This window comes from Gobio gobio (assembly GCF_949357685.1).
Source record: "Gobio gobio genome assembly, chromosome: 7".
Taxonomy (NCBI): domain Eukaryota; kingdom Metazoa; phylum Chordata; class Actinopteri; order Cypriniformes; family Gobionidae; genus Gobio; species Gobio gobio.
The window spans coordinates 24,087,416-24,159,504 of NC_137103.1; the positions used below are offsets into that span (position 1 = coordinate 24,087,416).

The following is a 72,089-nucleotide window of genomic DNA, read 5'->3' on the forward strand; positions in this document are numbered from 1 at the left end:
TCATTAGTCCATCTGTTGCTGTGATGATGAGAAGATGACTTCCCAAACTCCACACTTGCATCCTTTGAATATCATCAATCATTTTCTTTCTACAAGAGAGGGAATCCCCAACTGTTATAGCTTTTATTTTATCAGTATTGAATGTCACAGCTAGTAATAAATCAACACTGTGGGGTGTTTGACAAATCAGACGTATAGATTTCTAAAAGGATGTAAAGTAGCAGAGCTGGAAGGGGTCCAAAGTTCCATGGACCAGGATCACTCCATAACTGAAAGAGAAAGATAAGGAGGGGATGGGGGAAGGTGTATGATTAGAAAGGAGAGAGTTGAAGAGTGAGAGATGGAAAGGTGCAGAAAATAGCTCCACAATATTTTCAGAAACTAAACAGAGGGTCTGTTATCAGGACCCATGGAAAACATCCTCAACACAATCCCCTAAAGCGACAGAGAGGCGGGGAGGGACTGAGGGCAAGATTTAGGGTGAAAGTGTATGGTAGCGGGAGTGGGATATATCTTGAAAGAAAACTTTCCATTGAATATATAGAGTGGGCCCAAAATAAGTATAATTGGCATTTCTCAACTAACTTTTTAAAACAATAGATTTTAATCGATTTTTTTACTCAAAATTGTAATTTGTCATGATTTTTTATTTTATTTGTTTGTTTGAAATGATACATTTTATTGTGAAGTAATTGAAAAGTGATTGTGCTGATAAAAAATTCTGTCATCATTTATACTCACCCTTATGCCTTTTCAAACCCATTAGACTTTGAGAAATGATTTTGAAAAAATGTCTCAAATGTGCTTTTTTTTGTCCTTAAAATGGAAGTCAGTAGTAGCCAAAATTGTTTGCTTACCAAAGTTCTGTCATGACAACACTGTGTTTGGCATGGTATGGGTATGACAGTGTTAATATGTTTGGTCTTGGCGGAATAGATCTGCTACGCTGCTGCTGTTGTTGCTGAGCAAGTATACAGAACTTGTTACTGCCAATACATTCATGACACGCTGCTGTGAGCAAGTAAGACATGCTGCTGCTCTACAATATCTATACAGGTGGACCTGGGGAAGGTGGAGGGTTTTGGAAATTGCATGGAGGGTTTCTGAAATGCTTGACAAGTATTTGGAGGTTGAGCAGCGAGCTCTTTGGCTACTGATACAGCAGGCTTACAAGTCATGGCGCAGGCGATTCGTCATCTGATCGAGGTGGAGCCAGATGATCGAGAGAGCCCAGTGGAGCCGCAAGTCTGATGTTCCCAGGTGGATCTGAGGGAGGGAGAAGCCAAGGCGGAGGAATCAGGGTGATGGGCTGAGATGGAGTGATGGGAACCGCGGCTGGAGGTTGGGCTCTGGCTTATCCGTGAATGTCATCGGGGGCGGCAGGTAGAACAACGCCATCTCCTTGGGATACATGCACTCCACACACTGGAGAATCACCTCTCTAGAGGTTCCTTTCTTCATAGACGGTAAGTTTCATGGGCTGTGAAAGTTCGGCCCGAATCAATAAAACGATTTCAGAGTCTCATCGTCAAAAGCCATTCGCTGTTCGAGCTGGCAGAAATGCAAAGAATAATAATTATTAAAAAAAAAATGGTATTTGACATGTAGTTGCAAAGTTACTTATAGTTAGTAGAATGTCTGTTGGGGGACCCAAAACAGACCCTACTACAGACCCAAAGGGTTAGCAGATATTAAAGGGGTCATGACATTTACAATTTTCCTTGATCTTTTGGCATATAAGAGGTCTTTGTATTATTAATACATCCTGCCAATTCCATAACATAAAACGTCCTCGTCATCAATAAAAATAAAAAAAAAGTAAAAAGCATTGTTTGGATCCAAAGTGGCATGTGACATCACAGGACTGCCTCCGGAGCAAGACAACAATGCCTATTTTTACACCATCGTATCGTTGCCCCGCCCACTGGTATTCAGTTGATTAGATTAGATTCAAGTTTATTGTCATTACACATGTACATGTACAAGTACAATGCAACGAAATGAGTTTGGAGCAAGCCTCCGAGCCGCAGCTATTTAAAGAGCTCTCCAGAAGTTAGATCCACTCACTTGATGAGTAGTGAGTGGATCTAAAGTAGTTGTTCACATTAAGATTGTGATAATAACAAGATTTTGATGCCAGACAGACGTGCTGTTCCTGGCTGTAGAAAAACATCATCTTTGAATAAGCTGACGAAGGATCCCGATGAAAAATTTATTCTTTTTTTAACGAATGTCCAAACGACTTGCGTGTTCCGTACATTTTACCAGCAACTGTTTTGAGAACAAGTCGAAATACGATAAAAAAAACTTTTGCTCAAAGATCAGGCTGTGCCAACTGTTCTGGAACCTACAAGGACCTCGCAAACTGTAAGTAATGTATTTAATTTATAAACTGGTAATGACAGTTAAATTCATGACGAATAATCCTAGTATTTCTACCTCAAAGAAAGCTCTCTTTATAATGTCTGAATCTGTCGATTACGCAGTGCGAGTTTATCTGGATTCTGCCAAAACTCTTGTTATAGTGATGCTCTTAAGGCCTGTTCACACTGGGACAATTTTTGCGCGCGTTTATTGCTGACGTTTACGTTTAACGGCTCGTGACTAAACAAAGGGCGCCAATGTGAGTGTGCACACCGACGCGCAAAACGGCAGGCGCATTTTTTAAAAAACGCCTTGGGCTCGTCTTTTTTTTTGATGCGCTGCGTTAAAAACTGGCCGACCAATGAGATCTGCACTTTTGTTCACGTGCCTGGAGCTGCTAAAGTTACAGAAAAACACAACTTGGTGGCGCTCAAGCACAAAACGGTCTTGCCGAGCACACATTGATACGATGAAGAGGAAGTAAGTAGACTTAGGCCCTGTCCCAAATGGCACACTTCATGTGCACTTTAGGTCTTGTGGACTTACAATGGCCGCTGCGTGCGCGTGTCCGTTACGTCCATGAGACTGCAGGGTGTCCCATTTGTCATTTTAGGTCTCAGAAGGGTGCTCGCGAGCATCTCCTTTGAGGTCAATATGTGCCCTCGATACGCACTTCTGCCCAGCCCGCACTGGTGCGGGTTATGTAGCGGACTTCTTCCCGGCAGTCAAAGCGGCATTACGTCATGAAAGTGTGGACTCAGAGGAGACCGTGAGGGTTTAGGGTGCCATTTGGGACAGAGCCAAAGAAGAAGATGAGCTGCTAATGCTGCTTTGCCAGTTAGCAAAAGTGTGTGAATGGTTACTGTCTCTCTTCTTCTTCTGCGTGACAAGCGAGTGTAAAGTGGCGCAGCACCACCTTGTGTACCGGGAGCACCATCTACTGAATTTGCACGTTCACTCCGCGCATCGCAAGTGAAAATCCTGTGTGTGAACACAAAGACACGCCGAAAACGTCTCGAAAAACACTGTCGATAAGCATGCGCGATAATCGTCCCGGTGTGCACAGGCCTTTACACTACACAATAAATCTCTTGCTGTATTTACATCGTGTTTGCATTGTTAGCTATGGAGAAAGCATTTGTGAGAGTGGAGGAATCGACGAGATCACTGCAATAATCAACACTTTTCATGATTTGTTAATTCAACAGCTGTAATAGTAAAAATTTTGTATTCGAGGGTTCCACATGTACTACTTATTTCATATACAAAGATGTTAGCCAATCACAGCAGTGGGCATTTACACTGAAGTCCCACAGCGGACACGCCCCTTCCAACGGAGTGTTCATATCAGAGGGCTAAAATCAGGATTGAAAATAGCCATTTCGTTCTAAATTATGGAAATTTCTATGTAAAAATCATATTAACATTATAATTGTACCTCAGGAAACATTATAAAATTATTTGAAAATATCCAGTTCATGACCTCTTTAAGCAGACAATCTACTAATACTGTAGTAGTAGCTGACATGTTGTTGCAGAATTACTTATAGTTAGAAGAATATCTAAAGTGGACCATCAGAATAAAGTTTTACCCTAAAGGCAACTGAAACACTTAAGAATGTGTTTTGTCATATGAAAACAGTTTCAGTAACATAATCAAAAAAAGGGCTAGTGCAAGAGTGGAGGTCTGTAAACATTCCCCAAGATGTTTGTTTGCTCTGGCTCCCTTCTCTCTCACAAACGCTTGAGGGGAAGAAATGAAGCGAGTGAATAACAGGCAAGAGTTATAACTATGCAACAGAAAATCTTATATAATATGCTTTTGAATTTAATACATTTTCTGTCCATGTTTGCATTTTATTTTCATAAATCATCTCTGTCATAAAACCATTCATAAAATCATAAAATGAAAAACGGTCTGTTTCCAACCATGCTTCAGGGATAGATGTTTTTTTTAAATATTCTGGAAAACCAAGACAAAGAATATCAACTATTTGTTCATATTTTATAATAGAATGATATCTTTTAAAATGTATGTCAACATGGTATTACAACAAAACAATAAGAGGCCTTAAAAGGATACAGGACTGAAGAGGTAAGAGAGAATGTATATATGTGTGTGTGTATGTGACTGCATATGCAGATGGGTTTTATCTTCTGTGGTGGTGCTTTTGGCATTGCTGTGTTGTATTTATAGCTGCTCTTGATAGAAAAAGCCTGCCCAAACCCTACCACTCCAATTAGTCACCCCATAGGTGGAGTAATTTAATAGAACATACAGCCCCAGCCGAGAGCCACCGAGCTCAGTCTGGCCAGACTCTTCACACAGACAGACAGCTTTTCTCTTGAGGTAAGAGCCAAAGGCGCTTGTGTCTATACAGGTAGATTACTAACACCAAACCTCACTGCTACTCGTGAGCAGTAATACAACTACCATCCATCACTAAACCTGTGTTCTTAAAATGACACAAATAATGATAACACTTTATTTTGACTGTCCACTTTAGACATTTTACTAACTATAAGTACTTTGTAACTACATGTCAACAAGCTGTCATTAGAGTATTAGTAATCTGTCTGCTTAATATCTACTAACACTTTTGATGGTCTGCCAACAGACATTTTACCGACTATAAGTAACTTTGCAACTACATCAACTTATACTTACCCAAACCTTAACCGTCTACTAATACTGCAAGGAGAGTTAGTTAACATGTAGTTGACAAGTTACTTATAGTTAGTAGAATGTCTAAACCATTGAAATAAAGTGTAACCCATATAATATCTAATATATGCCTCTATTGTCATGTCTTATGGCTTTTATGATTTTTTGACTAAAATGTTATGACTTTTGTGACTAAAATATGCTTTTGTTGTCTCCGAAATAAAGTTTTGAAGCATTATTTCTAAAATCCACAAAGAGTCATGGTGGAAAGATTAAACATTTATTCTCATAACTGCTTTTTAATTGAATTAAATGCTATGTAACTACATTTTCAATGTAATTATACATTTAAGTACTGAGTAATATCAGGTAACATGTTAGGGTTTAGATTAGATTAGCACTTTTGCATACTTTATAGTCATTACTATAGTACATGGGCATTGTAAAATAAAGTGTTACCTTTCTCTTATGCTCACCAAGGCAGCATTTATTTGATAAAAAATACTGTAAAACAGTAATACTGTGAAATATTAATACAATTCAAAGCATCTGTTTTCAATTCTAAATTTCAGCAGCCATTACTCCAGTCTTCATGATTGGAAACAGATTAGGTGCTTAGTATGTTTGTTTTAAGATTAATTGATGAACTGAAAGTTAATAAGAACAGTAGGCCTATTAATTTAACATTGAAATCTGTTGTAACATTATAAACGTCTTTTGTGTCTTTTTTCATTAATTTAATGCATCCTTGGTGAATAAAATAGTTAATTAAACTTAAAAAAGAATAATAATATACATATACTCCCAAAATTTTGAATCTACTTACAAACTTCAACAACAGTAAAGAATTCATCTCAAAGTGGCTTGGTATTGTGTTAAAAGGTTACCATAGCCATTGTATATGACACCCTAAAGTCTATGACAGCTATAAGTCCCTCTTAAAGCATTTATGGAGAAGATAAAGGCATTTATAGAGTCATGATGGGTGGTCAGACTCTTGTCTCACCCTCTCCATGGATATGGATTGTGCTGGAGCAGGAATGGGGGTGTGAAGGTTGTGAGTGTGGGGCGTGAACACTAGGTCTTAATCTCAGGAGGGTTCAGTCTTCCATCCACCTGCTGCAATCTCTTTTTAGTGTCGTCTGAAAGCATTCCATCTATCTTTCAGACCTCCGCTATACTTTTAATTAGCATTGTGTGATATGGTTGCAAATGTCTCCAAACACAGCTGAGGATTATAAAAGGAAAGATTAGACAAATACCAAATCATGCCCAAGAGATGAGACCTTGTTAGAGGAGATCAGTGTCAAGTGTGCTGGTGACAAAATTTCAAAAGACAAAAGCTTATTAGCTTATTAGATCTATCAAGGATGATTTAGTTGACATATACAGGCTAATTTTGACATTTAACCTTTAACATCAGGGAAATTTTGTCAGCATTTACTCACTCTCATGTTGTTCCAAACCTGTATGAGTGTCTTTCTTCTGTGGGACACAAAAGAAGATATTTTGAGGAATGTTGGTAATCGGACAGTTGATGGACCCCATTGACTTCCATAGGGAAAAATACTATGGAAATCAATGGCTACCATCAACTTTCTGGTTACCAACATTCTTCAAAATATCTTCTTTTGTGTTCAATCCCTTAAGCTTAATTCTTGAATTTAATTATTGCAACGCTACCACCAGACTTGAGTGAATGTAGTAAATTTAATAGAGCATGTGCACATGAGGATTCTTGATGTGAACTAACAGAGACGAGAGGAGGGGTAAGTGGGCCCAGTCCGGAGACCGTTTTAATAGGGTTAGTAAAGACAAATACGATTAGAATAACAAGATTTCCTTTGGCAATATAAGAGGAAACTGTAGTAGATGAACATTTTATTATTTAGACCTATTGAATGACATTTTATGAATAAAAAAAGCTTTTTCTCCAACCAGTGTTAAACAGTGTCGTTGCACATTAGTGATCATGATATTCCAAATCAAGAAATATTGAATTACATAAACCTTAATTATCTTGTTTCTGTTGTCCCAAGTCTATACCCTTTGGTTGTTAGACTACCTTTTTGGTAAAACTTTATTTCGATAGTCCACTTTAGACATTCTACTATTAGTAACTTTGCAACTACATGTCAATTAACTCATTAATTTGCAACATGATGTCAACTAACTCTCATTAGTGTATTAGTAGACTGTTAGGTTAGGGTTAGTAGAATAAGTTGACATGTTGTAAAGTTAATTGTAGTCAGTAGAATTGAAGCATCAAAATAAAGTGTAAGCAGATATTAAGCAGACAGTCTGCAGATACTCTGACTAGTTGTCTCTAAACCCGAATAAGTGGGCAAATCTCAAAAAAATGTAGGTAATCAGCAGAACTGGCAGATTTTTTTTTCATACATTTTAAATTTACTCTCCCTTTCGAGTGTCATGGCAAAGCATGCTGGGAAATAGAAATTCCAGCCCAGTTTCAGTTAAATTTAAGTTTGTCTAAATTAAAAGAAACAAGTGAAACAATTCAGATTACTTAAAATGTGTCCGTTTCGTGAACTCAAAATAAAAAGGAAGTTCTTAATACTCAAAAAAGTTAATTTGATTGAACTCATTTGTTTAATTTAAGTTTACCCTAATCAAACCAATTCATTATTTTGAGTGTTAGGCTTTACAGTGTGTAGTTGCAAAGTCACAGTTGGTATAATGTCTAAAGTGGACAGTGTCGAAAAAAAGTGTTACCCTACATTTTAGATAAGCCTAAGGCAAAAGTGTCAGCACATTTCCAAAAACAGCCCTGGATTAGACAGTTTACAGAAGTGCCTTAAAATGACTTGAAATTATTTATTGAAATTAAAATAAGAACTCGAGTTCCTAGTTCCGAGTTCTTTTAGACCTGTAAATGTCATGTCAAATAATAAAATCTTAAAACGCCACCTGTATTTTTGATAATGAACATACAGTATTCCAAGCTCTTATCTAATTATATATTTATAAGAGTTAAAAATATTCCTTAAAGTCACAAATTTATTAAATAAAATTACTATTATTCTAGTTTTTTAAGGAATATTGCAGTATTTATTATATTTATTTATCCGTGCACTCTCTCTCTCTCTCTCTCTCTCTCTCTCTCTCTCTCTCTATATATATATATATATATATATATATATATATATATATATTATTTATTATTATTATATATATATATATTTTTTTATTTTTTTTTATGTTTCTTTCCTCTTGCTGAATCATCATCTCTTCTCTGATGATGTGTTTAATGGCATGGAGGCGGGATCAATCTGTCACTCACATGACATCACAGCAATAGCAAACCAAACCATCCAATAATTTCCCGATGGATAAAATCAAGTCCCGCCCTACATTTTTTCTTGTTCGAGAAGCCGTTTAAATTCAGATTAATGTCACAATAGGGACTAAAAGACTATCGCAACTTCCTTTTCATGCCGAGTTTAAAAACCGTAGCCAGTAAATAACGAAAAACTGAAAGAGTAATGTCAATTTATTGGGTAAAAAATAAGTTTTGAAAACAAAACTAGGGCTAGAGATTGATAGAAAAAGCAACTAACTTGTCCTAAACACTACAAAACAGTGATATTTTAGTTCATCTATATGGTCTGTATGAAAAGCAAGGCAATACTTTATCTGGTTTGGTATGAAGGGAGCAGAATATAAGTAATAAGTGACACGGTATTCAACAGAATATTAATTTAAAAATGTCTTGACGGGTCGCTGTCACGCTTGTGTTCAGAGGCTCGGACAACTTATTTCCACAAGAAAATACGGTCCGAATAACCTGCATGCTATTTTGATAGTGTGAAAAGACGCATAAGGAACCTAATGGAAAGAATTGAGAGGGTTTGCCAGTTGGATGAAGAAAGGGAGAAAGCCTGAAGAAGTGAGACAGCAGAAAAGGGCAAGACAAACAGGAAGCAGAGGAGGGGGGAGTGAAGGACTGACTGTGCAAGTCAAAGAATTTTCTTAGAAGGATTTTAAGCAAGAGAGCGTGCTTCTCCTGGTTTCCATCTGCTGCCTTTTATGGTAAAAGTGTCGAGGGGGATTTGGTGTAGTAGTGAAGCCCGGGCTGGACGTGGGCTCAGTTAGACACACTCACAACGGGAGCAGGGAGGGAGCGTGTGCGGGACACTGGGGACCCCTGAGGCAGTGGCACAGAGTGAGGCGGCACGCAGCATCACGGGGCTCATGGGAACGATACGCAGAGGGGCTTAACAGGGCCAGGACTCAGACAGCTGCGTGAGTAGATGGCATTCTGTTACCAAGTCTCTCTGTCAATAACTGTTCAAAGAGACGCACTGGAACGATTTGATTTCAGATCAGTTTTAGAATCACTCTTATCTGGCCTATTACAGGAAAGATGGATTATTCTCAGAAAAAGTCCATTCATAGTTATGTTTATAGATAATCGCATCCGTGCCAGACACATTTACACACGCACACTAACACATGCTGACACACAATATAATGGCTGAAAGCTGGAGCTGAGATAACAGGCTGGTTATGATGGTATGATGTAGTGCACTGTGGAATTCCAGTGTGTTCCGTCCAACACGGACTGATGCCTCACTGTGAGGGAATCTCACTGATGCTTGAGGTTTTGATCTCATGGTTAACAACAGCTGATATCCCCTTGAACAAGACTTATTTATAGACCTACATCTCTTAATATTATTCTGGATTCTTAATATTTACATTTATGCATTTGGCAGTATCCAAAGCAACTTCATTCACATTCAAGGTACACAATTTTGTCAGTTCTTGCTTTCCCTGGGAATCGAACCCATGACCTTGGCGTTGCTAGTGCCACATTCTACATCTTTCTTTCTTTCTTTCTTTCTTTCTTTCTTTCTTTCTTTCTTTCTTTCTTTCTTTCTTTCTTTCTTTCTTTCTTTCTTTCTTTCTTTCTTTCTTTCTTTCTTTCTTTCTTTCTTTCTTTCTTCCCTTTGTCTTTCCTTCTTTCCTCACTTTCTTCATTCTTTTATTTCTTTCTTCCTTTGTTTGTTTGTTTGTTTCCTTTCTTGAAAACAGTGTTTATTTATGGATGTAAATATTCTCGTTTTTAGAATATGAATTGAGTAAAATGAATAATAATCTCCTAATTTTTGAAATGGTGTGTAAACAAAGGTTTGATTCTTATAGAAGGTGAAGATCTTTGTTTTAATTGGCAATAAGTGTTTTTAATAGGATGTTTTTTGTAGTTTAATGGTGGAATAAATTGCTATTTAAAAGTCATAAAAGTTTTCCTTCCTTCCTTCCTTCCTTCCTTCCTTCCTTCCTTCCTTCCTTCCTTCCTTCCTTCCTTCCTTCCTTCCTTCCTTCCTTCCTTCCTTCCTTCCTTCCTTCCTTCCTTCCTTCCTTCCTTCCTTCCTTCCTTCCTTCCTTCCTTCCTTCCTTCCTTCCTTCCTTCCTTCCTTCCTTCCTTCCTCTTTCTTTCTTTCCTTCCTCTTTCTTTCTTTCTTTCTTTCTTTCTTTCTTTCTTTCTTTCTTTCTTTCTTTCTTTCTTTCTTTCTTTCTTTCTTTCTTTCTTTCTTTCTTTCTTTCTTTCTTTCTTTCTTTCTTTCTTTCTTTCTTTCTTTCTTTCTTTAATGGCTTTTAAATGTTTTCCCCAAATATGAGTTACCTTAATTCTTTGGGTCTAGTTTTATTTGTTATGGTACAAATAGTTATTTTTCCCCTTACATTTACTCATTTCATATATACGTAGGTATATGTAATTGATGACACTGCTATATATACGTCCTTCGGATGAGACGTTAAACCGAGGTCCTGACTCTCTGTGGTCATTAAAAATCCCATATACAGTATATCCTGGATAAAGAGTAGGGGTGTAACCCCGGCATCCTGGCCAAATTTGCCCATTGGCCCCTGTTCATCATGGCCTCCTAATCATCCCCATATACTGATTGGCTTCATCAGTCCTCTCCACCTCTCCACCAATCAACTGGTGTGTGGTGGGCATTCTGGCGCAATATGGCTGCCATCGCATCATCCAGGTGGATGCTGCACATTGGTGGTGGATGAGGAGATTCCCCCCTTCTATGTAAAGCGATTTGAGTGCCTAGAAAAGCGATATATAAATGTAACAAATTATTATTATTATTATTATTATTATTATTATTATTATTATTATTATAAAATGTATTCGATATTTTGAGTGTGAAAATGTTTAATCACTAAAATGTTAATTTCATTTATTACAACTATAATTACACTGTTGACCCTTCCCTTAAAGGTGGGGTAAGTGATATTTGCTGAACATTGTTGATATTTGAAATCAACCCAAACAAACACACCCCTTTCTTTATTGCTCTGCCTCCAAAGCATTTCCAATATTAACGCAGGTCCTAAAGCTCTTTCCTGATCAAAACCTTTCATTTTCCAGTGATATTCTTATGAGCTTTTCTCTTTTGTAATGTCTCTCAGCCATCTCTCTTTCAACAGTCTTTCTTCAAATCTCCCTCTTGCTCGTTCTCTCTCCTCCACCGTCATACGCCCCCGAATGCTGATTGGCTATATGTTTGCTGTTGGGTCTGGTTGTGTCGTTCCGACTAACTTTCAAACACCGTTTTTTAAATGTGACCCTGTCGCACAGGTATATTTGTGGCAATAGCCAACAATACATTGTATGGGTCAAAATTAAAGATTTTTCTTTTATGCCAAAAATCATTAGGATAATAAGTAAAGATCCTCCATGAGAATGTTCCATGAAGATATTTTGTAATTTTACTACCGTTAATATATCAAAAATGTATTATTAGTAGTAATATGCATTGCTAAGGACTTAATTTGGACGACTTTAAATGCAATTTTCTCAATATTTAGATTTTTTGCACCCTCAGATTCCAGATTTTCAAATAGTTGTATTTCGGCCAAATATTGTCCTAACAAACCATACATCAATGGAAAGCTTATTTATTCCGCTTTTAGATTATGTATAAATTTAAACTTGACTTTTGACGGTTTTGTTGTCCAGGGTCACAAATATCGCTTACCCCACCTTTAACCCACCCTTAAACCTACCCATCAACCCTGTCCCTAAACTCACCCACCTCAATAACATCGAACAACATGAACACAATAAGTACATTGTACCTAACTATTATTATTATTATTTTAATGTAAGTACACAGTAGACATAATAGAAAGTGTGACCAATGATACTAAAATAACACTGCTTTAATGTTTCACGAATTCCACAAGTAAATCCTGATGATCACGCTCTCCAGCATGATTTGAAAATGATCCAAAAAGTATCTCATGCTTCAGTGGAAGCAAGAACATCTGGAAATGATTTCACCGATTAACTCATATTATTAGTGACCTAAAATAGTTCAGAATCTGATATACATCTTAGTCATCATGTTTATTTGTTGTAAATGTATCAAACAAACCAGCTTCAGTTTATTTACGGGATTTCGTTTTCAAGGTGGTCACAGACTTCTGGACACCACTGTATATCATTTCAGCAGCACAATGGTTGATGATGCCAAATACATATTATATCAACACAGATGACATATTCTCACATCTCCTCAAACTCTCTCCATCACAGGACTGAAAGGCTGAAGTAAAGATGACAGATCGCTATGACTGCCACTACTGTAAGGAGTCTCTGTTTGGGAAGAAGTATGTTCTTCGTGAGGAAAACCCATACTGTGTGAAGTGCTATGAGAGCCTGTACTCCAATACCTGTGAGGAGTGCAAGAAACCCATCGGCTGCAACAGCAGGGTAACATTAGTTAAAATACCATATATATAGTTGCATGAAACCACATCAGATTGGAGCTTGCAGATCGAAAAAGTGCTTTCCAGTTTTGTCATCAAATAAACAGTGGGAGGTCCATAGGTACTACTTATCAGTACATAATCAGATTACTTTATTGTAGTTCTAGACTATAAGGGCCCTTTCATGCCTACCTTGTTTGGTCTGGATTTTTGCACTTTTCAGTTTGATCCAAATCAAAATTACAGGTGTGAAACCTCCCCTGTACCACGCTCTGGACCAAAGAGACGAAATTTGGTAGTCTCGGTCCGGATAAAACTGAACAAAGGTTTGGTTTGTATCTAGTGTTTCTAGTTTACAAGAAGTTTGGTTGTTCCCGTGTATCCTAAACAACTGAGAGAAGAAGACAGAAGATAGCAGGAAAAATTATTGATTTTTCTTTTATGCCAAAAATCATTAGGATATTAAGTAAAGATCATGTTCCATGAAGATATTTTGTAAATTTCCTACCGTAAATATATCAAAAATGTATTATTATTAGTAGTAATATGCATTGCTAAGGACTTAAAGGGTTAAAGGGTTAGTTCACCCAAAAATAAAAATTCTGTCATTAATTACTTACCCTCATGCCACCCGTAAGACCTCCGTTCATCTTCGGAACACAAATGAAGATATTTTAGTTGAAATCTGATGGCTCTGAAAGGCCTCCATTGGCAAAATGCACGGTTCACTCTCAAGACCCTTAAAAGGTACTAAAGACGTCGTTACAAAGTCCATCTCACACCAGTGGTTCTAAAATAACTTTATGAATCGGCGAGAATAGTTTTTGTGCAATATATCACTTATATAGTAATGACGATTTCAAAACACGGCATCATGAAGCTTCGAAGCATTATGAATCAGTGAGTCGAATCATGATTCGGAACGCGTGTCAAACCGCCAAACTGCTGAAATTTGCCGATCCAAACTGCTGATTCCACTCACTGATTCATAACGCTTCGAAGCTTCATGATGCCGTGTTTTGAAATCGTCATCACTATATAAGTCGTTATTTAGGGTTTTTTTGCGCTCAAAAACTATTCTCGCCAATTCATAAAGTTATTTTAGAACCACTGTAGTGAGATAGACTTTGTGACGACGTCTTTAGTACCTTTTAAAGGTCTTGAGAGTGAACCGTGCATTGTGCCAATGGAGGCCTTTCAGAGCCATCAGATTTCAACTAAAATATCCTCATTTGTGTTCCGAAGATCAACGGAGGTCTTACGGGTGTCGAACGACATGAGGGTAAGTAATTAATGACAGAATTTTCATTTTTGGGTGAACTAACCCTTTAATTTGGACTATTTTAAATGCGATTTTCTCAATATTTAGATTTTTTTGCACCCTCAGATTCCAGATTTTCAAATAGTTGTATCTCGGCCAAATATTGTCCTAACAAACTATACATCAATGGAAAGTTTATTTATTCAGCTTTCAGATGATGCATAAATCTAAACTTGACTTGCCAGACGAAAAGAGACAACTTAGAGAAGAAAACAGAAGATAGCAGGAAAAATTAGCCATGGTAGCAAATGGGGAGAGGAGGAGACAAGGTTTTTAATTGATAAATATGGTCTGACGACATAAAAAGTCAACTGGAAAAAAACGCACAAAAATAGACACTTTCCAAGTATTCTCCTCCTTTTCTGCCTGCGACAATAAAATGTTCGCACAACAAGGACGTTCATTTGGACTAGCCTTGAGTATAGTTGGTGCTGCAGATAGTAATGCCATGATAATAACAGTATAGTCAAGTCAAGTCAACTTTATTTATATAGCGCTTTTAACAATGCAGATTGTTTCAAAGCAGCTTCACAGTGTTAAACAGGAAAATAATGCAACAGAATTTGATTCAGCCGTATAGCCATTCTGGAGAAAGCGGTGATGTCATCAGCTCATTTAAATTATCATACAGTGACAATGTGGGCATTAGAACAGTAATTAGATCAGTAATTTAGTTTATATGGTTAATTTAGTTTAATAATTAGATTTATTTGGATATTTAGTTGAAAAATGTAGTGTCCCCAACTGAGCACGCCAAGCCAGAGGCAACAGTGGCAAGGAAACCAATGGGCGACACCACTTATTTTGTTTTCGATACGATACTGATACTTTCAAGGCCAGTATCGTCAATACCAATACGATACCGCTAAACCGCTATAGTGGCAACCATATGCGTCTGTTCATTCATTCTTGTCAAAGTGACCCGCCTAATTGACAACACGCTGACGTCAGACGCACGTCCGTTTACAAACCAATCAATGTCAAGATGCAGCCCACATAGTAGGGATGGGCGATACCACTTATTTTGTTTTCGATACGATACCGATACTTTCAAGGCCAGTATCGCCAATACCGATATGATACCGCTAAACCAAACTTTTTAATTATTACATTTATAAAATTATTACAATTACTAAGAGTACACTGGGTAACTATACCCACTTAACATTATATTTGAAAGGCATTTTAAGTTTTTAACATTCAATATGCCTTAATTAAAAATTTTTTGATTATATTTTTGTTTACACATGGTTAAAATTTGTATTTGTTGTGGTAAACATGGAAATCTACAAATACTATTGGTGAACTACAGTCATTGTAGTAAAACCATGGTTAATTTTCATAATGGACTACCAGTGACGTGCCGTTGCACCCATAAAATGCAATGTTTTTACTATGACATGATTTATATTAACATAGAACATGATCAATATGAACGCTTAACATTACATTTAAATAAGTGTTTGCACAAACTATGTAGGCTACAGTTTCAATTTGTTTATTGTGAAATAATTTAAACATATTTTTTTTTGTCATCTGATGAGCATTGTTGTGGGCTGCGTTTCCTAAAGCATGGTTTCTTATGATACTTTTTTGAAACGCAGCTCTGTTTGAATACAATGTCAGCATTGAGCGAACGCTCCATGTGATTGATTGGTTCGGTCTTGCAGCATTTCTTGCGTTCAGATAATGGTTCAGAAGAGCAGGGAAATAGTCCTATACTACACAATTATTCGCTTACATAGGTTATTCATATTGTAAGCAATTAAAGGGGCTATATGCAACTTTTCCCCCAAAATAAACGTAACAATAGCCTTTTTATTTGACCATTTATGACTCAAACATCTCCTGATGAGCATACTGACACCTTGTCCGCTCACAGTGGATGCACCTATAAGCCTGTATCCTATTTTTCCTATTTTCTGGCGGGTCGTTTTTTCCCGCGCTGTCAGCGGATGTGACGTCACCACCGCTGCGAGAGCGAGCAGAAAATAAGAGCAGTTCTGCTTTTTGGCCACAGGTGTCAGTCGCGAGTTTAAATTTCAGAAAAACGCATATAGCCCCTTTAAATAATCGTTTTAAATAAACAAAATTACTGGTTAAAAAAACACCTTAGTATCAATATTTTTATTTGAGTATCGATACTTTTTGATACTCACAATAGTATCGATATATCGATACTCACATCAGTATCGATACGCCCATACGGCAACAGGACGCAAGTATGTCATGTGAAGTTCTTTAGTACGCTCGTCTAATTGCAATGTGAAACCAAACCAAAACTAACCGAATGTATAATATGTATCAAAACATGAAATTTGGTTCGGATCCTTGGTGCGGACTTTCAGGTGTGAAAACGCCCTAAATGTAAGCATGCATTTACACATTTCACTTGCACAAAAACAGATTCAGTATTCCTCAAAATGAATAAAATTCAACCAGAATTGTCATCAAAGTGTGTCTTTTGCTGTTTTAGGATCTGTCCTACAAGGACCGTCACTGGCATGAGGACTGTTTCCACTGCTTCCAGTGCAAGCGCTCACTGGTGGACAAGCCCTTCTCCACTAAAGACGAGCAGCTGCTGTGCACCGAGTGCTATTCTAATGAGTACTCCTCCAAATGCCATGACTGCAAGAAGACCATTATGCCTGGTAAGAGACTATTACTTTTATTACCAACTATTTATTTTACACTCGGCACTGCCATAAAAACATAATTCATTCAGCAGCACATTCTTTCCATTAAAGCAAAGACAACTGCTTCCTTTCACACAGGCCCAGATCTTGTGAAGAAAGAATAACTGTCATTATACAGATAAATTATAGGCCCATCATGACGTCAAAGCAATAGATTAAGCAATCTGCACACTGGTAATAAATATTAATTAATAAATCCTCAAAGACAGGTGCTCATGACCATGTAAAAGTGTAGCACTCTCATTAACCCATTATGTTTTATCTTTCCAAAACATAATATTTCAAATATGGAGCTTAAAATATACGAGCCAGACTCTTAAAAACAACGAAACTGTCCTGTCTCTATTTACACTGCGCCACTGCTGGTGTTTATTCATCTGGATGTGTTGAAAGAGAATTGTGTTTCGTCTGATGCCTTTTTAACAGCTCAATGCTGTTCATGTAGAATTTGGCATCAAAGTAATTTTATTGTATTCAAGAAAAAAGAAAAAAAAGGTCACTAAGCCATTTAAATGTGACCAAATGCCCACTTATGCAAACAAGGAGAACAGATTAAGAACGCCAATAAATAAATTGATATTTTTGGGGATGGTTCACCCAAAAATACAGACCCATAAGACTTCCGTTCATCTTTGGAAGACAAATGAAGATCGTTTTGATGAAATCTGAGTGAAAATATTTAAAAAATGTACAGCCTTCATTCAATCCGTTCTTCATATAAAGTGATCGTGTCTCTTCAGAAAATTTGGACTAAACCGCTCAATTCATATGGATTTTTTTTTTTTACGATCTCTTTATGAACGTTTTGAAGCGTCAACGTTTCAGTTGTGTGGCTGAAAAAATATCTTCATTTGTGTTTTGAAGATGAATGAAAGTCTAATGAGTTTGGAACAACATGAGGGTGAGTACATGATGACAGAATTTTCATTTTTGGGTGAAACTAAAGTCCACATGTTTGTATGAATCCATAAATGCTCATTTACATTCACCCATATAAAATGACTCAAACTTATATTTGTCTACATATACACTACCATTCACATTTTTTTTTAAAGAAAGTACTACTTTTATTCAAGAAAGAAATACAAATGATAGTAAAGACATTTATAATGTTACAAAAAATATATATATATTTCAAATAAATGCCATTCTCTTAAATGTTCTATTCGTGAAAGAAACATTAAGCAGCACAACAGTTTTCCACATTTCTAAAAATAGTATAATGTTTCTTGAGCAGACAATCGGTGTATTAGGATCATGTGAAGACTGGTGTAATGTTGCTGAAGATTCAGCCTAACTGAATTTACAATTTTACTACTTTTGTTTGTCGCAATTAAATGCAGTCCACTCAAACCCCAAACTAGGCTAGCTATTAGAATAATTATGAGATTATAGAAAGTATCTTATTATCTAGTATAACATGACCTGATATTGTGGACATGGACTTATATCTACTGTACAAACTTCTTTTCATAAGCAGAATGTTGTTGTATCTTCTTCTCCCTCAGGCTCCAGGAAGATGGAGCATAAAGGAAACAGCTGGCATGAGACCTGCTTTACCTGCCAGCGCTGCCAGCAGCCAATTGGCACCAAGAGCTTCATCCCCAAAGACAACAATAACTATTGCGTGCCCTGCTACGAAAAGCAGTTTGCCATGCAGTGTGTTCACTGCAAGAAGGTAGACTTCACAGTTGAAGGAAACAAAACTTTTTAACGTTTTACTAGGCTACATGAAGTACATATACATTATATGAAACGTTTAAGACTCCAGAAACGCTGCATACTAATTTACTACTTCCTGAACACTGTGCACTATATTATAAGTTGACCATTTTCCATTGTGGGATACAGTATTCCATGCAATGTTTTAGTTATATTGCATATTTTGAGAAATCCATTTATTCTATGCATACAGATAATCTGCATACTGTAAAAAACATGATAGTCTGATCATATTCAATCTCTTCCTTCTCTGTCTAGCCCATCACCACTGGAGGTGTGACTTACCATGACCAGCCCTGGCATAAGGACTGTTTCCTGTGCACTGGATGTAAGCAGCAGCTCTCTGGCCAGCGCTTCACCTCTCGTGATGACTTTGCCTACTGCCTCAACTGCTTCTGCAACTTATACGCCAAGAAATGTGCCTCCTGCACCACCCCCATCAGTGGTATGTATGAATACACTGTGTCCGAAATCAAAATTGTTCCCTAGTATGGGAAAAATAGTATGTCTAAATACATAGTATTCGAAAAAGTGTATGCGAAAAGTACCCGGAAAGCCTACCACTTCCGCCGAGATTGTGCATACAATGGACACTTTACTATCCTATGAAGCCACAGGAGAAGACTTATGAATGAAAGTGAAGACCTAACTGACACCGGTAGGTCACGTGACAGTAACAACATGGCGGATGTAGTACGTTCATATCATATTCATACTATAAAGAATGTACTTTTTTAATGGCCGCAAAGTAAATTCAAGTTCAAATGTAGTACCTTCTCAGACAGTATGCGATTTTGGATGCAGCGATAGTCATATTTCTGTTCTGCCGCTCCTCGGATTTGGAATGCCCTCCCCGACCATCTGAGGGCACCTCAAACTACTGAGACTTTTAAAAAAGGACTAAAAACATTTATTTTTAGGAGAACTTATGACTTTTAACTATTCAATCTATTAGTATTTTATCCTTCTTAAATGATCTTAACTGTAGCACTTTGAGATTTGTTCCAAATGTAAAGTGCAGTACAAATAAAATGTATTATTATTATTATTATTATTATTATATGAAAATATATTTGCCCGTGTGCCATCACAGATCCCATAATATCCAAACAAGCTGTTTTTGGATGCTTTAATGGTACAAAGACCTCTTACATGTCAAAAGATCAAGGCAAATTTGATTTCTCATGACGTGATGACCTCCTTTTTTTATGTAAAAGGACAAATGTTCAAACAATTTTAGAAATGTTGCCTTGATAACTAACTAAAATAAAATAAGTTTGAGCTGAAGTACTAAGACTGAAACTGAAATAAACATAAATGAAAGCTAAATAGAACTATTAAAAAAAACCTGAATAAAATGGAAAAAGCACCTAACAAAGTTACTAAAATTTAAATGAAAACTGAATGTATAAAAAAAAACAGGTAAAATATTAATAAATACTGTAATATTACATAAGTAATACTAAAATAACACTGGTGTAACAAAACATGATGCATAAATGTTTATTTTATTTTACCATATACCATTAATTGTTATTTTTAATTAAAAAACGTAATTTTCAGTCTAAATTACTCAAATATGTCAGCATAAAACAAATAGGGTATTTCCAGACACATTGATGATTTTGAAGTGTCACCAAACATTTTATTTATATATGATTATGTACAGTATATATTACATTTTAATACTTAAATAGTACTAAAATCATTCCATCATGCCTCATTCCCGACATTCCAAAAAACCGCAAACACCATGATCAATACTCTCAGCCATTTATTTCATCAGGCTTGTTGTCAGTGAGGAACGTTCCATGCAGTTCAATAAAAACTCAATTCATAATGCCTAGAAAAACGTTCACTAAAACACTGACATGTGAAACACACATCATTTTGCATCAATGACGCAACACACATCCTAACTGCATTTGACCCTATGGGGCTATAAATTCAAAACTGTCAAGGGATTTACCTGATATTGGCCTAACCATTTGAATGGGCCTATTCCAATCTAAATCACAGATCATTTTAATAATACATTTTCACAATATAATAATTTAAATGGACCAGAATGTTCCCCAAAGTTGCAAAACTCACCAAAAATTCCTCTACTTGTTCTTCCAATTCAACATCCTGTGGCACATAACATGGCCAATTCAAATGATAAAAACTGAATTGGAGGCACTTCTTAAATTCAGAATTTTGCTCAACCCTGTTTCAAAGAGCTCAAATCTACTGGCTTTCCATGAATTCCTATGGAATAGGCCTACAGCTCCATCTGCTTGTTGCTAATGCTATAACATGTTTGTCATCGCACGCAGGACTTGGAGGAAGCAAGTACATCTCCTTCGAGGAACGCCAGTGGCACAACGACTGTTTCAACTGCAAGAAGTGCTCAGTGTCTCTGGTGGGCAGAGGTTTCCTCACCGAGAGAGATGACATCCTGTGTCCCGAGTGCGGCAAAGACATCTGAAAGTGTGCATGGAAGCATCCACAACGCTTAAATGTTAAACTAAAGCATTGGAAAAGCATGAAACAGTGTGCACAATGAATACACTTAGGTACTCCATGGAAACATAGTAAAGTAAAGATTATGATAGCGTATGAATAACAAGAGGCAGATTTTCTTTATTTCAAGAGAGTTATTTGAGCTTGCTTAAACTTGAAGACTGAAGAAAGAATTGGTTCTAAAGATAAAACTGTAAATGAAAATGAAAATAATACACATTGTTATCTCTTTAAAATGTCTGACCGGCTCTCGGATGTGTTGCATAACCCATATGTCTTAACTTGCAAAAAACGTTTTTGGGCCTTTTTGTGCATCTAACAGTTCTATACATGTCTATAGTAATGCAAAATCAATAAAGCTTACTGAAACAAAATGTAAAATTGTTTTTGTGTTGGTTTTTTTTGTGTGTTCACGGATATTTAGCCTGACAGTGTGACATCACTGGAATTGACTATAAAAATTTAAGTATAAATTAATATTATTATATTTGAAATGTCTCGTCATTAAAAGGGATAGTTCACCCAAAAATACAAATTCTGCCATCATTTACTCACCCTCAAGTTGTTTCAAACCTGTGTGAGTTTCTTTGTTCGGCTGTACACAAAAGAAGATATTTTGAAGAATGTTTGTAACAAAGCAGAGCAACCATTGACTACCATAGCATTTTTTTTTTTTACCTATCAATGGTTGCTCTATCTGCTTGGTTACAAACATTCTTCAAAATATCTTCTTTTGTGTTCAGCAGAACAAAGAAACGCATACAGGTTTGGAACAACTTGAGGGTGAGTAAATGACGACAGAATTTTCATTTTTGGGTGAACTATCCCTTTAACGCGCGCAGTTGTGGGAGCGCGCGCAAATGGTTGAAAACCATTAGAGGAATAACTAGGGTGAATTCAGTGTGATTTGGACACTTTTTCCAAGTCATCTCAATCGCAAAAAGTGTCCCAATCACCCTGAATTCACCCCTATAGATATGTGGCAGCACAAAACAAAGAAATATACTAGTATAAATATACTATAAGTGACCGGAGATTGAGTACCATAGCAGTGATGTAGGCTACTGCTGGTATCAGATGGTAAGGCTATGATGACTATGTAGGCTATAGGCTACAGTTCATGTCCGCTATGGCAATCATACATTTGGGTACTCTTATGACCATGTGTATAAGATGAAGTGTAAAGGAGTCAGGCGAGTCTATATTTTTTGGAAACACGCAGTAATTAAGTGTTGGCGTTGCTATTTTTGTTGTTGCACAACTTCTTTCCTAAATGCGCGTGCTCCCACAACTGCACGCTCTCATGAAGAGACGCTCCATATTTCTAGCCAATTCCAAAGACGTTACAGTAACAAGCATCTATTATTGCATAGCAAGCACTCAGTAGGCTACATATCAAACAATAATATAAGACAATAGGGCCACCTAGTGTTGAACAATGAAATTAGTTTTGCAGACAAATGCAAGTTGTGCCCAAGTATTAGATGAAGGAAATGCAGTCAAGTTTCCAGTATAGAAACTACTTCAATTTCCAATATAAAAGCAATGTGCACCTGATGAAGTGGGCTGATTAAATGTCCAGAAAGAAGCCAATAATTCACACATTTGTATCATTTGATACTTCTGATGACATTACTATTTCAAAACATTTTATCATAAAGGTAAAAAAACCCAACAAGTAGACCGTCCAAACTTTTGACAGGTAGTACATTTTGTAATGGTGGAATTTGTTTATAGGACTTCAGGAAAACTCCCAAAGCTCTGTGATTTCAATGTCTCCGCCAACTGGGACAAAAACTTGAGATGCAACTGCATGGAAAATAAGCATCTTCAATAAGAGGCAGTGGAGTGTTTGAAAGCTGAATAAAGAGAGAGGCAAGAGTGAGAGACTGTGAGCTGACAAGAGCAAAAGAACAAAGTAGAAATTCTCTGATCTCTGACTGGAGTTAAACTACAAAGAACGAGACAATGGTGAAAAGGTTATTATAACCATTGCTGTCTCCATAGTCAGTTTCCTTCTGCCTAAGCCTGAATGAAGAACAACTAGGGCTGTGCACCATCCAGAAATGAACGTCTTTTATATTTAAAGAAAAAAGGTCAATACGATTTTTTTTAAATTTAAACTTATTTAGCAAGAAAGCATTACATTTATAAATCAAAAAGATTTATAATTTAAATAAACGCTGTTATTTTGAACTTTCCATTCATCCAAGAAATTCTGTAAAAAGAATTATCATGATTTCCACAAAAATATGAACTGTTTTTAACATAGATGACAATAATAAAGGTTTCTTAATCAGCAAATTAGCATATTAGAATGATTTCTGAAGAATCATGTGACACTTGAGTCTGGAGTGCTGAAAATTCAAAACAGAAGTTTACTCAATCTTATTTTAAATTGTAATATTTAACATATTTTTGATCAAATAAATGCAGCCTCAGTGAGCATGAGACTTAAACCGTTTGTAAGTACCTACCAACAACTTTTCAACAGGAACAAGCTGTTACTGTTGTTACTGTACCTGTAACAAAGCAGAATTATGAATGGAATGAAATTCATACATCATAAATATTTAATAAATTAACCCATTTCATGGATTACAGCAGTGTACTTAAAGGGATAGTTCACCCAAAAATGAAAATTAGCCCACGATTTACTCACCCTTAAAGGAACACACTGACTTTTTTGTGACTTTAGCTTATTCCCCGTATCCCGCAGAGTTAGAAAAGTCCATACATACCATTCTCATCTCTATGCGTGCCATAACTCTGTCTGACGCACCCACCACTAGCCTTGCTTAGCACAAAGACTGGAGGTAAACAGCTCCAGCTAGCCTACTGCTCAGTAAGTGACAAAATAACACCAACATTTTCCTATTTATAAGACCGACGGAAAATGAAAAGTTAGGATTTTCTAGAGACCGACATGGCTAGGAACTATACTCTCATTCCTGCGTAATAATCAAGGAACTTTGAGCCGTACCATGAGTGCAGGGGAGCAATGATATTACGCAGCGCCTGAAAATAGTCCCCAGCACGCTCTCTGTGCAAGCAGGCTGTCACGTTGGTTATGTTGACGGAAGTTAGCCTACTTTCAGGCGCTGTGTAATATTGCGCAGCTGCACTCATGGCAATGTTCCTCGATTATTACGCAGGAATGAGAGTATAGTTCTTAAGACATATCGGTCTAGAAAATTGCAACTTTAAATTTTCTTTCGGTCTTAGTACACGATGTAGCTATACACATCACAACATGTAAATAGGAAAATGTTGACGTTATTTTGTCACTTATTGAGCTGTAGGCTAGCTGGAGCCGCTTATCTCCAGTCTTTGTGCTAAGCTAGGCTAGCGGTCGGTGCGTCAGACAAGAGTTATGGCACGCACGGAGATGAGAATGGTATGTATGGACTAACTCTGGGGGATATGACATTCTTCTTTCAGACAAATACAATTGGAGTTATATTAAAAAAGTCCTGGCTCTTCCAAGCTTTATAATAGCAGTAGTAGTTGCTCTGTTTTTGAAGTCCATAAAAAATACATCTCTGTCTGTCAAATAATGTGCTCTAACTTTATTTAGATCTCTGGAGGGTTAATAAAGGCCTTCTGAAGTGAATCGATGCGTTTGTGTAAGAAAAATATCCATATTTTATAAAGTAAAGTGCCAGCCGATCGCCTTCCGTATTCAATTTCTGGAAAAAGTGTTGAAAGTGCGTCTGCCGTTCATAAGGCTAACGCTACCAGGTACGCTCGTCAGACGTCACATACGCATCTTGAATTGTGAGAAGGCACTTTCAACACTTTTACACGGAAGGCGATCGGCTGGAACTTTACTTGATAAAGTTTTAAATATGGATATTTTTCTTACACAAACATTTTTCTTCAGAAGGCCTTTATTAACCCTCCAGAGCCGTGTGGAGCACGTTATTTGATGGACAAATGCATTTTTTATGGACTTCAAAAACAGAGCAACTACTACTGCTATTATAACGCTTGGAAGAGCCAGGACTTTTTTAATATAACTACGATTTTATTCGTCTGAAAGAAGAATGATGACTCATGGGTGAGTAAATCATGGGCTAATTTTCATTTTTGGGTGAACTATCAACTTCAAAAAAAAAAAAAAAGAACCGCAAACACCATGATCAATACTCTTAGCCATTTATTTCATCAGGCTTGTTGTCAGTGAGGAACGTTCCATGCAGTTCAATAAAAACCTCAATTCATAATGCCTAGAAAAACCTTCACTAAAACACTGACATGTGAAACACACTTCATTTTGCATCAGTGACGCAACACACATCCTAACTGCATTTGACCCTACGGGGCTATAAATACAAAACTGTCGAGGGATTTACCTGATATTGGCCTAACCATTTGAATGGGCCTATTCCAATCTAAATCACAGATCAACTTGCAAACATCTTGCCGGAGAAAGGCGCAATTTCTTCAAAGTTACTCTGTACATTCCTATTTCAGTAAAACACAGCAGACAAACTTCTAAAACACGCCAAGAGCACGTGGGTTGGATTTGTCAACATGATTCACGTACAATGAAAAGTGTATTAATTGCAAGAAAGATTTCTAAAGGGAAAATCTGAGCAGTCCAACATAAAACTGCTAGGAATGTGTCAGTTTCAGCCTTCACCACAAACTACATCAGGTCAAAAGCATTTCCTGGTGTGAAATGAACCGGAGGGTCACATTGCACAAGTCACTTTTCCTGAGGGTAGTAAGTAAAGGTGAGTGACAACTTGAGGTGTGTGACAAGAACCCATCTTTCAAATTCATGCGTCTCATCATGAGTGTCTTTCTTGGCCAACACAGAGACCCAGCAGACGATGTCAGTGGCGTTAACCATCCGTCCTTGATGAGATCCGAGATTATGGCCATGTGACATGTTGAATCTTTTTCTTTGTATCAGGTGACTTAATGTCCTTCTGCCATGAAAAAAGAAGAAGAACTTAATCAGAAAACTTAAAATTCACATTTACTGTCAAGACAGGTCAAAACCAAATCCACTCTCACACCAACATCACACACACTGTCAGTGTAAATAAACAGATTTCCATGATGTTAGTGTCATACTCACAGCCGTGTCACGTTCTCCATCGCTGGGGGACGTGCGCTTTAGCTTAGACGTGGCATTGTTTGAATGTAGCGAGGAGTTGGCAGTGTTTGAGTGATTACAGGGGCTTTTGGGACTGGCACCCGGCGATGACACCGGTGTCCTGTTGGACGAATTTGAGGAAGAGCAGTTTGTAGAGGTCCCAGAGATCTTGCGTATGGGGTTTGTGAGACTGATGCTGGAAACTGGGGGCTTTATTCGGTCTGTGACGACAGGAGCTGCTGAAGCATCAGGTTTCCTCAGCTTCACACTGCCAGTTTTAGTAGAGCTGCCGTCAAACACAATCAACGGCCTCTTCCTGCCACTATCAGTGCTTGAACTGAAACAAAACAGAGATATAATATAAGAGAAACCCCTTTGGACATTTTCACGCAGTTACAGAACAGCCATGACAACTTTCTGCAAACAGAACAAAATGTATATTATATACACAAAAACAAATTCCCCATTGCTGCAAATTTTCTTTTATACCACATATTCAGAGTTTGTATTAAGTTTAGTTATACATGATGCAAACAAAATACATGCAAACAAGTTTGCTATTGCTGTGATGTCATGTGAGTGACAGGTTGATCGCACCAGTAAACACGTCATCAGAGAAGATGAGATGTTGATTCAAGAGGGATGGGGAAGATATTTTGATTAAAGATTACAAGTGCACACATTTTTATTTTAAAAGAATGAATAAAATCACATACTACAAAATTCCCAAAATAATTGAAAGTTTTGACTTCATGGTGACTTTAAGCATCCCCTCCATCCCCAATAAAGAGAATATTATATTATAGTGCATTACATTATAATATATAACAGGTAACAGGTTCGTTCATTCAATAATATTTGCACTGAAAAAGAAAAAAAAACATGTAGACAAATCCAAATGCATGGTGGGATGTCTGTAACAGTGTTGGGGAGTAACTAAATACATGGAACGAAATTACGTAATTTAATTACAAAACAAATGTAATCCATTACAGTTACTGAGAAAAAAACAATTCTGTAAAAACCTAGGATATGTTGAATAATATTCATTTGTTGTTTTGCCTGTTTTTGATGTGGATGATGCCTCCTGCCATTTACAGGCCTTTAGTAAAGTGATGCTACTCTGATGCTTTTGATTGGCTCTCGTTTGAATTTGCAGCGCACCATGTCTGCCGATTACATCAATCTGAAAGCTTTAGGCTACAACCTGAGAGTTGCCACCATGGCGACTTTGGCAAGTGATAAAAATGCGATCCAGTGTTGGAAATTTAAAAATAATTGAATCCAGAAATTAACAGTTCCGTGCAAAATATGTTTGCCAAATATTAAAATGCTATTGACATCAAAGGGTTCAATGTCGAACCTGAGGAAGCATGTCCTATGACGAATGTTAACCTAAATCACCTCCTAGTGGACAAATCTCTCTATTAGTTTGTCCCATTTTGACTTGCAAAATAGAGCTATTTAACTACACAACGATTAATCATTGAGCCTAAACAATATTTTAAGTGGAATATACCTATTTAAAGCTGCTGTCCGTAACTTTGTGTGTTCAAGATTTACACAAATTATATAATGAGAATGTACAACATGAATCCTTTTTCCAAACCGTGTTTTTGTCTTACCCTGAATTATTATGGTACACTTATAATAAGTGTTTATATTGGAACTATTTCAGACCAGTCTTGTAGGAACCGTTGCGGAGGAGCACAGTCCCTGCGTGATTCGCCATAGACATAAACAGAGAGCAGTAGCTCCGACTAGGGCTGTGCAATTAATCGAATTTCGATTTCGATTTCGATTTTGCCTCCCAACGATCACCAAAATAGTACAATCGAGAAAAAACGATTATTTTGCCTTGCGTTCTGAATGAAACGCGCATGCGCTCATCCGCCCCTCCCGAAGCCACAATCTCTCTCAGATCGGGAGTCTCGTGTGCATATCATCCGCTGGAATTTAAAAACTCTGCGCGAGTAAAGATGGCAGAAGGAGGGCAGTTACAGCAGCGTTTGGTGAGCAAAAAAGGCAAAACCAACTCCGTTGTCTGGGAACAGTTTGGCTTCGAGGAATCAGACGACGAGCAAAAACATGTTACGTGCAAGATTTGCTACATGTAGTGTCTGCAACGCAAGAGAACACCACGAATTTGTTTAACCACTTGAAAATTAAACAGAGTGACCTATGACAATCTAATATAGAAACAAAAACTGACGAGAGCAGGGATGCCGTGTAAACGTCCTTTTTCCCCCCTCATATTTTTCAAATAATTCTCTCTTTGTAAACTTTGTTCAATGCATGCGAGTGCTGTCGTATGTTCGAATATGACCAGTCGTTTTCCCCGTCATCACCCGGGTTTAGTGCCAGAAGACGCGAATGAGAAGCCGCGCGCTGTGAGAAAATGTATCTGTATCTGATAATGTATCATCCGAGAGCGCGCACACGTCTCTCAGCGCGCAAATATTGAGTTCTCTTTCAAGTCTTGCTCTTGAACGGACAAACTCACACAAAACGTATGTCAACATGTCCATCTTGATGAGTATCTTAGCAGACATAGTCTGTATATGCCTTAAGTGAACTTTATACAGTCGAGAAAGACGACGCATATCCGATCCGGATTGAATAGCTTTTGTAAGTTTAATAGGATTAATCTTTAATTTATGCACTCAAATATGCAATGTTATTTTACATTTGAGACATTTCTGTACCTGAAAACTAATGTTAGACGTACCTGAAAAGCATAGCCGAACCATATTGTTTATCTTATTTATTTGTGATTATCATTTTTACGTGAATACTTTTATACTTTGATTTGAATATATGTTATATTATTTATTTTAATAGTTCAAAAAGTACAACAAATGTTACAATTTCAATTGAATTGTTGAAAGGTGTATTTTTAATAAATACAACACATTCCCAAAGTCATAAAATGAAACATGAAATAATCGTGTTACATAATCGTGATTTCAATATTGACCAAAATAATCGTGATTATGATTTTTTCCATAATCGAGCAGCCCTAGCTCCGACTGCAACGTTCTTCCGCAAGACACATGCAGTTCTGTTAATTAACCGCTAGAGCGCAAAAAGTTACAGACTGCAGCTTTAATAAATAAAAAAAAACACTACCATGCATGTTATGTAGGGTTGGGTACCGAACTCTGTACTTTTAAGGGCACCGACCAAATTACGTCGGTACTACTGAGTACCGATTCACATTAAATCAATCGGTACCAAATATTGGTACCTTAGACATATCAAACACAGAAACTCAAAGGATTGGCAACACGTCAAAATAAAAGTCCGGTTTATCTTGACAAATATATCGCTGTTGTACAGTAGAATTTAGATACGTCTCAATTAATAATACTAACACAAATGTAATAATAATGATCAAAACTTTATTGTTTTAATGTTTTAATTTTAACCGTATAAAGCTCAGTTGTACAGCACTTTGTTTGACAATTTTAATTTTTATTAAATTAAAAGAAATTAAATTAATGTCTTATGCCTTCATTTGATTACCAGAAAATACACATCACATAATTTGTGGGAAATCTTTTCATAGAAATGAAATTAAAAAGAACAAAATAATATGGTTGTTTTTATTAATTAAATTTAAGTACCTAGTAGCATACTATCTAGTAAATATTACAGTATACAAACATTACAGACAATGGCAGACAGAGACCAGGGCAGCTCTGGCATAATGTCAATAACATTTCTATAAATTACTTACAGGTTATTGATGTAAATCCCTAAAGTACCGAAATGTGAACGGTACCCAACCCTGATGTTATGACAGCTACACTTGAGGGCATCTGTTTGGGTTCCCATTGAGTATGAAACTAGAATCTATTCTTGCTTCTATTAGTGAGAAATTAGTATTAGGCCTTTTAAGGCATAATGTTGTCCCTACACACTAGACATGTGCCGGTAAACGGTAATACGATATACCGCAATAATGAACATGCACAATATTGTTATCGTGGGCACTTCAAAATACCGTGAATAATTATTTATTACGAATTATTCAGATTTTTAGAATGAATTTTAAGAATACTTTACCCATCAACCATTTTATAATGAACAACACGTCAAAGAGGAACGGGCACTGATGTAAATAGACCGTGCATGAGCCGAGCACATGGCGGAATGAGGAGATGCGCTGAAGTGCACATTCATTCTTCGACAGCAGAGGGCGCTGACGGAACAGCAGAAATGCAGCCGTTTCCCCAGTAATCACATAACCTAATACATAATACTTAAAGACTTAAGGCTATTCATTTTCAAACTTGCATTTTATATTTTAATCTGGACTAAATTACATGCCCTAGATATTGTTTGAATATGTTCTGACTGTTGTTCAATCACACACTTCACAAGGCTCCAGTATTTAACATTAGTTAATTCATTAACAAACTGACAATGAAAAATACTTCTAAAGCATGTATTAATCTTAGTTAAATGTACATTTCAGCATACCTATTGTTCTTTATAATTCTTTTGCACTTTAATCTGTTTTAAATATTTGTTTACTTTATACATTTTTGTGTATTGCTTTATTGTATTTAAATGTTTGGTTCTTTTGTTATAAGAAAGTGATTTAACCTGTTATAGTATGACAACACTTTTTTTGCAACTTATTTCAATATCGTGATAATACCGTATACCGTGATAAAAGCTTCAGCAATTAATCGCAACATGAAAATTTGATACCGGCACATGCCTACTTCACACACACACAGCGGTAAAAAGAAGAGTATGCTGATTTTTTTATATAAGTAAGAAGAAAAACATCAAGTGTTTTACCATAGCTAGAATTGTATGTTTTCTCTTAAATATAACTATCTCTGTTTTTTTAACCCTGCCTGGTTTAAATGTTTGAAAATGACAGTTAAAAACATTAATTATACATTTAGAAAAGTAATCCAATGTTACTTTATTAAAGTAACTGAAATAGTTACACTACTTTTTACATTTTAAATAGGGCAACTTGTAATCTGTAACCTATTACATTTCCAAAGCAACCTTCCCAACACTGGTCTGAAATAATATATTTCATTAAAACATAAATTATATAAACTTTTTTTCAGGATTTTTTGATAAAGATATAAAGTTCAAAAGAACAGCATTTATTTTCAACAGAAGTAGTATGTAACATTATAAATGTCTTTGCTGTCACGAGAGTTAATCAATGATAATTTTCATATGTGTCTGAACTATTTCTTTAAGCACATGAGCATGACTGTACCTGTGCGCGCTGGTGCCGCCCTGCCGCGCTCTGCTCCTCTCCATCCTCCTCCCCCAGCGGCTGCTGGGCAGATCTCTCTGCGGGAGAGGAAGGACATGCCGCAGGTACAGACCTGTCAGCCGGTCACGGTCCCCATGTTCACCCACTGCTATCTTCCTCTAAATCACAACACAGGCACGATTGGTTTGCTGCTATTGAGTGACGGTTGAGTTACTCGTTCTTCAGATGTCAGGTATTTTTACCAGCTAATAAATGTATACTATACAGAGAAAAGCCTGCACGAACCAAAAAAAATCCCCCCACAACTATTAATATTTTCATATAAGGAACAAACACGTTATGTGATGTGGCCTACAGTAACCCGACTGGTATCATGTAGCTCAGATCTCACCTCATGTAACATGAGCTGAATGAACTCTTGAGAAAGGAGCTCTGGATGAAGCAGAAGGTCAATTTTGGAAACATCTCCAGCATTTGATGTGGGATTTTTCGTTCTGTCTCCCCTGTGCGACGCCATATTTCTCAGTCCATTTCCGGAGAGCGCAGGAAAACGCGCTCTTGTTCTCCGCTTATGTGAGAGACGTTTAACGGCACATGACCATTAGTGCCACCTACAGTACAATGTGTGCTAGGGCGGAAAGAAACAGCTACACCAAAAATGGGTCTATGATAATGCACGACTCAATTTGACTTTTTTTTCAAACAGAATTGACAGACTTTGACTTACCTGACAACAGTTATATCATATTTAGGCCTACACATGCATCTACATAGATTTACAGCTCAGAAAGATATTAAATCAACGTTACTGGCTGGCCAGACAATTAACAGGCCAATATTTGGCATTTGCAAATTATTAGCAGTGGGTTGGTAACCATGTCCACTTGTTTAAATAAAAATTTTATTTATTTATCATGTAAAATAAGAGTTTGCTTCACTTCGTCGATTTTGTGAACATCTCATTTGCTCATCCGCAACTCTGCTCTTGATATCAGCCTTGGGCACCAGAAGAAGCATATCGGTCAAGCACTTTTTTCATTTTCAGTATTGACAGATTTGAGCATCGGCTTTTACATAGGCATGGTTCCCAAATTACTGATAAAGAAACTCAATTAAAATGAACAATCTGCAATTCTGCCACATTTATAAAAAGAATAATGCACTCCAAATGACAGATTTCAGGAATGGTGAAATTATTAAATGAGGTATGAGCTTATGATGGTAGTTTTATGCAATTTGCATTTATAAGCACAATTCTTAAGTCAAACTGGTAAAACAAGTGAAAATGGTGGATACAGCTGGTTTAAGCTGGTCTCACAGCTGGACCATCTAACGAATTGGCCAAAACCCCTCTAAAACAAGCTTTCTAAACGGGCTATGACCAGGCTGGAAGACCAAACAATCAGGGGTGCGTTTCCCGAAAGCATTGTTAACCAACTATGGTCGCAAGTTCCGTTGTTATCGACTGTTCAACCAGTCGGTGTTTCCCGAAACCATAGTTCCAACAAACATTCGCAAACAGCATCGCAAACTTGTGTAGTTGCAATGACAGCCCTCGACCCGTGGTAAGAAAGTTTCTTGTTTGCATTACATGTGGACTTAATAAATCCTTATCTTGAGCAAAATAAGCAAGCTGACATTTAGTACAATCTATTAGCCTGACAAGCCAGACCCACATCAAGATGTTGGGTCTGGGAACTCACCATTGGCAGGGTTCAATCCAAGGGGCGGGATAATCGGTTGTCTTTCAAATTCCCTCTGCACGCAATAGGATAGCGCTACAACCAACCAGAGCAACGAAGGTGAAGCAGAGCTAGTTGATAGATTAAACTTTCGCTGTATCCGGTTGGCAAAACTCCGAACACATCTTCCTTTCTTAAGAATGACTTCAGTGCCGTTCTTTGTTCTTTTCTCAAAGAAAAGCTTAACTCCAAGTCTTCCAGAGTCGCGGCCAAAGCTGATTCGAAAGACCACTGTTCGCCAGCTTCTTTGTTTACAAGTAGCATGCGGAACCGTCACAACTCTGCCGTCATTATGTTAAGCCCGCCCACCGACTCCATACACGATGCGATTGGCCTGACCAGAGTTAGGTTTTCCAGCTCGCAAGTCAACGGAGAGTTGCTTGACTACCCTGGCTGCAAAAAATGCTCTTCTTACTTAGTATTTTTGTCTTGTTTCTACACTCTAAAAAAAAAGGCTCGTAATCATAGGGGAACCTTTTTTAGTGCTATATAGCACCAATTTTGGTGCTTCAGTGGTTCTTCAGCGGTTCTTCAGAGGTGCTATATAGCACCTTAGTCAAAGAACCGGTGAAGAACCTCTGAAGAACCGCTGAAGAACCTCTGAAGAACCGCTGAAGAACCTCTGAAGAACCACTGAAGCACCAAAATTGGTGCTATATAGCACTAAAAAAGGTTCCCCTATGATTACGAGCCAAGAACCATTTTTGGTGCAATATAGAACCTTTTTTTTTTTAGAGTGTAGTCTAAATATCTAAAAATTCTTAAATCAAGATGCATTTACTAGATAAGTAAAATTATCTGCCAATGGGGTGAGAAAAATAATGTTATTTCTGTTTGGGACAGAAACAAGAAACAAGATTTCAATCAGAAATAAGATTATTTTTCTTACCCCATTGGCAGATACTTTTGCTTGTTTAAGCATAAACTCACTTCATTTTGATTTGATTTTCAAGAAAACAAGAAAAAAATCTTTTGTCATTTTACTTATCTAGTAAATGCATCTTGATTTAAGAATTTGTACATATTTAGACTAGAAACAAGACAAAAATACTAAGTAAGAAAAGCATTTTTTGCAGTGAATCATATTTGCTGCCGCTAGGGTGCGTCTAGATTTCTAGGCTAACAATCGATATCTTTTACTTCGAATACATAAATGTAATTTACGTCTTTTATTTCTTCAGGAGATTTAAAGCACCTTTTTTGAAGAGTGCGCGTGAAATAAAGCAAAATAACTGAGAAAAATAAGAATAAGTCCTCAGCTACCATGTCCATAATTTATAGCAAAAAATCGAGCATAAATTCGATCTCCAAATAATTCAAGTTATTACTCCACCACCTGCGTGACATCATTAAACAACGTGGTTGAACGACAGATTCCCGACAATACGGTTTACGGGAAACAGTCGTGACTAGCTAGTTAATTTCTTCAACGATGCAACAAACTATGGTAGTTGAGCAACGTAGTTGTGCGGGACACACACCCCAGCTTAGGCTGGTTTTTATGTTCCAGCAGGGATGCAGCTCATCCCCCACCAGTCCTGCAGTTTTACTTTGGGCATTAAAATGTGAATGTAAATAAAAACAATTCTATCAAACATGTTCAGTAAATCACCAGTTTAGTTTCTTTATTTGACAGCTTCCATGTTTTACAAAATTGCAGAACATGTTAAATCTTTCCAACTGAAATAAAAAAAAATAATTTCAGAAATATATACGAATATTGCTTTGATGAATTTCAGACAGCTAATGCTTTTTTCTTCATCACTGCACACTATGATACGGGGAGGTATTTATCAAGTATTCAATTCATAAGGGTTCTCATCTCCATGGGATTTCAAGGACACTCAAAACCTAAGTGCGTCAATTCTAAACATCAACTTTCGTTCTTGGCTTGTCGATTTTAAAAAATACTTTGGTGCAAACCCTAGACTGAAGACTGGGTCTCACTGCTGCACACGTAGATGTTGCTGGGTCTTATACGCCTTCGACTTCGTCCGGGAATCTTGGGACAGAGGTGACACGTCTTGGGCATAAACTCCAGACAGGCCTCGCGAAACTTTCGGATTCTCCAGCAATATATCACAGGGTTGAAAACCGCTTTTAGGTAACTCAACCACAGCGCCCCGATGCTGACCGGGTAAAACGCCGGGCTGAGGTAGAAGCGTCTACTGAACACCGCCAGCAGGCTCACCACTGTATGTGGCAACCAACACACAGAGAAGCCGATGAAAAGGATGAGGATGGTGGTGAAGGCCCTGGTTTTGAAACTCATGTCCACGTTGACTTGGGGTCGCTGTAGGCCGGTTAAACCCAACTTGCTGACATGGTTGATGGCGACGCTGCCTTCGCTGGTGTGATTGTGGATGCGCAGCGCGTTGCGTCGCACTGTGTTGAGAATACACAGGTAGGAATACAACATCACACCGAAGGGCACAAAAAACACAGCGACCGCTAGCAGAACCGTGTAACCCCGGTCCGCCAGCGATTCGCTGTATCCCAGAATGCACTGCGGCACTTGTGCGCCGATCCCAGCCGTCCTCCAGCCGACCACGGACGGTAGGGACACACAGAGCGACAGAGCCCATGACGCGGCAATGAGAATTTTCGCCCGATGTGGCGTCAGCTTGTCCTGCCGCTGAACTATAATGAGGAAGCGATCGACGCTGATGATCAGAAGGATGGACACACCTTCCAGGACAAACAGCCAGTACAGCATGACGGACACGCGGCAGAATCCCACTCCGAAGCTCCAGTCCGTAGTTGCGAGAGTGACGGCGGTGAATGGCATGCACAGCAACGACAGCATGATGTCGGAGAAGGCCAGCGTGGCCAGGAGCAGATTAATCGCTGAACGCATGGCTGGTTTCTGATACACTATCAGACACACAATGGCATTGCCGAGGAAACCGATGGTGATCATGAAGATCATGATGGCAGCCAGTGCCACCCTAAGAGTGGTGGGCATGAGGGCAGTATCAGCCTCTTGCATTTCAGTTTCCATTGGTTCAAGAAGGCCACACGCCTCCAATGAGCTGCCATTACAGGCAAACATGGCAGCGGTTACCAGGTATCATCCATTCAAGTCTTGAAAGTCATAGCTAAGCCATGGTTTTGTGAGCTCCCATTAAGAGAATTATTCTCCACGCTGAAGACGTTGTAAAACATTACCTGCAACAGAAGACCAAAAGTGTGAGGTACACTCAAAAAATGAGTCAGGCCCTTCACAGATATGAGACATTTCTTCGTTCACTTTACTTAAACATATCTAATTAGGAGTAATAAGTATTTATATTTAAGTCTAACATAAAATATTTAAAAAGTGTCATCTATGAAATGTATTTAAGTTTGATCAACTCATTTTAACTAGTTTAATTTAGAAAAGAGGAGCACCTTCTGCTCATGTTAATAATGTATATCTTAGCTTACACTACCGTTAAAAAGTTTGGGGTCAGTATGATTTTTTTTTAAATAAGGTAATTATGCTGTAAAAATGATTAACAGCAAAGAATCGCATCTAACAAAAGTTAGAATTAAAAAAGTCTAAAAAAATTATATATACATATATACATATGTATGTGTGTAATTACAAACTTATGTTATATGCGATTAATCGAATTGACAGCACTAAAATGTATACTTTTAAGGCCCATTCATTCCAAGAATGATAAATAAATATATAACTGTAATCATAACTATATTGGCGTTCACACCAACAGACAATAAAATGCAGTTTTTTAGCGTGCGCCAGGGGCAATTCTAGGATTTTCATTTTAGGGGATATGAAAAAAAAATGGACCACTTTAGTTTAGGGTCCAATTCTCCCTATTAACTAGTAGCTTATTAGTATGCATATTAGGATATTGGTTGTTTATTATTACTTATAAAGCAAATATTAATGCCTTATTCTGCATGACCATATTGTACATCCCTTAATCATACAATGTAGGCAGGTTTATAATCACTGAGATCCCAAATGTGAGGTAGTTAGGGGGTTCGGGGGGTTGCTCCACCGAGAACATTTTGATTTCCATGATCTATATGTGGATTTTAAGATGTTCTGAACGCCAAAAAATTAGATAACAATAGCTTGGAAACCATGTTAGTGAGCAGATATGACTGATAAAGTTTGTCAGTGAAGACAGTAAACATATGTTTAACTGATATTTATGTTTTTTTAATCATTTTCATAGACATGTTAATTTACTGAAGGCTACCAGGAAAGCTAGGTAACTAAATGTATTAAATTAATTCACAATATGCACACATTCATTACTATTATTCATTACTACACATACTATGCCTAATCTGAAGAAAATGGCTTTGTTAATATTTCTTGTTTGTTAATTATATTATAAATGACATTAGTACATAGGCCTATTTAAATTCAAATTGGTGAAAGTTTATTCATTTGCCAGAATATTTTTGTCATTGTTTAACATTTTTGACTTAAAGAAGCAGCTGTCAAATATGAAATGTTTCGTTTAGCTACATATCTCGCACTTGACGTCGAGTCGTGCTGCTAAAATTCGCGCTCAGCCTCAGTAGCATCTGTGCGTACATAAAGCCTGCCTACTCTGATTTGATTGGTTTTCCCAAATATTTTGACATTGACGAGCCCCCCTAAAATGGGCCTAGTGACGCCCATGGCGTGCGCTGCTTTAAAGGGATATTTCCCCAAAAAATGAAAATTACCCATTATTTATTCACCCTCAAGCTATCCTAGGTTTATTTGACTTTCTTCTTTCAGATGAATACAATTGGAGTTATATGAAAAAAATATCCTGGCTCCTCAAGCATTATAATGGCAGTGAATGGGAGCCCAAAAAAGTGCATTCATCCATCATAAACACGGCTCCAGGGGGTTAATAAAGGCCTTCTGAAGCGAAGCGATGCATTTGTATAAGAAAAATATCCATATTTAAAACTTTATGAACTAAAATAACTAGCTTCCAACAGATGGCCTACGCAAGTCGAAAAGAGACGTGATGTACGAGTATAAGCTCTTGCGGTTCAAACAAATAGGGCTGGACAATAAAGCTCCTCTTCTTTTATATCGAAATCCTCCAACATTTGTCTTTAAAAATTATAATTTCAGACTTCTAATTCTTGACCGGTGTTTTGTTTTGCTCTATCCTCTGTGCTTCCGCGTTCATCAATACGTCATGCGTCAGGTCAAGGGTTAGTCTTTCTCCGTAAATCGATGCGTACAGCCGTCCATCGGAAGCAGGTTATTTTAGTTGATAAATAGTTTAAAATATGGTTATTTTTCTTTCGCAAACGCATTGCTTCGCTTCAGAAGGCCTTTATTCACCCCCCGGAGCCGTGTGGAGCACTTTTATGATGGATGGATGCACTTTTTTGGGCTTCAAAATATCAACCCCCATTCACAGCCATTATAAAGCTAGGAAGAGCCCAGATATTTTGTAATATAACTCTGATTGTATTCGTTTGAAACAAGATAGTCATATACACATAGGATGGCTTGAGGGTGACTAAATCATTAGGTAATTTTCATTTTCTATCCCTTTAAGTGCTCGAGCTCTTTAAAGTCTTAATTGTCTGTCATTGTTTTTATCGTTCCTCAGCAGAAAAAAAAACAGTGATTCCAATTATATCGTTCCTCTGTTTCATTATCGTTATAGCTGTGGTGTGGACTATTCTTATAGAATTAGATTATTTATTATTATTTAATTATTTATGTCTGTGATAGTCTGTGGACATTTTTCTCACACCAACTGCATAATTAATAAAGCACACATACTCAATTACAGGTAAATTCAATGGTAGGCGTCAGACATAGTTAAAACTATTTTGCAATTACTTTTTTTGCATGAACATCTGTAGAGCAATATGAGCAATATGGCGAGCATATACAAACCACAATCATCATGTTTACAGATGAAAGAGGGAATGATGCTCACTCAGAGGATGCTGCTGTTGCCATGGTTACTATGGGTTGTTCTTTGCTAAGGATAGTGCAGATATAAAGGGGGATGTAAATTCCAATAATTCATCATACGTTGCATGTCATCCTCTGACACATCCATCGTCCTAGAAAAGACCAGAATACCTGTAAACAATAGTTACACATGGTTAATGAAATATATTTTCTAATCTATGTTCCATTTATCAAATTGAGAGGGACAGTCGACAATACGGTGGCATATATTGGGATTTTTCTCATTCAGGTCTATAAATGTTGGTGACAATCTAAAAAAACTTCCACGTATTTCCCAGTCAATACAATACAATCCATTGGGGAATAATAGTCATTTATCAGCATATGTTATTAAAGATTTTTGGGTATACAGTGAGCATAAGACAAACACAGACAATGGGTACTGGTGCGATATGGTGGACAGAAGCATACATGATAAGTAATAGAAATATGCAGGATGTTGTTATGTAGAAAGATATCCACCATATGTAAAAATATAAATATATAATAATGTAAAAGTTGAATAACATTGAACCAGAATATATATACTATGAAATACAGTATGTGTACAATAAACATACTTCATATGCATTAATGCAAGTTCTGTACTGAGTATGGCTGGCACATATAGCTGACAATAACAATACCTGATCTGGATCCATCAGTCTCACACGCAAGTCTTGGTCATGCTGTTTCTCAGACCTCTATGTATAAATCAACCCACAGCAGTTGTCACCCATAGACTAGCCGTCAACTTAAGCGTTAGAAAATAAAGATTGACCAATAATGCTTTTCTGACCAATGCTGATAATGAAAAATGTAATGTTGAAATGCCGATAGAGAACAGATTTTTTTTTTGTTGGGGGGACAGAATCATAATCATACACTGTTTGTTTGTTGGCCAGAAGAGATGTCATTGTTACAGTGTAATTATATATTTAAGTACTGACTGAGTGTAGGCTACTTACTATAGGGTTAGGGTAGGATTAGGGTTTGGTTTAAGGTTAGTTGTACACTGTAAAAAATGATTGTGATTTTAACGGTATTTTACTGTAAAAATGCTACGGTGAAAAACAGTTAATTGGTTAACAGAAAGTATCCGTACTATATACGGTGAATAACTGTAATAGATCTAACCTTACATTTCATTTAATTTTACAGTAAAATACCGTTAAATTTACAGTTTTTGGAAGTGAAAAAGAACAAGTCATTGTGTAATTTACAGTGAAAAACCCGTAAATTGACATTCCCAGAATTCCCAGCGTGACACTTCGCATTTGATGTATTTTCATTACAATAACTATGTTTCTTCTTTGTTTTTTCTAATCAGCTATGTACATTAGGGTTTTATGTTATATCTGATGTTGTTAAATTAATGTTTATTGCATTTTTTAAATTTAAGTTTTACCATGATGGTGTTTAGTGTTTGTGTGAATGACACTAAGCACCTTCTATATATTATAGGCTTGCTACGATAGTCGGTGTTGCCGGTGTTACCGGTGTCCAGACTCCACACCGGTTACATCACTTGCCCACCGTGGCACCGCCCACCGTCTTTTAGATTTTTTTTTTTTATAGTAATAAAATAATTTAGTTCAGTTAGAGAACAGACAGTACAAATAAAAACTGAACGTGTCTGCTTAATAAAGCAGGATCCGACCGTGAGTCTCGGCAGCGGCAGGAGTCATTCATCAGATTTAAGAGTGAGGAGCTGACTGAGATGATCGCGGAAGATTTGGTTTCAAAGCGAAACGTAAAAGCGCCTATTTAAGGGAGTTTGTCATTTGTTTTGTTGTTGTGTTTTTCATTAAAAATAATAGGCTAATGAACCCACAATTCAAGCAACCCGCAGCCGAATTGGCGCTAATTAAAAACCGAAAGTAAAATGTGCACGGCCGCACAGAGCGCGCATTGTTTACTTTCGCCTGGCTCCGCAGTGCGAGCCTCCGCGCTACGCTGCTGCGCGGATTTATTTTTGCCGCGTGCACCCTCGCGCTCGTGCGGGCGCGTCGAGTATAAACGAGGCTTTACGGACGAACTAACAGTGTGCATTCATGGCGTGCATCTCAATCATAGACTGATCAATGCTTGATCAGTGCCCTGACTACTGAACTAGGGAACTGATTGAGACGCACCCATGGCCTCACAGAGCGCGCATTTACAGACGAGCGGTCAGTCACGGTGTGTGCGCATTGGCGCGTTTTCAGTTCAGAGCGGTCGTGTGCATGTTACTTTCGGTTAGATAGAATTAGTGATTTAAAAGCCTCCGCCGGTGATACCGGTATTACCGGTGTTGTCACACATCAATTAACCGGTGGGAAAATTTCCTCACCGTCACATCCCTAATATATTACTATTGTTCTCTTAAAAGCTGCTTTTGATTAGCTTTGATTCATCACATGATTTTCATCACCACTGTGATTGGTGGTTGTCTGTATATATCAAAGATACATAACAGATATTAGTATTTCAATAGGTTGGTAATTTAACATTATTTCAGTTAATGAAATATGTGTTTGTTTTTTTTACCGTAAATTTTACGGGGATTTTTTTTACAGTGTAAGCCCTGATCTAATGTTAAATAAACAGCCGGATGTAAATTTAACTGAGCAAACTCGTCAGTTTAGCATAGCAGTGACATAGATATCACGGAATCCCAATGTTGAATTCACATGTTTAAAATGTTAAATTTACTCAACAAACTTGTTCACTTCAGTGTAACAATGATGTTAATATTACTGAAATCCAATGTTAAATATACATGTTTAAAATGTAAAATTCACATGCAACTCCGTAAGTATGTTTACGGTTTGATGTCATTTTTACAGTAATGTTCTGGTAACCACAGCTGCCGGTATTTTTCCGTAGAAACAACGGGATTTTTTTTACAGTGTATGTAATTATGCATAATTTACTCTTTATTAGCTACTATGGTAGCCTACATGTAACATATGTAACAAGGACACTGTAAAATAAAGTTTTACCCATAGTATAACAATAATTTTTATGCATTATGATTATATTATTATTAGTAGTATTTGTCTAACCTGTTTAGTTGCAAATATGGTTGATGGCCCTGAAATTGATTTCATTGGATACGATTACCATTACTGTTCCTATTTGATATGTATTGTTACATGCTGCAGTATGCAAGGCTATAGCATTTCTGTAACACATAAAGCACGAATGCTTATGCGTACAAAAATGAACTAAGGCATTTCATATTCAACACACTAGCCTAATGTTGATATTTGGTGCGATTTTTTTAAAGACCCACCAGATGGAATTAATCGGTGCAGCTAATTCAGAACCGATTTAGTGTAAATACCAGTCAAAAAAACAAAACTACAGGTCACAAATAGAAAGACTAAACACGAAAGCAAACAATTGTTATGTATTCAGAAAGACATTTATGGTTGTTGTTTTTTTTTTTAACCAAATTCTTTCTAAAGAGGTGGATCTGTGCTCAGCCATGGAAGGTGACTGATGCAGAACTGCTCGACGTCTTAATAATTGTTTACAAAGGCACAAAACATTCAGAAATGCAGTTTATAAATCTCACGACATGAAACAAATAGGCTATATTAGAATTGATTATTTAGAAATGTCTTAGAGTGATATGCATGACAATTCACTATCGCACCCTTGTGATGTAGGCTATGCATTGATCGCACGATCCATGTCACTGATGCAACATTTCGGTTCTCACGTGCACTGGCGCGCGCTTAGCAGATGTGATGATGTGATTTACACAGCCAGATGTGTGGCGATTTTACCTCTTTATCAACTGAAGTCCGCCTATTTGTTGGGCGGTGAGCCGTGACAATCCAAAACAGTTGAAGGACAAGACGTTGCAGACGCTGTCCGTTGTAGTTTGATTTCAGTCAGAGGATTGCCATTGTTTCCACTGATGCGATTTCTTGCTGCACGAAACACATCCGTCGGGGTGTGGAGCTCTGGAGGTGTGACAACGGCAATCAATCACAGCTAGCAGTAGTATGAGCTTCATCCTTGAGGATTTCAGAGGCACACGGATGACAAACTGCATCAGGAGGTCATTGACGTACTCATAAAAATAAAGCTCAATTGTTCAGCCAGGGTGCGTATGTTGGCTGCATTTAGGGTTTTAGGTTTTGTCTATACTGTATGATAAATTGGAGATTTATAACGTTCTTGATGTTACATTGCAGGTTCAGTGTATGGATTTATGTGTACTTTAAAGCAGGGGTTTTAAAACTTTATGAAGCCAAGGACCCCCAAATTTGATGAACCTTTTATGAGGGACCCCCTTCTTAAAATCCATCTATATATTTATATAGTTTATATATACTATATATTTATCTATATATATATAGTTAGATTGTAAGTGTGACATTATAAATACAACATATTGTTTCCAAACTTAAACTGGCTAGATTTAAAGGGGCACTTCAGCGCTGGGAAGATGAATGTGTATTTAAACTGGGTCATTTATGTGGTAGAAATGTGAAATTATTTTTGAATTTGGTGCCTTCTAGACAGAGAAAAGACAGAACATTTATTTTTGTCTCTTGTGGATGAAAGACAACATCTCCCGGGATGCACTTGCGAGGCCACTCCCAAAGCCAAGGCTACTGGTTATCACTTGCCCACCGCGGCACCGCCCCCAACGTTTTGATATTCATAATAAAATAATTTTGTTTAGTTAGAGAACAGACACTACAATTAAAAACTGAACGTGTCTTTTCAATAAAGTGTGAGTGAGTCGACTGAAAGTCACGACACATGCAGCAGGAGTCAGATTTCATTAATCATGAATGAATGAACGAAGAGCTGAGCAGAGCTGAGGTAAGCACGGCAGTCATTCTCAGCGCGTGTCCAGTCTGGTTATCAGATCGCATATGGAAGCTTAACTTTCATAGGAATTCATTGAAAAGTTGAAATTCACTTTGCTCTGTACCGCTCCATTGTTAATGCCCGAGGCGAGCGGCAGCGGCCGTGCGCATTTGCATTCTGTGAGTGAGATCCCTCCGCTGTGGCGGGTTGAAAACATGCGGAACTAGCTCCTTCTGACTTTAGTCTTTAGCCTCAAAATGACGATGTTTGCGTCATTGGAGGATTTTTTTCCAGAAATAAAGTGCATAAAACTCATTCGTTTACATTATATAATAGCATTAAAGTTCTGCATAATTAAGTAAGTGGCCACTTCGAGTGACAGGTGGATAGCCATTTATCTGCTGTCTGTTAGTCAAGTCAAGTCAAGTCAAGTCAACTTTATTTATATAGCGCTTTTAACAATGTAGATTGTTTCAAAGCAGCTTTACAGTGTTAAACAGGAAAATAATGCAGCATAATTTTATTCAGCTGTATAGCCATTCTGGAAAAAGTTCATTTCAGTTATCATACAGTGACAGTGTGGGCTTTAGATCAATAATTCGATCAGTAATTTAGTTTAAATGGTTAATTTAGTTTATTATTTAGATTTATTTCGATTAGTTGAAAAATTTAGTGTCCCCAACTGAGCACGCCAAGCCAGAGGCAACAGTGGCAAGGAAACCAAAACCCCATTAGGTGACCCAATGGAGAAAAATAAACCTTGGGAGAAACCAGGCTCAGTCGGGTGCCAGTTCTGCTCTGGCCAATTAACAAACAGCGTATTATTAATATTATTCTGGCAGCTTTACAGCTCAGAGGTCATAATAGATCAGAATATTCGAGGGACCGGGGGCAACATGCTGGAGACGGGTTTATTGAGGATGATGTTGATTAAATAATTATTAATTATTAAATTATTATTAAATTATTATTATTAGTCATCGCATCACTTCAGTTCCGCCCACGTCCCGCCTTCTTGCCCATTTTCTGTTATCCGGGAGTGACGCGCAATTACGTTCTGCCAAGATGGCGACGGCCAGCTCGACCCTACTTTACGCTTCAAAACTGCTCATCAGAATCCTATGGGTGACGTCATGGACACTACGTCCATATTTTTTTTACAGTCTATGGTTTCTACTGGTACAAAACTTAATGCTAAATCACTGAAGTAACCCTTTAAAGGTGCACTGTGTAAATTTTAGCAGCATCTAGCAGTGAGGTTGTGAATTGCAATCACCCACAGCTCACCCCTCGCTTTCGAAGCACATATAGAAGCTACGGTGGCCGACACAGGACAAATATGTAATCATCGGAGACGAGTGACTAGCGCTCTGTTGAGAAGTTTGTCCGTTTAGGGCTACTGTAGAAACATGACGGCACAAAATGGCAATTTTACTGTAAGGGGACCCGCGGTATATGTAGATAGAACTGGACCATTTTAAGGTAATAAAACATAACAGTACATTATGTAAGGTCTGTATAAACCACTGAAAACATAGTAAATTATATTACATTTCTGTCAATAGATCCTCATAAATACTACACTGCACCTTTAATGTTGGATGTATAAACCTGAAGAAGAACATTTTCAATTAAAATGTTAAAATGATTTGTATAAGCAACTTTCACAATAAATGTATGTAAGTAGCCTAGCTTACGTACTGCGTTAAGAATGCTGCCTTACAACCCCAGTGAGCAAGATAAAGGGGACTATAGTGAGAGAAACTCACTAGAAACATACAAAGCAAACATACAATTATGGAAATGAAGTATATGGCAAAGAAATTAAATAGTTATCCTTCTAAATAGTTATCCTTCCAGTTTTAAAGTACTATGCTGCAGAAAAGTTCTCGTGTCATCAACCTGGTGCTAATGGGAGCATTTATTTTTAAGAGTGTAAAATAGCGACATGAGATCAAAGCTGGACAGAAGGTTTTTTGTTGTTGACAGAAGGCAACATGTCCTTGAAATTTGTTCATTCATTATGCTTATTTTTTGTTCAGCTCTATTTTCCTTTCACACCCACTCACTCATGTCTCACACTTGTAATTAGCTAAATGGGGACGTAGGCCCACCATAGACTTTAATTGTTTTTATATAACTTAATACACACTTCACACTGTAACATTTGGAGAAGAAATTAATACTTTTATCCAGCAAGGATGCATCAAAATGATCAAAAGAGACATTAAAGGCATTTATAATGTTATAAAAGATTTCAATTTCAAATAAATTCTGTTTATATGTTATATTCATCAAAGAATCCTGATGTGTCAGTATGTTTTCCACAAAAATATTACGCAGCACAACTGTTTTCAACATGGATAATAATAAGAAATGTTTCTTGAGCAAATAAGCATATTCGAATGATTTCTGAAGGATCATGTGACTCTAAAGTCTAATGATGCTGAAAAATCAGCTTTGCCATCAAACATCAAATAAATTAAATATTTTAAATAGAAAACAATATTTCACAATATTGCTGTTTTACTGTATTTAAAAAAAATTTAGTAAGCATACAATAATTATTTTAAAAAAGCATTTAAAAATAATTTTTAAAGGTAGTAGCCTATATATTATTTGTCTCCATTTGTTACCAAAACGCGTTTTATTTTGCTCATTTCTGGGGTCAATGGACAAAATTGTCCCTTGGGAGAACACAATCACACTTCAAGCATTTCAAGCTATTAGTAATAATAATTTCACAATAATATTAATTCTAAGATAATGATATTTAATATAGACTACCCTACTTACACAAAAACATATTGACATTTTTGCAGCAAAACAAACTGGCTGATTCATGAGAAGGAGGAGGAGCACAAATGCTCTCATAAATCGTTGTTGCCTTTCTTTACTTCACTATTGGACTTATATTTCATTATTATTAAGAGTACATTTTCATAAGTAGTCAAACCTGCACACATGCACACATATGATCGTTTTTATGAAAAGATAGTGAAATGTAGACGCCAATGACACAAATACATCAAAATGTGTATCATGCTGGATGTGGATGATGCAGAAGTGACATTGGTGTTGGCCTCTGAGATGATTGTGTTGTGCCTGTCACCACGGTAACCTCTCCATCTCTGGCCTGTCAATAATGGAACACTCTGTACTCTATAGACCTCTCACTCTTTGATGCTCACTGAGACGTCACGTCACACATTCACAACAAGACCCACATGAGAATGACTCAGATGCTCTCAAAAAACTCAAATACCTGTAGCCAAATAAAACTGCTCTTCGTTTTCATTTATATAAAGTATTCGAATATAAACTGAGACATGATATGTATAAACATGACCTCCATCCATAGGTGCTGCTTGCTCTTAGCAGCTGTTGCCTGTGTTTGCTCGAACACGAACCAGTTTAGTCACACTGTGTTAAACTGTTCCTGTTTGCATGTTCATATTATTGAATCTCAAAAGACCAATGTCTTGTGTAACTTGATTAAAATGCTGCAACAACAAAGCCTGTGAAATTAATTAGCAGATTGTTAGGGAATGCATTATTCACTTTCAATAACTGATTATAATAAATGATGGCAAATGGCAGTTACACTGTAAATATAAATTTTTTAAAGTCAGCCCAAACATATGACCTGTGAATATGCTCTCAGAATCATATGCAGTTCTATGTCAGAACAGAAGATGGCAACATTGTCTAGCTGATAACTCTACCGTTTAAAAGCAGCTTCTGCATCTGTATGGTGAATGTTACACATCTTAAGCAAAGCATTGAATAATAATCATTACTGAATTATCAGTGTCCTTAAATATCCCTAAATACCAAGAATCTTGTCTAATATTAATAATAATAATATTGAAAACTGAAAATTAAATAAATAAAAAAATTCACCTATGTATTTGCCAATAATCATTATCGGCAAACAAATTACTTTCACTATGGGCCATCAGCCAATTCTTTAAAAACAGCCAATGATCAGGGCCGTTTATATACTGTCAATCAAAAAAGGGGCGGGAAAACATGTTCATACTGCAACTCACACTGTGGGCGTGAAGAAAATCTTTTGTGTTGAATTTAAAGGGGTCCAATAATGCCCCTTTTTACAAGATGTAAAATAAGTCTCTGATGTTCCCAGAGTGTGTGAAGCTTTAGCTCAAAATTACGGTGGCCCAGTAGTGCCCACACAACGAAATATAAAAAGCAAACACAAGTTCACAACACAACACAACACAACACAACACAACACAACACAACGGAAACAAGACACAACACAAATAAATCAAGCCACAACACAAGGGAAACAAGCCTCAACACAACGAAAACAAGCCACAACACAACGAAAAAGCCACAACACAAATAAATCAAGCCACAACACAAGGGAAACAAGCCTCAACACAACGAAAACAAGCCACAACACAACGAAAAAGCCACAACACAAATAAATCAAGCCACAACACAACGAAAACAAGCCACAACACAACGAAAAAGCCACAACACAAATAAATCAAGCCACAACACAACGGAAACAAGCCACAACACAACGAAAAAGCCACAACACAAATAAATCAAGCCACAACACAACGAAAAAGCCACAACACAAATAAATCAAGCCACAACACAACGAAAACAAGCCACAACACAACGAAAAAGCCACAACACAAATAAATCAAGCCACAACACAAGGGAAACAAGCCTCAACACAACGAAAACAAGCCACAACACAACGAAAAAGCCACAACACAAATAAATCAAGCCACAACACAACGAAAACAAGCCACAACACAACGAAAAAGCCACAACACAAATAAATCAAGCCACAACACAACGGAAACAAGCCACAACACAACGAAAAAGCCACAACACAAATAAATCAAGCCACAACACAACGAAAACAAGCCACAACACAACGAAAAAGCCACAACACAATGGAAACAAGCCACAACACAACGGAAACAAGCCACAACACAACGAAAAAGCCACAACACAAATAAATCAAGCCACAACACAAAGGAAACAAGCCACAACACAACGAAAAAGCCACAACACAAATAAACTAAGCCACAACACAAAGGAAACAAGCCACAACACAACGAAAAAGCCACAACACAATGAAATCAAGCCACAACACAACGGAAATGCTCCCAACCACTCGGGGGCACTCGGAGTGCGATAAAGTTGCCACTGTTCTATAGAGTTGGCAATCTTACAAAGAAATCAATACCACAATTAGTTCTAACAGTATGTAGGCTAACCATTGTTTATCGATATTAAATATTAATTCAAAATCACCTACATGCATTATAGCTGCATATTTATGCTCGAGAATGCTTCGACCCGATACCACGGCGCATGACGCCTAACGGAACGTCTGCCAATTCCACCAAGTGGTTGAAACATATAATTTGTATGAATTAAAATTACTTTTAACATTTAAAAACAGATGTTAAAATTCAACAGCTTGGTTGTATTGGTAAAACTAACTTAGTAATGCACAACACAACATGGGAATTTTAAAATAAAATAAAAAGTTAATTTAATTTATACAAATTATATGTTTCAACTTGGTGGAATTGGCAGACGTTCCCTTAGCGTCGTGGCAGCGGGTCAAAGCGTTCTGGAGTATAAATATGCAGCTATAATGCAGTAGGTGATTTTGAATTGATATTTCATGTTGATATACAACTGCACACTTAAAACTGATCGTAGTGTTTAAATATTTGTAAGACTGGCGAATCTATAGAACAATTCAAGGAAAACTAACTTTACCGCACTCGGAGAGTCCCCTAGTGGTCGGGAGCATTTCCGTTGTGTTGTGGATTTTTCGCTGTGTTGTGGCTTGATTTCGTTGTGTTGTGGCTTTATTTCTTTGTGTTGCGGATTTTTTGTTGTGTTGTGGCTTGATTTCATTGTGTTGTGGATTTATTTTGTTGTGTTGTGAACTTATGTATGCTTTTTTAAATTTCGTTGTGTTGTGCACTACTGGGCCACTGTAAAAAATACCCCACAGATCATTTTTTATAGCATGTTAAAATAGTCACTTGTTGAGGGTGGGCAAAAATGTGCCGTTTTTGTGTGTCCCTTTAAATGCAAATGAGCTGCTGCTCCCAGTCCCAGGGCCCCCTTTCAAGAGGAGGGTGGAGCTTCAAGAGCTCATGTTAGCAGCTCCTGAAAAGGTCAGAAACTGTTCAGCCTTTTATGTTCAAACCGGAGTCGGACAAATGATGGAGAGACTAAAGAAAGAAATGACAACATTGTTGTATGTTGGTGAAAAAGGACACTACACAAACTGTGGATTAAGATCCGTGTATTGCTCTGTTCCAGAATTGACATGCACACACGTATCACCACACTGTTGACTTCCTGTTACATGTTAACATACCCAATTTCCCCACAAGGTGGAGCTGCTGCCTAAGCAGTACAACAGGATACCCTGTAACAAACATGTAGAATGCAACAGGACGTTTCTGAATGGTTAGTTGATGAATTTATGTAGCGGATGTGGAGTAACTATCTTCAAGTCATTGATTATCATATTCTGTCATGATAATCTATAAATCGCTCGTGTGGGAACTGTTGTAAGATGCCTACAGAGCCAGAGAATATATGCTGTGTGAAGATAGAACAGGTATAGTTTAGTTTCATCTTGCCTTTATGACATGCTATTGCATTTGAGGAGATTCCCCCTTCTGTATGTAAAGCGCTTTGAGTGCCTAGAAAAGCGCTATATAAATGTAACAAATTCATTTGTGTTACGTACTGTATTGGAATAAATGTGAAAAGACGGATGCGACAGTTTGAGCTCTTAAATGTGCTCTACTACAACAACTCTTCCTCTTCTCAACATGGCCGTTGTTGCATGTTCCTGGGGGCAGGATTTATGTCAATTTTCATGAATAAACTCATTGTAGTCCCTACCAGCCAATTGTTGTAGTCCTTAAAAAGCAATTAAAAAAAAAAATCTCCCTTTGCTTTGAACTTTGAGCGTTGTAACTTTGCAGATGTTGTTCATGCTTAAACAGCAACATTACATACTAAAATTAAAATAGTGAAATCATAATCATCCACCCCTTTAAGGCAAGTTAACTCGACAATAAGGCATTAACAGTGAACATCAAAGCAGGCTCTAGTTGACCCTATGAATCACTCATAGTTCAAGCCAATTTCAAGTCTTAGACTTCAAATTCTGTTTATCATGAAGTTCAAACAATAAATGGCGTTTTGACGCTCTTAAATGTGACAGGTTATTGTAGCGCCTTTGTTCAAGTGGTAGCGCTCTTCCACTTTAAATTATAGCATGAAAAACATGCATGAACATAAGAAGGTAAGTTGAAAGATACAGTTGGCCTACAACTTACTGAATTTAATGTCTCATGTATCGCCTTTTAACCACAGAAAGACGTCAATAAAACAGCTTGTGAACAATGTGTCTTGAACTCCTGAAACGCCTCCATTGTAGTCTTGAGTTTCTTCAGGGAACCAACACGTCACAATATTCCTAATTTAAATAATTAATAAGCAGAATAAAGGGGCAGGCCTGGTTGAGTTAGTTAGTAGTGTGTTGAAACTGGCGGTTATGGTAAGGGGCGGGATCATTTCCCAAACACAACACATTGCTAACCGAGTTGCATACAAGAAGGGGAGTAAATTATATAAAAAAAAAAAAAAGAATTTTCATTTTGGGTGGGCTATCCTTTTGACATAAATCACAGTCACTTGAATGCTGAATTCAAAAGGTGTTTTTTGTTTCATAGTGTGGGGTGTAATATAGCTACACATCGTGTGTGTGTGTGTGTGTGTGTGTGTGTGTGTGTGTGTGTGTGTGTGTGTGTGTGTGTGTGTGTGTGTGTGTGTGTGTGTGTGTGTGTGTGTGTTTGTGAGGTGACTACAAAGGCACACTTGTCTAAATTGGCATCAAACCCAGCAGTCTGATATGCCCATCAAGCGTTGCAGGGCACACACCTTATATCAGGCGCTGGCGTATTCAGGTATGCTGATCACGCAGAGTGACACTGGCACTACGAGAGCTCATCTCCCTGTCAATTACCTCTCAGATGTTTGCTCTAATGCCATCTCAACAGAGCTGCTCTAATCCGCCAGCCAGCACTCAAAAAAGCGAATTTGAGGAACACAAGAATTTTCCTCAGTTTAAATGGATACAGGTGAAAAGATGCAGACACTGAATGATAGCTTTACAAATAACCGAATGAGATGTCATTTTTAATGGCAGTCAATGAATAGGGATACAATTAATTATGCTGGGCTCTTATTCAGAGTACCTATATTGTTTCTCTCAAGTCTCTCACAAGATTTTGTTCTTATAAAGCATTTTTTTCATGAGTAGTATACACAAAACAGTCTTTGAAGAAAGTGAAAGGAAGTCATTTTGCACTTTCAATAAATGAAGAAAGATGCCAAATCCCAGCATGAGTGTCACATTTGCAGAATTGTCAATATTATTAAACAAAACTGTAATATCACAAGGAGAACTGACAAAGAACAGAAAGAAACACAATGCTTAAAAACACAGAACAAATGGAACAAACCAAGAACAAAGCCTTGGTACAGGATGAGGAAACAGGCAGGACCACGTCACTTAAAATCAGGATCACTCTCCCAATCAATAAGGGGCTCAGAGTTCAGCACTTCCACACTCGCCTTTGTTGACAGGACAGGGCTCCATGCCATCTCCTCATACTCCACCAGTGTTGTTGGCTCACACACCTCTGGTCAGACACTTCATTGGGCTCCTGGATGATCTTTGGCTCAGGAAATTCCTCTGCTGCCGGTATTGTGAAGGGCTCAGACTCCTTGTCTGCGGTGGGCTTGTCGATCGTTGGGACAGTGGTAGTAGGTGATACAAAGTGCACTTTGTGGGCTGTAGCGTGGTTATCCTCCATCTGGCTGATGTAATTGGGGACCCGCAACGAAATAGTAACCAGTCCACGTAGTTTCGAAAACTCCCTCAAGGTCCTTCACAGGCTGTCTTTGTCGTAATGGACAAGATGGTATAAGTCCAGGAACTCCTGTGGGGTTTTTTTTCGAGGGACCTGTCCCCCTGGGAGAGGAGTAGAATACGAACTGCCGCTAGATCCATTAGAGGTCAGTTCTTCTGTCACAAATGGTTGCACAAATGTGAGGAAAACTATCTATTTGTGGCAGTGTCAAGATATGTATTAACTTAAAACTTAAAATACTCAGAGGCAGAACAGCCGTAATATCACGAGGAGAACTGACAAAGAACAGAAAGAAACACAAGGTTTATAGACACAGAATAAACAAATCAATACTGGTGGCCACAAAGATTAGCCCACCATGGTTTCTAGTGCTTCCAAGTCTGGTGATCTCAAGTCCAGTGCTTTCAGTGCATCCGAGTTCAGTGGTCTCAAGTCCAGAGTCTCCAGCCATCATGGTCGCTACGCCAGAGTCTCTAGCCATCATGGCTGCCATGCTAGAGACTCCAGCCGTCACAGCCGTGGCTCCAGAAGCAGCGAAACCTATTCAAAATGATGGTTGTCTTAAGTCTGGGGGTCTCAGAGGTTCTTCCACCGTAGGCTGCACTTCCTGTTATGGCAGTTGCCATTTTGTGCACATACTTCTCCAGCTCCTCCTGAGGTGGTGTCCGCTTACAGAGCCTCCAAGGGCGGCATCTGCTTGTGAACTCACTGTCTGACCTGACACGACCACGGAGGTTATCCCGGAACTTCCTGTCTGCCCTGACACAATAACAGAGGTTGTTCCAGAACTCTCTGCCTACCCTGACATGGCTACGGAGGCCAACTCTCTGCTTGCTCTGTATTGGCCATGGAGGCTGTGACAAGCCGGGTGGCCGGTGTGAGGCCGGTGGCGTGATTTTAAATTAGCGTCACCTGCGCGTTACACCGGTCTCGTATCTCTCACGGAGGAGCTTGGATGCATAAAGAGAGGACCAGGCCTGGACTTTACGTTGTGTTTTGTTTGTTTTATTATGTGCATTTTTATTTTCATTTTGGTGTTTATTTCTTTATTAAAGTGTTTAAATGTTCACCGGTTCCCGCCTCCTTCTTCCCATAACAAAGAACATTGTTCTTTGTTCAGAGACCCTCTCGGAACCCTGTGTGTTTCCTGTGATGGCCGCAGAGGATGTTTCTAACTGCTCTGTGCTCTCTGTTACAGTCTAGCCTGCTCCACCTTGGTGGGCTTCTGCTCTGCCATGGTGGCTTCTAGCCCTGCTCGATCTGCCATGGTGGTCCTTAGTTATGCCTTGGTGGGCTTCTGCTCTGCCATGGTGGCTTCTAGCCCTGCTCGATCTGCCATGGTGGTCCTTAGCTATGCCTTGGTGGGCTTCTGCTCTGCCGAAGAGGCTTCTAGCCCTGCTTGCTCTGCCGTGGTGGTTACCAGCTCCGCCTGCTTTGCAGTGGAGGACTTCTGTTCTACCATGGGGATCTTCAGTCCCGTCTGTTCCGCTGAGGTGGTCATCTGTCCCGTCAACTCCACCTTGGGGACCACCTGCTCTGTCGGCTCCAGCCCTGGCTCCCCGATCCACCAGCTGGAGAGCCCATGATATCCAGCCGAGGGCACTCCTCCTGACTCCTTTGATTTCCTATTATGAACTTCATTTCCCTTAAACCTTTGCCTTTGACTATGTTCATCTGTGTGTCATTTACCTTGTTAATGTTTGCCTATATAAGCTCTGTGTGTGCACTCTCACTTTGCAAAGTCTACTTTGCGCTTACTCTGGTTTCCTGTGCAATGGTTCTGATCTTCTGCCAGTTTTCCTGGATTTGCCTGTGTTTTGGACTCTATTTGGATTATTTGCCCTGTAGTTTTGACCTTTTGCCTGTTATGTGGATTTCGATAATGGATTCCCCTTAATAAAGCTGCGTTTGGGTCTTCTAACCATGTGTCAGAGCAGTTCGTAACACAATGAATGACCAAGGCAACCAAATGAAAACAGGAAAATGAACTAACCTAGGGAAAAACCACCCTAACATACAAAGACAACAGATCTCCATCAATAGTAGGAACTGTGCTTTATTAATTGTCTTAAAGAAATACAGTTGAATACAAAAGTCGGAATCCTCATTGTAAATCTGAAATTTAAAGTCTACTTAGACACGAAAATTTTGAATATTTTGGCCTTAGTATAAGAACATTTTAGGATTTTGGAAATTTCTGGTTACATTTTTCAGTCTAAGATGGATAAAATGGTGATTACTTACTTTCAATAAAGTTTTCATCCATCCATCCATCCATCCATCCATCCCAGTCTGAAGGAAATACAGTGGGGCCAAAAAATTCTAAAACCTCAATCTCTCAAAATGTTTGATAATGTGGTTTGTAATTGAAAAAGTATTAAAACCGAAAATGCTACATAGAAGTAATCTCAGACTTTTAGACACCACTGCACCTGTTTGTAACACCTGCCCATGCATTTGTATTTGAGTTAGCTAAGTTCACTTTTGCAGTTGTTCTGTAAGGGATGCAGATAGATGGGAAGCACTATGCTCCAGAGAAATAGGTTCACACATTGAAACGGTTCAAACAAGGCTAGATATCAAGGATTAATCTAACACTAAGAGGATCCAAACTCCTACACTTACATCTGTCCCTCATCTGGTGCTCATTTATCAGTTCTCTTCACAGTCCCCGTCAAAAGACAAATGTCTCTCTCAGGTGTGGGTGAAAATTAGGAGACGAGCAGGTATTAGTCAGTCTTTTGCACCATTTAATCTGCGATCTTCATCAGCATAGCTACAGTTCCCAAACTCAGTCACTGGCTGACAGCTGCGTCTCTATGACAACTGTCCCTCTAGAGTTTGACTGCAACCCAGCCACTTAACACTTCCACCCTCAGGAGGGCCTAATGGACAGGTGCCCACTCCCTCCCCGTCTATCCAGCTCTGAGGTGCCATTACACCTCCTGCTGTTTTAACACTGTCCCATTTCCCTGCCATCATACATCTGGCAAAATGAGCTTAGAGTCACTTTCACTTAGACACGCCCCCTCCTAACGAGTCCATTCATTAGAAGCCAGCGGGTAAAGGGAGAAAACGACTTGAGGCGACGAGAAATCGAAACAAATCGGCGGGCCGTATCAATTAGGGGCAATATTTCTGCTCTGTAATTGCAGATGTGATTAGGCAGAGTGCTGGCCGAGGAAGTGTAATTCAGCATTTAACAAACCACTGAAGGGACACATGCCTGTTGTGGCTGCATAGGTTAATCATTCCTGCGCTCTTGTAGCTTGTTTGCACGGTTAAAGGACATATGCAGACATCTTTGCCCTCAGCTGGAAACTCATTAATGACTTAACCTGTAGCATAATCTCAAACGGAGGAACCATGACTGTGTACATCCATGTGAAAACTTGACTTTCACAGTTCAAAGGGATACTTATCCAGAGATTAAAATTCTGTCATCATTTACTCACCCTCATGTTGTTCCAAACCTTCTTTTCAAATGATGACAGGGAGGATTTATTTTCACATGGTTCCTTGTGCATTATAGGCTACTATGTTATGACCTCAAAAGGCTTTTACCATAGTGCATCGTTTGTAGACTAATACATTCAGAGGTAGTAACTGATTACATGTAATCTGGATTACGTAATCAGATTCCAAAAAGTAATTGTAATTAGATTATATGTCATCCTTATGGGTCAAAATGATCGATATTTCTTTTATGCCAAAAATCATTAGGATATTAAGTAAAGATCATGTTCCATGAAGATATTTTGGACTTACTTTGGACATACTTCATTTGGACAACTTTAAAGGCGATTTTCTCAATCGTTTTTTTGCACCCTCAGATTCCAGATTTTCAAATAGTTGTATCTCGGCCAAATATTGTCCTAACTTACACCATAAATCAATGGAAAGCTTATTTATTCAGCTTTCAGATGATGTACAAATCTCAATTTCAAAAAATTGACCCTTATGACTGGTTTTGTGGTCCAGGGTCACATTACGTTTTAAAATACTCGTAATCAGACTACAGTTAATTTTTATTGATTACATGTTATTCTAACAATGGCAGTCAAATATTTATAATTAATTGATTCTCCCTACTACCTCTTTTTTAACTTTTAAATTTTCCTTTCTAAAAACGCCTACTGCTTGTATGCCTTCAGAAGGTCTTCCAGGTTTGTGGAATTGCTCACAAAGCCACTAGTCATGTGACTATTACTGAAAACGTTTCGGTTACTAACGTAACCTCGGTTCCCTAAGATGAGGGAACGAGTATTGCGTTTTGCTAAAACGCTATGGGGGGGAATTCTTTTCCTCAAGATATTGAAGCGAATTTTTATCCAAAAATACCATGTACACGCAGTGCAGCTGCACAACTCTCAGCAGGAAGCAGCTGCGTGCTGATTGGCTGTGCCGCTGCAACTGCAGCAACCTATGGCGAGACCGTGGGGCGGGACGGACCAATCAGGTCCTTCCAAATTCCCGCCACAAGGGGCAACAGAATTTGCATAGCCAAGGGTATATAAGACCCACTCTCGCAAGGTTAGTCAGGTTAATCGACTGAAGCGACTCCTGAGCAAGTGAGCAAGCACGGCAAGCAAAACGCAATACTCGTTCCCTCATCTTAGGGAACCGAGGTTACGTTAGTAACCGAAACGTTCCCTTACGAGAGTAGCCTACTCTCGTATTGCGTTTTGCTAAAACGCTATGGGGGACCAATGCAAAACGCCGTGCTTGCTTAACGGCTCTAAAGCCGACAACACCAAACCCAGGCCAACCTAGGTGGGCCCGTAATATGATATCAAGAAGTCCCAAAATGAGCCAGACCTGAGTCAAGCCCTTAATGAGAATTAACCACGATATACGTGTAATATAATGTATAGACCAGACATAGTCGGGCCAGGAATAATGAATGGCCAGATAATTCGAGCCATATAAGGAATGTGCTATGACTTATACAATACTTAACCCAGACCGGACTTTTCGAGCCTTAAGGGGTTAAAACTGTACACAGCAAGAAGCCCAGCCTATAAGGCCGGGACATCTAAATTATAAATCTGATAAAGTGGACGGGGAGGCCCAGCGTGCCGCCACACAGATATCATTCAGAGAATGCCAGTAGACCAAGCCCACGAAGAGGCCACTGAATAATGGGCGCCACTACATTAGAGTATTCGCGGCGTACGCCAGCGAGCGAATTCACAGATGTAAACGCATAACAGCGTCAATGTGCAACTGAGCATGTTTGGCCACAGGCTAGTTATTGCAATGTTACATCTCCAGTCACCTGAACTAAGGGAACTGGGAGAATATCAGGTTTATTGAGTGATTTTGTGGCACTGAATTAACAGTGCTTATGCAGGAGTGCACACTATGTAGTTGACACATTACCTACAGTGTTGAACCACTCCAGCCGCCTGAATAGGGGAACTGGGAGAAGTGATATTTGAGGGAAAAAAGGCGCAAGCTGGCAGCCATTTTATGACATCGTTATGCTCTAGACGGAGAACGCGTGTTATGACGCGCTCTAATCAGCGAACGCGCGCTGTGCAGAGAGCGCGCGCTGCCATATAAGGCTGTGTACCTTTGGCAGCAAGCGCGCGCTGCAGCGAGAACGGCTGTGACGTAAGCGCGTTCTCGGTATATCCAGCAGCCTGAGTTCGCATGCCTCTCCTCTAGCATTCTCTGCCCGCGGCATATCAGGGCGGCGGGGCGAGAGAGAAGGAAGAGTGAGGAGAGCTTATGTTGAGTTCACTCGTGTGTAGAAGTGCACATCTTCCATCCGCGTGGCGGCAGTATCACATTCTCTGTCAGCGGCCATTTCAGGGCGGCGGAGTAAGAGAAGGAGCGAGTGAAAAGCCCCGTATGCCCGCGGAGCCATTAGCACGGCGGGAATAACATTCTCTGTCCACGGCCATTTTAGAGCGGCGGAGGAGAGAGAGGGAGGCGCGTGGAGAGCTCCATATGTCCGCGGCGTCATCAGCGCAGCGAGGATATAACCTTCTCGTTTCGCGGCGCGTTTCAGCGCGACGGAATGAGAGGAAGGGAGAGCTCTGTATGTCCGCAGCAGGGATATAACGTTCTCTGTCCACGGCCATTTCGAGCGGTGGGGATGAGAGAGGAAGGAGTGAAACTCTGTATGTCCGCGGCGTCATCAGTGCGGCGGGGAAAACCTTCTCCGTCCGCGGCGCATTTCAGCACGACGGAACGAGAGAAAAGGATCGCTCCGTCTGTCCTCGACTTTATTTGAAGCGGCGGAGGACCAATGTTCTCTGTTCGCGGCGTAAACACGCGGCGGCACGAGAGAAGAGAGGTGGAGAGCTAGAAGCTCTTAGAAGTGGCGTTGGCAGCAACGCACACATCATAAACACACATAAACATAGTATAAAGGATATTTTAACGCCGGATGGCTCAGCTGGAACAGCAGGCGGCTGAAGGCGGAGACCAGGTTGGAATCCGTCGTCCTCAGGGCTGCAGGGAATTCCGCTGGGTGCGTGTCGACGGCGGGCTTCCATCCTGAGCTCAACGATTGCAAGTCGCTGAAGAAGAATTAATCTGACTAACCTTGCGAGAGTGGGTCTTATATACCCTTGGCTATGCAAATTCTGTTGCCCCTTGTGGCGGGAATTTGGAAGGACCTGATTAGTCCGTCCCGCCCCACGGTCTCGCCATAGGTTGCTGCAGTTGCAGCGGCACAGCCAATCAGCACGCAGCTGCTTTCTGCTGAGAGTTGTGCAGCTGCACTGCGTGTACATGGTATTTTTGGATAAAAATTTGCTTCAATATCTCGAGGAAAGGAATTCCCCCCCATAGCGTTTTAGCAAAACGCAATACGAGAGTACTCTCGTAAGGGAACTGAGACCCTCACAGCAATTGATCACTAGATTTACAGAAATCAAAGTGTTTTCTTAACATTGCAACATTGAATATCTAATCAACTCTTGATTAACACATCCATAATTATCTGAATTATCACTTTCACTATCAGCTTTTGTCTTTCAAACACATTCAAATGTACAAATTCACATCATTTCATCATTTCCCTGCACTGTTTACATGCAGTGCAGGGATTCCCCAACTTTTTTGTCAGCTGAAATTTCTTGGACCTAATACATTTACTTGAAGTACCCCCTGAAATTTTAATTTGTAAGTTAGGTCAACAATACATTTATCAGAGAATAAATTGATCAGAATATAAGAGAGTATCCGTGAACCGTATTATTTATTATTAGTAGTAATTAAAAATATGAATAATAATAAATAATAAAATTAAGTTCACGGTTCTCTGATATTGGTTAATGGTCACATGATATACAGGCAAACAAATCAAATATTTTTTATCTTCTTTAGTAGTGTTTTAAATTTTATTTTAAAATGACTTATTATAATTTATAGTTTTTATGATTTAATTACTTAGCTTTTCATTAAACTCAGGAACTGCTGTAGTCCCCAGTCTGGGAAACCTTGACGTAATGTAATATTTTGTTGATAGCAAAGAATGGAATATATACATTATTTTTGTATTTTTATATCAATATTCTACTCAAATCAATGTGATAAACAAGTAGGTCAAAAGTAATCTAAAAGTAATCCAAAAGTATTCAGATTATATTACCTTAATGGAATGGATTACGTTACTAACTACATTTTTTGTAATGTAATCTACCCAGCTCTGAAAACATTTTTATGTTTCCATCACTTCGGCTACATGGTTTTTCAGATGTAGTAAACTTCCACGGTACTTCACCTGGTACAGCGTTGTATTTGTGATGTGGAGCCCTCGAGTACGGAAACACGAGCAAAAAGACTTGTAGAAAGCTAAAATGACATGGCTTTAAAAAGTGGGTTTTTATCTCACGGTATCCTTTGCTATCGGTTAGGTTCAGAGTAGGTGGTAGGCTACGTTACTCTCAAGCACGATAAAGTATGAATATTTTAGCGCTACTTACCGGGCATTTACATTCCGAATTACTGCAATACATAGCTACAGCAACCAATGTAATGCTGTAATAGCATATTTTTAAGTGAAATGTTATAAAGCCATATGATAGGTGTGTAAATGATTTTAATGAAATTAAGTGTAATCCGAGTGGAATGAAAGGTTGTTTCTGCAAATCTATTACTAAATCTGAAAAAATATCTGCATGAGGCGCGGAGCCACACTCTTTTAGAATCAGTCCATGGCCTGCTGGCTTATATGAGTAGGCTATTTATTCTCTACAGTGGGCATTGCTCTCATATTCTCAAACAGCTTTGGTGGCTTGAATCATGGATTACAGATCGGTCTGCATATTACTATCACGCCTAAATGTAATTTATTCAGCATAGCCTCTCATACAAATCCCTGTACAAACATTCTTACAGTTTGTGGCCTATAAGACCACGATTAGACCGTTATGCTTTGTCAGGTTGCAACAAATCCAGTTTAGAGTCATACAGTACATATGTTCAGATGGCTTTGGATCTGATATATTTGATCTTCAAAAGATCGATGAAGAATAATGAACACTCTGTGACATTCATTCCATGTATTGGTGCAAAGTTCATGTTAGATGTTCTCACAGAGGGAGGACATTCATTTGCTTTCCCTGTAATTGAACTAGAGAGCTGTAAGGAAGTGTTAATCTTGATAAATCATCTCAATAATTTAGTAATATTTGCCTGAATCATTTCTAAACCAGTAGGGGGCAGTGATGGTCAGCGTGTGAATTATCACTGTATCACAATTACATAAATACCATACAAACCCTGGATCTATTTTGCACATCAACTGTCAATATGATGAACTTGTTAATTCAAGCACTTCCGCTTCATTCGAAACTTCCGGCCCTATCAATAACACCACCCCCTGCTCCATCTGGTCATGTTCAGTCAAAAGCTATTTTGTTAAACGGAAGGAATTCATTGCTCAAAAAAACACAAAGATAAATACTCTCATATACACACATGTGGCAGACTTCAGATGCAGCAGGTGAAACATGAGCCCGTGAGACTCAGGAATGAGACAGGAAAGAGCCACATAGACTTCCTCTCCCCCTTCCCCATGCAGCCAAAGTGCTGAGTCTGAATATCAAACAGTAGCCCTGCCAGCCTGCTCCACATCAATCTGCATTAAGATGAACTGGAATTAGAAAACAGGTTAAACCAATAACAAAGCGAAAAGGGTGTTGAAATTATGTGCTGTGCTCTCTGTTGCTCCTTCATGTTTGACTGTCGTGTTATTTCTAATTTAACATCCCTTCTGGGTAATGTTAAATAAATATTCCCCATTTAAAACAATTTAAGCTCAATCGACAGCATTTGTAGCATTTTCACTTAAGAATTTCCACTAAATGTGACCCTGGACCACAAAACCATAAGTCGCATGGGTCAAAATCATAGATTTTTCTTTTATGCCCAAAATCCTCAGGATATTTATTAAAGATATTTTGTACATTTCAAACTGTAAATATATAAAACAATTTATTGTTAGTAGTAATATGCACTGCTAAGGACTTCATTTGGACAACTTTAAAGGCAGAATCCAGATTTTCCAATAGTTATATCTCGACCAAAGATTGTCCTATCCTAACTTACACCATACAATGGAAAGCTTATTTATTCAGCTTTCAGATGGTGTATAAATCTCAATTTAAAAAAAATTACCCTTATGACTGGTCACAAAAGTCTTTTTAAAAAGTTGCAGTGGGGCAATTACATTGTAATTAAATGGGGCAGATATATGTGAAGCCTATAATTTTACATAAAACAAAAAACACACTTACATTTATACTCCATTTATGGAGTTGGTACCATTTTTAAAAGTGTTTTTAAAAGAAATCTCTTATGCTCACCAAGGCTGAATTTATTTATCATTTGATCCGTAAAAACTGCAATATTGTGAAATGACTGTGAAATATAAAACGGCTGTTTTAATTTTTTTATTTATATTTTAATAATAATAATAATAATAATTGAAATATAATCTATCCCTGTGATGGTAAAGCTGAATTTTCAGCATCATTCCTCCAGTCTTAAGTGTCACATGATCCTTCAGAAATCATTCTAATATGATGCCCAAGAAACATTTCTTCTTATTATTATCAACTTTGAAAATAGTTTTGCTGCTTAATATTTTTTTGAGGAAACTGGATTCTCTGGATTATTTGATAAACAGAAAGTTCTAAAGAACAGCATTTATTTGAAATATAATTTTCTGTAACAATGTAAAAATATTTACTGTCGCTTTTGATCGATTTAATGTAAATATATATTTGTTTAATTTTGTAAAACTGTATTATTTGAGCTATACAGTTGTCATTTTTGTGGCTGATGTCATGGAAACCAAGTCGTAAAATTGGATATAACTTTACACAGAAAAAGTAAACACACTAAAATCTTGTTGCCATGCATATTGTTTATATCTAAAAAAAAATGCTGGGTTAAAAACATGGACAAACCCAGCAATTGGGTTGTTTTAACCCAGTGAATGGGTTGATTTAATCAAACATTTAACCCAACCGCAGGGTTAAAACAACCCAATTGCTGGATTTGTCCATTTTCAACCCAGCATTTTTTGTGTTGTGGCTAAACAAGTAATATTATTTTAATAGTATTTTAACTTTGATTGTAAGTGCCTCACTGTAACCCAGATTTTCGCCAAGTTTAAAAGTTATTGGTAAACTTATTTTTTAATTAAAAGTTGCTGCCCTAACTTTTTTTAAGTACAATCAACTTGGATGTTTAAGTCATTTCAACTTAAATTACATTAAACTGAAAAAAAAGTTGAATAGTTGAATCTTGTATAACTTATAAAAAAAAAAAGTTATTGATCATATCATTTTTTTACAGTGGCTTATCTTGCACTAAACCCGGAATGTTCCTTTAATGACATTCTCATTGTAATTTCAAAACCACGAGCAGTTGCGATCACTTCAGATCTTGGATTACTTCAGATTATGCAAACCCTAGACGTCTTTTGAAGTGTTTGCCACTGAAGGCTCAGAGGGCAAGAGGGCAAGACTGCTGGGGTGAGAGGGTTGGAACAGTTCAGCAATCAACACACTTCAACCGGACTGCAATTCTCAGCAGGCCCAATCACGTTAATCAGTGTTTGTTTCCTGTAGAGCTCTGAGTCTGGTGTTGCAATGTGGCAATAATTAACAGCAAACACAGGATAACAGAAACCCCACTGTTATAAATATGACATCTGAGAGAAAATTCGCACCGGAGCGTGTGACAGCAGAAAGAAGAGGACCGTGAATAGGTGGCGCAGAGATTGCCAAAGTTTCTGTTTATTGCTGTTTGCATTTAGCTGAGTGTGTGGCCCAGGTCAGTAAGGAGGAATGTGGGACTATAACGCATCATGTCACCATTCTGCGTGTACATTGTGTGTGCGCGTATGATATTTTCCCCTCTCCGCCGCCCTTATCATGGCGCTTTGATACAGAAGCCCTAATGACTAAGCCAGAATAGCAGGATTAACACATGATGCATAATAACAGTCTTGTGTTCATCACTTCTGAACAAGGTTTGGAGAACAATTACCAGCAATTAAACCACCGCCAGTTATTCAAAGAGATAATTACGTCCTTGGTGTATTGCATCAATTAGCTACTTTTATTTCAGCCCGCAAACTCTCCGCTACGTCGTATGTGACATGTTTGGAGAGGCTTGAACAACAGGAATTCCTGCACTTATCCTCTATAAGTACAGTGAAATATGAGCAGAGAGAAAGTGAAAAGTATCCTCTCATCTATGAAAGGATTTTGTTGTTCTGCCATTTTGTTGTCCGACGTGGTCCAAGGAGAAATCTCTCTGAAGTGACAATTTGGATTTGACATCCCAACCGAATCCTTCACTAGGGCTTGTGAGTTCTCGAAAAGAGAAGATTAGAACCAAACAATCCGGAATATGTATTGAGGATGATTTTCTTGAGCTGACAAATGGCTCGTCGTATACGCCTCTTGTGCATATTGAATTCGGCCTCCACAACGGATACTGTAATAGCATTTCAGGAGAGGCCTGTCGGGGCCGTTTTCTAATGCCGAGACCTTATTCGATGGGTTTAGGTCTACATTTTTTCCCATTCTTTCCGAGGGAGATTGAGGCTCTAAGAGCTTAGCTGAAATTCAGATGTGCCCTTGAAGAGATATGGCTTTGTGCTTTTTGATGACCTCAATACAATTCTGACTCGATCCATTCAGACAAAGATTTGACCTTAACAAATTGTGCCGTGACTACAATGAGTTGAATTTAAAAGAGCTTATGCTTGAAAGGGCTCTTGATAATGTGTAAGTGTTCTTCAGAGACAGCAAAAACATGCTAATGCAAATATTCGAAAACACAAAACGGTATGCTAAATGAATATTTTTGTTTTAGAACAACGCAAAGAGAAACAGTGGCAGATTTTCTTGAATTGTGATGTTTCTTTTACCTTTTTTGAGCCTCAAGGGTATAATGGCTAACTCCAAATACCTGTGTCCAATTGTAAGTAATCTATTAAACCACAGAGCCCACAGCTTATTTCCCCTCTGCTTCACATCCTCCATTTAATGTGATGGCTACAACAAAAGCAGGAACACCTTTCACCTCTTGTTCTCTACTTGCGTCTTTTATCGCTGTTCATCGTCTCTCTTGTTTTCTCTCTCTCTCACACACACACACACACACACACACACACACACACACACACACACACACACACACACACACACACACACACACACACACACACACACACACACACACACACACACACTCATATCCATATTTGTGATTGCTTCCTACTGAATTAACTGCTGTCATTTCGAAGCACTAAACTCACTTAGTATCACATATCAGCACTAATGTTGAGATTATAGAGGTTAAGGATTTAGCCCCTTGCCACGTGTGGAGTCAGTTTTTTTGCTAAGCATTTGAATGTGTGCCTTCGGTCCCCCACTTCCACAAGTTCCAGGGGCCGGTCAGAGGCAGCGATGCGTTGGCCGTCAGCCCCCCCCCCTGTTCACTTCTCAATGGGCAGGCTCTGACATGCTGTCACCTTGGCAACTGCTGCCAGGGTAATGTGCCTGGCGGGCTAACTGACCTCAGCTGGCAGTGTGCCATGGGCTTGCAGCAGGTGTGTGACAGTGAAGGTCCCCTGGCCACTAATCCAGCCGTCCTGTAGAGCCTCAGACATTGGCCGAAGGTCTGATGGGAATTTGTGAAAAAAGAAAATGTTATGCTGTGTAAGACACAGTTAAGTGACCGGCCAGTCTGCACGGAACATAAAAGCACGTATTTTAAGAAAAACATCACTATGAACATTTTAATTATCTCTCTTAAGTATCTCGAATCCCACACTTGTGCACACTAGGCAAACATATGCAGTTGGATATCTTTAAAAGAGGCATCAACGGTTTAAAATAAGCCTTTGCACCATTTTCGTTTCATTTTTGTACCTCTTCTATTTTGTACCATTTCAGTTTTGTACCTCTTTTTTTTTATTGTGTAAACTTCAAATAAATTATATCCAAAAAGGAAATAAAGCTAGTGATGTTAATTCAAACGTTTTTAGAGATTATAATTAGGCTAATGTTGTTTTCAAAAATGTATTAATTATTGTTTTATCTATAAAAAGGTTTGATATTGATACTCTCTGTTCATGCGGGATGGAATTCCAAAAGATGGCGCTAAAGAAATATGAGAGGGTATGATTTATTTTCTATGGTCCATATGCATCCACTATTTGGGTAAAATTAACGTTTATAGCATAGAATTGATTTTAAAAAGCAATGTGGAAAAAAAAAACGATTCATAAAAATAAAAAATAAAAAAAACAATTAAATGCGCATCTTCGTTTTAATGTTTTCCTTTCAGTTCCACACATTTGACACGTCAAGAGAATGTTTAAGTATATGTTATTGTAAATATATATGTTATTATGATTGCGTAATGAAGCCTGTGCGTTATGCTATAATCTCCACATGACAGAGTTACGAAATATGAAATAAAAAGAATGGGAAATAATTACTTTGCGTGCTAGTAACGCGTGCGTATACTGTTTTTACGGTTGTTTTTCTTTCTTTTTTCGTTGCTTAGTTTTTGTATTATACTCTAGACACATATTTTCAGAAATGTAATATAGAAGGTCTCGGTCAGTTTTGATATTGTGCAATTCAGGGTCTAACACCTAAGAAGTTTGATGGAGCGTGTACAGCTGATGTATTTTCACTACTTCTGTATAGTTTGTTTACTTTGGAATCACTGAAAATATTATTTTACAACAACATATAGGCTACTTTGATTTCGAATAAATGGCATTTTTTATACAAAGTAAAGCTCAAAATTAACTAGATAGTAAAATAATCACATTTTCATTCAGCAAAAGTGAATTTTAGACAGCATTTTATACAGAAGCTTTACAGCTCAGTTATTCTGGGTGTGTGAGCGATGCTATTAACATTGAGGATATTGCATGAAGGGTGGGGCGCGTGCTTATAACCACAGGTTGAAATTCGTTGCCACGCAACGAATGTACGGTAAATCATCCGCGAAATTTAAATCTTCAAGAGAAGGGCCGTGTGTTTGGCTGAATAGTCACTACCACATAAAAGTTTCTCGGAAAATAAATAAATAAATAAACATATCAGCTGCACTCCCAAGTCTAAACAGAAGCGTCGTTCAGCTGGAAGGTTAGTGTTGCGACTTAAGAGTGCAAAGCTATTTCAAACATAGCAGAAATGAATACAAATGGGAGAAATGGCCAAACTTGCCTTGATGAAAATTAAGGGCCAACAGTTGTGCTATTCCCCAGTAGTAACGGTCGGTTTACAGAAAAAGGCAATTCAGTCACACAATCGTTTTTGCACGCTTTTACATTGCAATCTGATGGAAGGATCTAGGCCCTTTTGCACTCAGAGAGCTACGTGGCAAGCATACGAATTTCCATGCATACAAATTCACTACTGCTTTAGAGCGTGCACGGAATGGATTCCAAATTACGTCACTCGCAGAGCGGGACGCTCGTGCGTTTTCAAATTTAAATTGGGGGAAAAAAAACAGGATTTTACGAAATGAACGTTCTCAAAATAAAGCCAAATAAATCAACTGTTTGCTGAAGGCATGCACGCCTATTTAATATGATCTATTTAATTACAATAGGGCCTGCATTAATGTTTTGCAGTTTGTTTTATGCTAAGATATTGCAGTTGTTTTATTGAGTTATCCAGTTATAGGCTATTTACTAAAATTACTTGGATTAAACAATAAAATAGTCTGCGTAATATACTAGGCCTACAAAAAAAGCGGTAAATATCACGCCAATACTTATTTAAAACAAGAAAGAAAGAAAGAAAAAACTTCCAAAGCATTCTAGTGGGATGCGTGTAAAGCAAAATATGGAAATTATTGTCCTGATTTAATGAGGAAGAGAGATGAAGCGTATTCTGAATGCTGTAACACATTTCCATGTCACTTTGAAGCTATCATGAGTTATAATATGATATATAGGCCTACCCGGAGACATGTCAGTGTTTTTAGAACCTAGAAGGCCTCTGAATGTTTTGATCATTTATATTCAGTTGAGGAGAAATAATCTAAATCAGCATAGTGGGTGTCAGCTGGCATAATGCATAATATAGCCTCTGGGTAAAATACGAAAATACTGTTTGGAGTCTCAGAAAATCTGTAAGTCATTGACGGAAAAAAAAAAGTTTTATAATCAAATGTAAAAATAATTACATTATTTGTTTTTGGAACGACGACGTAAAGCTTATTTTTACTTGATAAACGCCGTTAATATAGCAGATATTAAATAGACAATTACATGTTATGAATGTTTCTTTAAAAAAACATGAAAAACATATACAGCACAGAAGAAAAAAAAAACAGGCTAACAGAAAGGAAAATAAGACAACAATATGACACTGCAAAGGGAAAACATTTTGGAAGTTGTTCGACTCCCATTTTCAGGCCAAGGGGAAGGATATCGAGAAACTTCTAAATTCCCTTTGTATACATTTCAGAAATGTGCCTAGACAAAGCAAATCAAACAAATATTAGAAAAGAGTTTTCATTTAGAATTTAGCTTTAATTTAAGCAAACTGCGAAAGAAAGAAAGACAGAAAGGAAGAAAGAAAATAAGTTGCACCGATGCATCTGAAAGCTATCAGATTTATTGTTCTCATTCACTTCTCGCTGAGTCAGTACTGAACTTAAATAACAACCACGGGGGAAACGGTGTGACAACGGTTTGTTTCAGCTTCGTCAGTGTGTTTGTGTACAATATCTGTATATAATAACAAGTGTAATACTAACAGTATAAAATATAATCAAGAATTAAAATGGCAGGGGGAAGGCCTACAAGAGATGCTACTAGGTTGAAAGTCATCACAGCGCGCAACAAATCTGGCATTGCTCCTCAAAATATTTGAAATTGATTTAGTGAAAAATATAAAGCAAATCATTTAAATCAACACAGAGAATTCATATTGCCAAATGTACACAGACTTGTTATCAAAACCCACCAAAAAAAAAAAGAAAAAAAAATCTGCCTGGAAAAAGCAGTGAAGAGAGGGCAATATCCACGATGATTCAGCCAAACAACAACAAAAAAGTGTTTACAAGGGGTCGGCTGAAATTGGAAAATAAGTGCAGCTTGAGAGTAATCAATCAATTTTTTTTTTCTTTTTCCTTATTTTTTTTTTCTTAAGAGTTTTCTCTGTGTAAAAGCTATTCACAGAAGTGTGGTCCACAAAAATACTATGAATTATAAAAGGTGTAGTTTGTTGCACAATAATGCTCCAAGAGTAGACAAGACAATTCCGTATTGTTAAAACGAGTAATATAATTCCTGTGCGTAAAATTGATTCGTGTCCTGGGGTAAATTCTTCTTTCACTGTTTAATATTTAATGTTTGTCTGCATTGATCCATGTCCTTGGGAGTTCGTTTGTCATTTCAATCCATAAAGTCTATGTTGGCTTTGGGCTGGTTGCGATTTCGGTGTCAGTGCACCAGAATCTCCTGGCCATAGGAGCTCGCAGTTGTCACGTTGTGGTTGCTGTCCGGTTCATCTTTCAAACTTGCACCTTTTAAGTAATCTATCACAAAACTCCCCTGAAACACAGAGCAAACAGTCAATTAACGTTTGGGACATTGGAGGATAAAACCATTTCAGTTGTGGGTTATCTCGTAATTTACATAGAATATTTGTAATATCTTGCTGACTTGAAGTGTACATAAAATGATTTGTTCTACGTCTCAGTGAACATACGTTTGCAGTCCATGGACGGAGGCGGTGTGTCTGCACTCACGTTGCCGGCATGGGTGTACACGTCCTCGGGCGTCTGAGGAACCCCGGGCGGCGTCATCCTCTTCTCCTTCTGCCTTCGGTTGCAGAACCAGACCCGAACCACCTCCTTTTCCAGCTGGAGGTTGTCCGCCAGAGAGGTAATCTCCTGCGCTGACGGTTTTGGGCATTTCAAAAAATGGCTTTCCAAGGCTCCCTTCACGCTCACCTCGATGGAGGTGCGCTTCTTTCGTTTCCTGCCTTGAGCTGCTATTTTGTCAATGCTGGTGGGACTGCCCGTGGTCGAGTCGGCCTCTTCCAGCCACTTGTTCAGCAGTGGCTTGAGTTTGCACATGTTTTTAAAGCTCAGCTGGAGAGCCTCGAACCTGCAAATGGTCGTCTGAGAGAAAACATTTCCGTAAAGAGTTCCTAGGGCTAGCCCGACGTCGGCTTGAGTAAAACCCAGTTTGATCCGACGCTGCTTAAACTGTTTGGCAAACTGTTCCAGGTCGTCGGAGGTCGGCGTGTCCTCGTCTGAGTGCGAATCGTGACTGTTCACTCCGGCGAGGTGCTGGTGGTGGTGGTGGTGAGGGTGCTGCTGCTGTTGATGATGGTGGTGGTGATGATGGTGATCCATTTCTGGAGAGTCTCCTCTCATCAGCCCCGGGTGGACTAGACTCCCGGGAGGGTTCAGCATCCCGTTGACTGTGAAACCACCCGGCTGGGAATAAATGAGAGACTGCTGGGACTGCTGCTGTCCTCCGGTGATGGTGGGGATGTGGGAGGCTGTGGTGCCACCCCATGCGCTTTGGTGCGACTGGTGAGCCCCTAAATGCGAGGATCTGTGGTGCAACGCGGTGCCCGAGTGTAGGTCTTCCCTGTTTGAACTGTTCTTCACGTCTTGTTGCTGTGGGCTGCCGGCCATGCCAACTGGGCTGGAGGACCAAGGCGAGCCTGCTTCTGCCGCTGCAGCGGCTGCGGCGGCGGCTGCAGCGGCAGCCGCGTGGGGCAGCGAGGTAACCCACTGATGGGCATGGCTCAGCATGTGCCCACCGTTACTGGCCGACATGGCTCCTTGCATGAAGTCGCTCTGCACCATCTTGACCGCGGGGTCTCCTCTGTAACCTCCCGACACCGATGTTACGACACCACTTCCCGGCTGCATGCCACCACCTCCGGACTCCGAGTGCACGATCGAGGCTGATGAGAGAATGGTATTGCTGGCCAGGTAAGGATTGGAAGCCGCTGTGGCCATCCCCCCTCACCACTTTGAACAATTCTACTTATTATTCCCCCTCCCCGTATTGTCGTAACTTTTTTCCAAGCCTCGAAGGCACGCACTATTTCATGAATTATTCAAGCTGGAAAAATATGCGCGGTATTTCGATTTGGTCCAGCGACAACACAGCAAAAGATGGCAAAAATATATCCGTCAAATCCTCCTTTTATCATAAGCAAAAGGAGAAAGAAATACCTTCAGCGTAGAAATCCACATTATGCATGGAAGTTGTTTTAACAATTGAATTCCATTCTTAATGTCATTGTCTTAAAGACCAATTATAAGGATAAAAAGTGTTGCTTTTTCTTCTCCTTCTTCTTCACATTAACTTCCCGTGACGGTTACACAAATCCCACATCGAACTTCATCGCGCGCTCTCTTGACTTGAAGTGGAGGCTTATCAGAAGACGCTCCTTCGTAAACTTCTCTCTGGTCCTGCAAAACCGCCAATGCGTTTTCTTACAGAGTCTTGCTACTCATATTTCTTCTCTTCGCAGAGTCCATCTGACGTTAATCTTCAATACATTCCATTGCACACAACTCTATCAAATGCACGCGCAATGGAGACTTCCAGTGTCCTCGCTCGCTCAGCTCCTCTCTCTGAGCGCGAGTGCACGCGAATGTTTACGTTCAGCCCCCGCGTGCGCACACCATCCACATCCTTCACCCAATTACCGCGAGGAAGTTTCTGCGAGATTGATGCTCATTGGATATCCTTCGGGA

The 72,089-nt window shown here is 38.5% G+C and overlaps 4 protein-coding genes across 8 annotated transcripts; 1 reads left to right on the top strand and 3 right to left on the bottom strand.

The window, feature by feature from the left end:
• Nucleotides 1-1,992: 1,992 nt before the first annotated feature.
• Nucleotides 1,993-21,409, top strand: fhl2a (four and a half LIM domains 2a). Of its 4 annotated transcripts, none has more exons than XM_079822551.1 (7): nt 1,993-2,367; nt 4,609-4,714; nt 12,609-12,785; nt 16,579-16,753; nt 18,307-18,476; nt 18,779-18,965; nt 20,839-21,409. In XM_079822551.1, exons 3-7 carry the CDS (start codon nt 12,630-12,632, stop codon nt 20,988-20,990), a joined length of 840 nt encoding a protein of 279 aa, XP_079678677.1. In that variant the 5' UTR covers nt 1,993-2,367; nt 4,609-4,714; nt 12,609-12,629; the 3' UTR covers nt 20,991-21,409. The 4 variants fall into 4 exon arrangements, with proteins under 4 accessions (XP_079678677.1, XP_079678678.1, XP_079678676.1 ...); XM_079822552.1 differs by having other exon boundaries at nt 2,062-2,367; nt 4,620-4,714; XM_079822550.1 differs by lacking the exon at nt 1,993-2,367 and having other exon boundaries at nt 4,604-4,714.
• Nucleotides 21,410-25,166: 3,757 nt separating this feature from the next.
• On the bottom strand, nt 25,167-31,924 carry cUnh2orf49 (chromosome Un C2orf49 homolog). Its single transcript, XM_079821032.1, has 4 exons — nt 31,778-31,924; nt 31,387-31,544; nt 26,115-26,469; nt 25,167-25,962 (listed from the first exon to the last, which is right to left on the bottom strand). The coding sequence occupies exons 1-4, from the start codon at nt 31,901-31,903 to the stop codon at nt 25,906-25,908; spliced, it is 696 nt and encodes a 231-aa protein (XP_079677158.1). The 5' UTR covers nt 31,904-31,924; the 3' UTR covers nt 25,167-25,905.
• Nucleotides 31,925-34,729: 2,805 nt separating this feature from the next.
• On the bottom strand, nt 34,730-43,158 carry gpr45 (G protein-coupled receptor 45). The gene is made up of 3 exons (XM_079821143.1): nt 42,843-43,158; nt 39,050-39,198; nt 34,730-36,296 (listed from the first exon to the last, which is right to left on the bottom strand). Exon 3 carries the CDS (start codon nt 36,178-36,180, stop codon nt 35,053-35,055), a length of 1,128 nt encoding a protein of 375 aa, XP_079677269.1. The 5' UTR covers nt 36,181-36,296; nt 39,050-39,198; nt 42,843-43,158; the 3' UTR covers nt 34,730-35,052.
• A 26,350-nt stretch (nt 43,159-69,508) lies between these two features.
• pou3f3a (POU class 3 homeobox 3a) lies at nt 69,509-71,967 on the bottom strand (the record flags this gene model as incomplete). Of its 2 annotated transcripts, none has more annotated exons than XM_079821169.1 (2): nt 69,509-69,915; nt 70,073-71,967. In XM_079821169.1, the coding sequence occupies 2 exons, from the start codon at nt 71,340-71,342 to the stop codon at nt 69,869-69,871; spliced, it is 1,317 nt and encodes a 438-aa protein (XP_079677295.1). The 2 variants fall into 2 exon arrangements, with proteins under 2 accessions (XP_079677295.1, XP_079677296.1); XM_079821170.1 differs by having other exon boundaries at nt 69,805-69,915; nt 70,113-71,342.
• Nucleotides 71,968-72,089: the final 122 nt, after the last annotated feature.

What these genes read in the sequence shown, in the direction of transcription:
- fhl2a (XM_079822551.1), top strand. Translation starts at nt 12,630, where the DNA reads ATGACAGATCGCTATGACTGCCACTACTGTAAGGAGTCTCTGTTTGGG. An exon ending in CCATCGGCTGCAACAGCAGG is followed by an intron (nt 12,786 to 16,578) that starts GTAACATTAGTT and finishes TTGCTGTTTTAG; the next exon opens with GATCTGTCCTACAAGGACCG. An exon ending in AGTGTGTTCACTGCAAGAAG is followed by an intron (nt 18,477 to 18,778) that starts GTAGACTTCACA and finishes TTCTCTGTCTAG; the next exon opens with CCCATCACCACTGGAGGTGT.
- cUnh2orf49 (XM_079821032.1), bottom strand. Translation starts at nt 31,903, where the DNA reads ATGGCGTCGCACAGGGGAGACAGAACGAAAAATCCCACATCAAATGCT. An exon ending in TTCAGCTCATGTTACATGAG is followed by an intron (nt 31,545 to 31,777) that starts GTGAGATCTGAG and finishes GTTGTGATTTAG; the next exon opens with AGGAAGATAGCAGTGGGTGA. An exon ending in ATGGAGAACGTGACACGGCT is followed by an intron (nt 25,963 to 26,114) that starts GTGAGTATGACA and finishes TTTTCATGGCAG; the next exon opens with AAGGACATTAAGTCACCTGA.
- gpr45 (XM_079821143.1), bottom strand. Translation starts at nt 36,180, where the DNA reads ATGTTTGCCTGTAATGGCAGCTCATTGGAGGCGTGTGGCCTTCTTGAA.